This window comes from Porites lutea, chromosome 1 (assembly GCF_958299795.1).
Source record: "Porites lutea chromosome 1, jaPorLute2.1, whole genome shotgun sequence".
Lineage (NCBI taxonomy): Eukaryota > Metazoa > Cnidaria > Anthozoa > Scleractinia > Poritidae > Porites > Porites lutea.
The window spans coordinates 57,051,986-57,122,933 of record NC_133201.1 but is presented as its reverse complement, the minus strand read 5'-3'; the positions used below and the strand labels follow the sequence as shown (position 1 = coordinate 57,122,933).

At 37.7% G+C, this 70,948-nt stretch overlaps 5 protein-coding genes and 1 pseudogene across 5 annotated transcripts in view; 1 reads left to right on the top strand and 5 right to left on the bottom strand.

Annotated features, from left to right (window-relative positions):
- Positions 1–1,885: 1,885 nt before the first annotated feature.
- Positions 1,886–8,823, bottom strand: LOC140940309 (uncharacterized). The gene is made up of 6 exons (XM_073389241.1): positions 8,671–8,823; positions 7,204–7,281; positions 6,157–6,216; positions 4,950–5,136; positions 3,679–3,905; positions 1,886–2,061 (listed from the first exon to the last, which is right to left on the bottom strand). Exons 2-6 carry the CDS (start codon positions 7,277–7,279, stop codon positions 1,985–1,987), a joined length of 627 nt encoding a protein of 208 aa, XP_073245342.1. The 5' UTR covers positions 7,280–7,281; positions 8,671–8,823; the 3' UTR covers positions 1,886–1,984.
- Positions 8,824–18,913: 10,090 nt separating this feature from the next.
- LOC140940299 (uncharacterized) lies at positions 18,914–26,121 on the bottom strand. The gene is made up of 5 exons (XM_073389229.1): positions 25,946–26,121; positions 22,229–22,340; positions 20,799–20,961; positions 20,103–20,329; positions 18,914–19,151 (listed from the first exon to the last, which is right to left on the bottom strand). Exons 2-5 carry the CDS (start codon positions 22,326–22,328, stop codon positions 19,099–19,101), a joined length of 543 nt encoding a protein of 180 aa, XP_073245330.1. The 5' UTR covers positions 22,329–22,340; positions 25,946–26,121; the 3' UTR covers positions 18,914–19,098.
- Positions 26,122–26,375: 254 nt separating this feature from the next.
- On the top strand, positions 26,376–32,831 carry LOC140923008 (guided entry of tail-anchored proteins factor 1-like). The gene is made up of 6 exons (XM_073373066.1): positions 26,376–26,471; positions 27,177–27,272; positions 28,935–29,004; positions 31,064–31,131; positions 31,261–31,375; positions 32,508–32,831. Exons 1-6 carry the CDS (start codon positions 26,385–26,387, stop codon positions 32,570–32,572), a joined length of 501 nt encoding a protein of 166 aa, XP_073229167.1. The 5' UTR covers positions 26,376–26,384; the 3' UTR covers positions 32,573–32,831.
- Positions 32,832–34,428: 1,597 nt separating this feature from the next.
- On the bottom strand, positions 34,429–35,356 carry LOC140932609 (rhodopsin, GQ-coupled-like; annotated as a pseudogene).
- Positions 35,357–41,652: 6,296 nt separating this feature from the next.
- On the bottom strand, positions 41,653–53,634 carry LOC140923001 (uncharacterized). Its single transcript, XM_073373054.1, has 4 exons — positions 51,657–53,634; positions 47,161–47,663; positions 44,742–44,879; positions 41,653–43,442 (listed from the first exon to the last, which is right to left on the bottom strand). Exons 1-4 carry the CDS (start codon positions 53,485–53,487, stop codon positions 41,883–41,885), a joined length of 4,032 nt encoding a protein of 1,343 aa, XP_073229155.1. The 5' UTR covers positions 53,488–53,634; the 3' UTR covers positions 41,653–41,882.
- A 5,113-nt stretch (positions 53,635–58,747) lies between these two features.
- LOC140922991 (uncharacterized) overlaps positions 58,748–70,948 on the bottom strand; it is a 12,392-nt gene continuing 191 nt past the window's right edge. The window contains exons 1-13 of the mRNA XM_073373044.1: positions 70,373–70,948; positions 69,400–69,489; positions 68,764–68,839; positions 67,931–67,994; positions 67,470–67,554; positions 66,433–66,509; positions 64,888–64,924; positions 63,772–63,835; positions 63,141–63,251; positions 62,734–62,757; positions 61,900–62,014; positions 60,316–60,408; positions 58,748–59,024 (exon numbers count right to left, since the gene is read on the bottom strand). The exon at positions 70,373–70,948 is cut by the window's right edge and continues 191 nt beyond it. Of these exons, the coding sequence (XP_073229145.1) occupies positions 58,894–59,024; positions 60,316–60,408; positions 61,900–62,014; positions 62,734–62,757; positions 63,141–63,251; positions 63,772–63,835; positions 64,888–64,924; positions 66,433–66,509; positions 67,470–67,554; positions 67,931–67,994; positions 68,764–68,839; positions 69,400–69,489; positions 70,373–70,755 (1,350 nt within the window). The 5' untranslated portion in view covers positions 70,756–70,948 and the 3' untranslated portion in view covers positions 58,748–58,893. The remainder of the gene's footprint in view (positions 59,025–60,315; positions 60,409–61,899; positions 62,015–62,733; positions 62,758–63,140; positions 63,252–63,771; positions 63,836–64,887; positions 64,925–66,432; positions 66,510–67,469; positions 67,555–67,930; positions 67,995–68,763; positions 68,840–69,399; positions 69,490–70,372) is intronic.

Below are 70,948 nucleotides of genomic sequence, written 5' to 3'. Positions count from 1 at the left end.
GAAACGTCATTGACATGAAAACGAGCGGTATGCCATATTTCGTTGCAAATTACATAACAGAATTATAAAATGCAAACAGCTGAATCAGACAACCGAAGAGCTGTCAATGGCTGCCACTGCTAGCCTTAGCCACAAGTTGCTCGGCAACATTTTGGCACCTTTGGGTACTTGGAGCAACTTTTTGGCAACTTTTGCTATCTGGAGCAACTTTTAATTTGGGGGGCAACTTGATTAAATTTCAACCAACATAAGGCAATTAAACAGTCCTGTGCTACTGCTCAAGCCTTGTTATATATCCTTACAAGAAAATTTCAGTTAATTAATGAAACAACGTGCGAATTGAAATTTGTGCCGAAGAAAGGACTTTGAAGGCTCTGAAAAATTTAGACTCACTAAGCTGGCGATTATAACATTCTAAACCTGGCAGTGATTCCGACTAGAAAACCGCGTTTGAGGTCACTTTAATTTTGGCTTACAGCACTGATCTAATAAGAGTTGGAACTGACTTACAGAAAGCTTGCAGAAAATCTCAGTCAGCCTGAAAACACTGCAAAAAAGAGAAAAAGACTGATCTTGATCTCGGAAAGGATTTTCGACTCACAGCGTTCTTTTTCATGCGATGTCGATTTTAACTGATTTGGTATTCGCTCAAACAGTGCGGGTAAATACAGTATACAGTATTTCTATAATATCGGGAGAAATACTAATTGGAAAGACGTTGTTATCTATAAGAACACTTAAATTGTTCACTTTCCTCGGTTAATTTTCTCTGTGTGAAATTCAACGGAGCGATTTAAGTAAACCTATGAAACAAGCTGTGGATTAATACACTGTTTTACGCCTAGTTTCATTGTTTTCTTAATTGTAACTATTTGGTGACAATTGTCAAGTACTATTTCACGGCAACCACGTGTTAATTGTACTACACTAAAAATGGCTGTCATTCCTGTCATTTTTATTTTACTTAACGAGCCACTTTTGAGCAACTTTTTGTAAACTTCGGGCAACTTTTTAAGAATTTTGGGGCAACTTTTTCGAGGGCTTGGAGCAACTTGTGGCTAGGGCTAGCCACTGCCCGGGTGATATGGCTGTGCGCATGCGTGAGGTACTGGCCAGGCCATGGGTTGGTGTATATCTGTCCCTTGCTTTAAGTTTGTCTTAAACAGCTGAATATCGAATTTTCTGGTCATTTCAGCGTCCCTTTAGTTTTACATAGAAAGGAATTACGTCTTGCGTGATATAAAATAACAGCTCACGATGATCACTTTAACAATCTTTGGAAAAGAATTTCGCTAGCTTGAGAAGGACTTTGAAGGCTCTGAAAAAGTTAGACTCACTAAGCTGGCGATTATAACATTTTAAACCTGGCAGTGATTCCGACTAGAAAACCGCGTTTGAGGCCACTTTGATTTTGGCTTACAGCACTGATCTAATCTCTATTTGCCGCAACATAGAACGCCCAGTCAACAACATTGTTTTATCTACTAATGATTCTACTAATATGAACCGAAGGTTATGGAGTGTGGATGACTACTCCAACGGTGTGGTGTTCTTTGTGTAAGCTGAGTTTCACGTGATAGATAGTCAGAACACGCGTGATCAGATTGCGGGCATTCCATTCTTTCTTAGTGGAAGTCCAAAGGAAGCTGGCTAAATACATGCCGTTCATGGTGGTAGCAACTTAGGGATTAGGCTATCGGGTTCCTCTTGTCGCTTGCAAAAATATACAACTTGCATTGGACTATTGTCCTCTTTCATGCATGATTATAAGTTTCCCGTGTTTTCTCGAATGACCTTGTTCCTTGTTTTTTAGAAGAAATATTCGCCATTTTTCATGAAGTGAACATTTTTATTGTGAGAATAAAAACACAGTTACACTTACACTTTTAAAAAGAAAATCTAGCAAAAAATCTTTGTTCAAACATTATGACAGCTCCTAGAACGTCAAGAGCAAACAAATGGGAACAAATAAAATGATGTTATTCTAATGTTCCTTGGTTTCAACGCCATACGTTTCGTCGTAGCTTTGTCCATAACCAATCTCGCCATTAGCACTTCCAGCTGTTAAATGAACATAAACGATAAAATCAAGCCATTAATAATCTATAGAAGAATATTGCTTTATGGGTAATCGAACTGCGGAGTAGCCTAAGTAAAGAAGTGTCGCATTTAATTTAATATTCCTTACTGGTACTTAATTTCGCAATTTTGGCCAGACAGTATTTCGTAGGGTTATATTTTCTCGATTTTAATGGGCAAATAGGAAAAACGAAATTAAATTTCATTTTAGTTTTCGAATAGTCTGAACTTTTGAAAATTTCTAGATAAACTGGAACAAGCAAAACGCATATTTAAAGGTTCTCTACATTTATAATTTCTAATCCCTATGTGAAATCTTTTCAAATTAACGTTATTTCACAACAGAAAATACAAAATGCAACTTACAAGTAAAACAGATGCTGTATACGTTGTTGTTATTACAAGTTGAATTTTTTTTTTTTTTTTTTTTTGCCGTGGTGTGAATTTTTTATATGGGTATTACATTTCGCGTGTTCAAATGTCGCGAGGATTTTCTCGGGTCTTAAATTTGGCGATTTTTTTACAATCGAGAAAAACGCGAAATTAATACAATTAGGTATTCAGACTTTAAATCAACACAATCCACTGTACACTTAGGATGAAGCTGATCCTTGTTAATTTCGATAAAATGTTTTTAAGCCTGTTATTTTTCCGAGCAACTTTAACGGTTACACTAAGAAAAACGTCACCGATAAAGAAATGAAAAAAATTCAGTTCTGATAAAATTATTTGGTTATTTTTGCTTTACGCAGGCCGGTTGCCAGCATAGAGGCGCCCAAGGCTACCCAAGGCATACAGTTGTCTTTAAAACTCTAAGTTTAAGAACAAGACAAAGGTTTTCTAACTCCAAAGAGCTTTTTTTAGTATTAGATCAAAAGAAGTAAAGTAATGAGTTTCTATGTGAACATATTGCCGGTAGACTAAGCTTGCATCCCAACGTACATATATGTTATATTTTTAGCAAAGTTTTATGTTGTTTTATTTTAATTTATTTTAATTTTTTTCATTTTCATTATTAATTTATTTTAAATATTGTAAAGAACATTTTGATATTTATCCGTATTATCGTTGCCAGAAAAATTTTTAACTTTTAATCTTAGTTTGTATTTTTGCTATTGTAAAGCGCCATGAGCTTTTAGGACATTTTGCGCTATACTCATTATTATTATTATTACTATTATTATTATTATTATTATTATTATTATTATTATTATTACTATTATTATTATTATCATTATTATTATTATTCGTCCCAGACGGGAACGTCAGGAAACAACATCAAGACGAGGTTGGAAACAACATGCCACAAAATGTCTTTAGAACGCATGTCTCGTAGAGCTATTGCTTTGTTTCATTAAGCCTTATGTTCCGTACTGCATGTTTTCGCTAGCATCGTCTTTTTAGTCATCGAAGTTCTACAATGCCTCAAAGATGATATTACTGAGATATATTTTCATACTCTTCACTCGATGTCGCTGGCACTTTTATTTAGATTAAATATATCATGCGCGCGGTATTCTTAAGCCCAAAGAAATACGTATGAATGCGGAGGTCAACCACGCTGGCTGTGGAACATGCTGTCAAGTATTGTATAGGTACCTTCTTGTATTTCGTACACGTAGTTAACATTGTTATTCTTGCCAACACACTCTCCCCAGGCGTTGTCGTCACATTTCTTGTAATGTTGGTTACAGCAGTTGCTGGAGCTACCATGGGTGTTGTAACTGGAAGCCGCGTGCCGCCCGCTAAAGCAGCGGCCGTAGTCTTGGAGACCAAAGTGAGTAAAACTCTTTTCTTGACTTTTTTTAGCACATCGACACGCCAGACTGCAAAACATTGAAATCAAAATTAAAAACCTCAGAATATACCGGCCATTCTGAAAAAATCGAAATTTTTTGAAAAGCCGGATTGAGTGTTGTTGTTATAACTGTATTGAAGAAATGATCACACATAGCAATTCTTCAAAGAGGAATTAAGTGCGTTCTTATAATTTTTATTAAATAGAAAGTGTGATAACTCTAAGAATAATATAATTATACCTTGGATATATGGTCAATAAGTTTTTTCAACTCTACTTATGCTATTAAAATAATGCATGAACCAATGAGATTTTTGCTGTGTGTTTGCGTGTGTGTTTAGTTGGAAAGGTGTTGGTGACTATCAGTTGTCGGAAGGCTTTGCATTGATAGATTGTGCTAGCATACTTTTTGGCGTAACTTGTCATTTAAAAAGAATAATTTTCATGTATTTCCTGAAAAAAGCACTGCTCAAGCATAATTTGCCCTTTTGACTAGTTTTGCAGCACAAAATTGTCACTTATTGATCATGCAACCATTTTTTTTAGCCCTAGATAAGTGTTACGGGCAAATTTAAGTGACGTTAACAATTGTCACACGATTGTCTGCATATTGTCACATTCATGGGACCTGAGTCCCACAGGAAGTGACCCAGGACTCTTTTCACAGAACTCAACGAATGCGCCTAACTGGCATGTTCGGTCAGACCCACGATAACGTGTATACAGTTTTCAGCAAATGAATTATGCACTCTTTAAGTTTCTAGATGAAAATACCGTAAACATGTTTGCCGTCCTGACTTGTTTCTTTTGCATAGTAATCGAGGTATATTTACCAAATTTAATGTAAAAAGAAGAAGCATATAATTTCTGCATATATTGCTAAATAAGCATAATTTACATAAACTAACATAATTATTGGTATAATTTTAGAAATTTACAAACCCTGCAAGTAGCACATTATGCTTTTTTTGCAAGCACCATCCATCAAAGCCTAGTTGTCTTTGAACGCCTTTTATAACCTTGACCATTGGTTGTGATCAATACCCTTTCAGCTAACTTCTATTTTCCTTACCTTTTAAGGTAATTACTGTAATCAGCCCAATCAACATTCTGTCCACTATAGTTAGGCTGATTTGCAAATCTATCTTGAAACAGTTCCTGTGGAAGCGCCACATTATTCTTCTTCTCTTTGTAACATCCAACCTTGACATAGTTGACGTCACAAATACCAGAAAAAGCGCGAGGATTCATGAGGTTTTCTATAGAGAGAGGCGACAAAAAGAATAATTAACTTTTAATTCACGTTCGTAATTTTTTCTCCATTCAAGTAGGCAATTGTCAAGTGAGCGGCCTTATGACTGTGGCTGTCAAGGTTTGTTTAGTACCTGCTGTATAATGATTTTTCGTCGTGTTATTTGCACACGAGGAGAACGTAAAACAAAATAAGTCAAAGCACTGGAGGCAAGTTTCAGTGTTGCAAAATGAGACTGTCTCTGGCTCTGTTGGAAATAAATCCGAATCGAAATTCAAGCGGTATTTTTAGGATGGTATAGAGAATCTCGGTAATTAAAGAAGCAGCTCTTCGCTTCCTCTGTAAAATCGCACAAATCTTCAGCAAAGCTCTTTTATTGTTACAGTAACAAATTATGAGAAATAAGTGAGCAGTTCGATGTTTTCGAGGTCTAATGATTAAGTTACGTTTTGACCATGTAGTAGTTTAAATCCTACTCACGCTATAACATGTATGCGAAATTTTGCCGAATATAAACAGGATTGGCATCCCCGATTGCTTCAAGCATACTTACGGATTTTTGTGTGAACACTTATCACAGTAAGTAAGCAACATTCATCATAGTACCCTCAACTGTACTTGTGCTCCCGCAATACTTTTTTTATTGAATAAGTTATGTTTTGATTAGGAAGCTTATTCTATTATTTTGTACATAGTCATTTTATTATATCGCATATTTTTATATATGTATATAACTATATAATTTCTTTCCTTGTTTCTAACAATTTCCAGAGTAAATTTCTAGGCTTTTTATAACTTTATCCCTTCCCCACGGCTCGCCATTTTACACACACTCAAGTAGTTATGCTATGATTAGGAAAGCTACTTCTAGTATTTTGTACACATTTTATAATATCGCATATTGTTTTACATAATATTATATAGTTTCTTTCCTAGTTTCTGGCAACATCTAAAGTAAATTTCTAGGCGTTTTATCACTTTATCCCCTCCCCAAACATCTCCATTTTACACAAACTCAATTAGTTACCGTCTTCCGTAAGATCTTTTAAGGACATTTCCATCGCACTTGACTGATCCTCATTTTTTCCTAATGATTAGAAAGAGACATCAGCTAGCTAGGTTAACTGCCAAACACTTAAAAAAACGAAAGAAGACTATTGCTTCACAGCACAGACATTATCAGATTAAAATTAAAATAACAACAAAAAATAACGAGAAACTGTGATTATCTTCTTTCATTTAATTCTTCACCCTGCAATTCCGACCTGTTTGATTTTCATTTATTCAATTTTCATCGTCATCATCCCTCCATCGGCTCATAACGAACCAACTCAGAGCCCGCGTAGCTAGCGGGGGGACCCCCCTGGACCTGTTGAGCTAGACACATCAAGTCTTTCGATATGGATTTGTTTTCTTTAGACTCAGTTATTTTGATTATAGTGACTTGCAATAGTTTGCCATTTTCATATTCGGGGTCGACTTTCGGAGACATATCTCATGACAAGTGCTGAAAATAGCATTTCGGAGCCTCCAAATTTGAAAATTGTCTAGGGGAGGATACCCCCAGGACCCCTCTACAAGGCTCGTGCATTGGACATAATGCCCCCGCCCCGTTACAAAAAACCTAGTTACGGTCCTTCGAGTCCGTCAATCAATGCTCCCAGTTGGCTTGTTAGCTCAGACTGTAGAGCGCTGGAACCGTGTTATAGAAGCTAAGGGGTCGAATCCCGGCAAGCCTGAATTCTTCAAGCTTTCTTTTCGCCTCTGCAAAAGTTGCGTCTATAACTGCGATGATCTCGTTCTTGTCTGTAATAACATGAAATAAAACAACTTGCAACTTACGACAATTGTTTCTTTTATTCCGTTAATGATCCAATCTCATTTACAGGATGTAAGAAACCAGGAAATAAGTTAAATTATCATTAACTATCGAAATATAAAAAGAGATGGGAACAACTAGTGGTTCTTGTAACAAACTTCACCCATAAGACCACATGAACAAAGCAAAATGGTCAAGGTACAGATAATAGTTATTAAAGCAATACTTTATATGCATTGAGGATCAGTGGCACACCTTGTTTTGATAGAGTTCGTCTATTTGAGTTGGCTATGATGGCGAACAGCAGTAAACGGGTGACTGCGACCTTCATGGCTATGACAAATTAAAAAAATCAAAGTTTGGAGAGATAAATCATTTAAATCTTAACTGTCTTTTGATATTTAATTGACCTTTACCTGTGACCTTCCGTACGTAAGGTAGGGTTTATGTCCAAATTGCTTTGAGCAACATCCTTCGTAGTGTTAAACGATGATATACCTTCCAATTTACGGAGACCTTTTTTTGCTCTGAACCGCGCAGGTTTAGCTCAGTCGGTAGAGCGCTTGATGAAGAGCGGAAGGGTCGCGGGTTCGATTCCCGGGGCCGGACCAATACTCAAAGTCTTAGAATAACTGAGCAATTAAGGTGCTCCCTTTGCACTGCAACAGGCTAGACCTTTGCGTGGCTCGGATGACAACGTAAAATGGCGGTCCCGTCTCCAGTTGGAGACGTAAAAATAGTGTCCCCAATTAGGACTTTCGTGCTACATACCTTGACACTCAAATAAAAGGCTTTTTTTTTAAAATAAAAATTGTACCGTTGCCCTCAGATTGAGCGTAGGAAAACTTATTCAAGTAATCACCACAACTGTCCGTTGTTTTCTTTTCATGTAACAGTTTTAAAGCCATGATTATACGCCTAGTTGTGGAATTTTTCTACTCTTTTTTTGTTTAATTACCGTCATTATTAAAAATTCCGGGGGGGGGGTGTTAAAAATAAACACCTCATGTAGATGGCTTTACTTTGATGCGTGGGTTCATCAGGGTAAGAGGTTTCTGCAGTGTTTACAGTATTTTAATGAACGGCTTCTTTTTGCAGGCGCCGAAAAGGTCTCTTTTATTGACATGCATTATTAACGGCGTGTTGCTGAAATGTCAAGCCACTTCAGCCTATGTTTGTTTTTGGGTGGAATTTAAATTTTAAATGGCTTCAAAAATACCTACCAAAACTGCAAGGAAGAAAGAGTTTGATGTGGCGTTGTCTATAAAATGGAAAGATTTAAGTAATAACACGACCTTATAAATTGCTTCTTCTCAGTACTCACAGTGTTCTGTACTTTCAGCAAATCATCAAAAAAAGAACAACTATAACTATATTTTGAAGCTTAAGAGTGAGCTAAAGTCAGACTAGGACAATTGTTCAAACGAAGTGTTCTCTTGAAAAAGAAACAGAGACAGTGGAGAAATGCTGGTTTAAAGTGCGAGTCATTGAAGGATCGGTTCTTTACCAGATAGTTCTCCAGTTCTTAAATAAGAGTGTCCATAACAACCGAAGGTGTGAAGAGGTACTTACTAGCCTCCGTGTATATTTGGGCAGTATAGGTTTCTTACTATATTAAAAATGATTGTTATCGGCTAAAAAAGAGAACTAAATCAGCCGAGGGTGTAAATCTTGAGCTCCAACAGGATAAATGAAAAACACTGGTAAATGAAGAACACTCACCTTAAATTAGACAAGAGGACAACAGGCCGAGGTGATTTAAGAATTTAAGGAACTCCGTTGCTAATAGAAAAGTGTGAAATGACCTTTTGAAGCTTGTTTTCAAATACAACCATAAAACAGCCTTAACTTCTATCTTCCAAAGTTTTTTTTTCGTGTCTTGGCTTTCTGGAACTTTTCAATCAAGGAATACAATTGTTATCGAGTAAATTGAAGACTTATGGCTGATTATGATAGTGTGATTAATTATTAACAAAACTCTGACGTAATTGACGTCACAAATACCAGAAAAGGCACGGAAGTTCATTGGGTTTAAAAAGAATTACTTTAAATTTACATTCATTTTTTTCAGTCAAGTAAATAACTATCAAGTTAGCGGCATAATGTGGCTGTCAAGGTTTGTTTAGTACCTGCTGTATAATGATTTTCCCTCTCGTTATTTGCAAACGAAGAGCACAATTTATTAACATGTATTAAGTGAACTTTGCCATTTGTAAACAAGCTGAAAAAGACATTGTGAACGTTTCGGGATGCAACTGAACCTTTATCCATTCAGCTGAGGACTTAAACGATTAAATAAATACCAACCAACACTTGCTTATCATCTGCAACCAATCTGCATATTAACGAGTATATGTTATCGTATAAAATATTGTATCTTTAGCCGGTTTGTGTAATCTGCAGTGTCGCTGTATTCGTGTGTTTGGAGGTTCGTTCACCAAAAAATATTCTCAAGCATTCAGTTTCATTTCAACAGCCCACGCTCGATATATTAAAATTCAAACATGACTCCGAGGCTTTGGGGGCAAAATTACAAATTTTTCACGACTCAGTTGTCTCTCAATTCCCAGAAGTGACTTAAGCACAACAAAAACTAAACCAAATATAGAAAAATGACCAGAAAGCCTCGGAGTCATGTTAGCATTTTATTGCATAAAAAATATATCTAGCCGAATTTTTGACAACGTCACTGCCAAATGGGCCTTTTGCGTCCAACAGTTTTTTTTTTTTAGCCAAAGTGGCTATTATAAAAACTAAGAGTGCAACCATTGCTTTTTTCTCTTCTCCTCCTTTTCTTCTCCTGGCTCATTCTTTTTCTCCTTTCCTTTTCCTTCGTTAATATGATTTTGGAGCTTCTCGGGTTTAAAAAACCTGCCTTTTGACGCCTTTTCAATGAAATGACAGCAAATTTCGTTAGGTTGGTTTTCAAAAAATCGGCTAGGTATATTTTATTGTATAAGCATAAAATACGATTGTAGCTTGAAACAAAAGAATTTTGGCAGGAAAAATAAATCCCTGAACCGCAGTGCGCAAGCTCACCAGGTGATCGTCTCCAGAGCCAGTGGCTCCCCTTCTTCGCATGTGGTCTTTGGTTACTTGGTTATGAGCAATTAAGAATGATAGCCACGTCGCGTCAGTCCGCGCATTCGGTACATGTTGTGGTCAAGTCATCTGGAGTCAAAGATCACATGAAGCGTCTCTTAGAATTTCGTCCCTTTTCTCTTATCTCTTCCATTAAAATTTAGGAATTGACACAGATTTTCTTTCCTGGGGAGTTTACTACTTAACAGAATTTATATTCACTTTCGACAACTTACTAAATCCGGAACCAGGGCATTCAGCAAAGAATGATTGGTAATGAAAAGAGCCTTGGGAGAGAGGTGCCACTATTACATGCTGAAAATTTTGGCGACAATTGACAAAATGACGGCTTATTAGAAAATTAAAAGCCGAAATGGCCCACACTCCCATCCAATTTGTGATACACTTAAATTTAGCCTCTACATGCGACGAAATCGAAGGGAAAGGGGCGTCTGTACACAGATTAAAGCATTGCCATTTCAATCAAGTCATGAAAACGTTAAAGTCTTGCAATGACAAAGAAACTTGCCAAAAAGTGTGCTCGCCAGCCGGATTACCACGCAAAAAAATTCTTGATATGCATCGATTCTCCCGAAAAACCAACGATTTAGTGAAAAACGGAAGGCCGAAATCGACGTCCACAAGTACCCATACAGAAGCTCAAATTTATTTTCCGGCCTCCTTGAAAAAAAAGACGATATTTAATGGGAATTATATTATAACTCACATAAGACGCCTATCGGCTGTAAATAGTCAGTTTGTCTGGTTTATTTGCATGATAAGTAGGTCAATTACTTCAATACTAACTACAATAAAGCAGCTGATCAAAGCTGTTGTGTAAAGATTTAATACAATGGTACACTGTAAAGTAAGAGGATTTTTCTAGTCCCAAGGTGAAAATTTAGCCAAGACCTTCGTGCAGCCATCTCAGAAAAAAAAAAAAACAGCCCTATCAACTGAATATCTATTCAAGTCCTGTCTTGAACTTTTTTCAGCCCGTGGTCCAAATCCTGAGCCTTACAGTTAAGAGTAGATTCCCTTTTCAGTCAGTCAAGTCGAGGTTTGTTATATAGTATTAGAGGTATACATAGGGATGAACGGGCCGAGAAGGGAACTGGTGAGTAAATGCTCGTCCGGGGAATAATCTCGAAAGACTGGTAGTCTGGTAGAGCAGCCTCCATTGTATCTCATCGTCCTTAATTTAAAAACTAAAAATCCCCACGTAGACAATTCTTTTGGATTTACAGAGTAACATCATCCCATTCAGTGCACTCAAGGAAAGACGTTGAGGGAATATTACCCTACGACATGTCATCTCGTTTGTCCCGACTTGAAGGATTTTACGACCCTCAACGAGAATGACCTTGAGTTTTCAAGGCCAGAAAATTGTAAAATTTCTGTAACACAGTTACTGCTACCTTAAGAAAAGAAAGCTCCAAAAACTATTTGAAAAGACATGTCAAAGTCTGGATAAGAGCCATAAATTATGCAGAAATAAGGACAAAACATTTCTAAAGAGGATAATAAAAATGACCAGGAATTGAAAAAGTTTCCATTTATATACGTCCCCAGAGCCACTCGGATTGACCAAAACAAAGGACGGGCTCTGTGGACGAGAATGAGTGGCCTTTGGAGTATTCACTGTAGTAAAGTACCTCTTAATTTTATTTTGCTAATGTTTGTGTAGTGCACTTTCAAAGAAATGCCGTGATATTGTTTTACTGGCAGATTCCAAATAAAAGAAACACTTGACTGCTAAAAAGGGAACCCGTTTCTCCTACACTACCAGGATGAAAAAAAGTAAACAATATAGATTCTCAGTATGTTACAAAAGCTTTAGAAACGATGCTAAATACAACATATCTAGCTATCTTAAGATTGGTAACATTTTCAGTAGTCCTCGGGGCTGAGTTCACCGTTTCCACTTGCTGGGTCTGATTCTACAAAAGAACAATAAAATTTGAGAAATTTCCAACTGTAAGTGCCGAGTCTTTGAATATGTCTCTTTTTTAGCGCTTTCCGCTCCTGGAAGCATTTGCGTCCTCCTTTTTAGCCAAGTTGAAAGGTCAAACATGGTGGTCCAACTTTACCGAACTTCGGTTGTAAAAACACCCTAACCAAATATTGGGCTGACTTGAGAGGCTTATATTTAAGAACGCAACTATATATAAATCGGCACTTATGGTTTAACATACTTGGTTCGGAAAATACATACACTATACCAAACCGATATTGAGCCAACCCCAAAACAAAGCAATCAAGCTGCTATATGACTATTTAATTCAGTCATTAGTAAATAATGATTTTTAAACGCAGAGGCCATGAGTTCGAATCCCGTTGAATTTCCGAAGCTATGAATTTTTGCGGGTTTATTAATTTGCAATTGTTTAAATTGCAATTACCACTGGGACGATCATATCTTCATTTAAATTGTATTTCCGCAGTTCACATCATCTTCATTCTATGTTCATTCCTTTCACGGGTAAGATCAACTCAACAAACTCTCCCAATGTATGGGTCTTCATAGCTCAGTTGGTGGAGCACTACAGCGCTAACGCAGAGGCATGAGTTTGAATCTCGTTGAAGTCACAGTCAGGCATCAGAATCTGATGCTCAAGGGCCTTTACCGCTTCCCTGAATTTATTCTCATCGTGTCAACACCAAAACACTTTTCGCTGACTATTATCAGCTGAGAGAAAGCACTCAGAATAAAAGAGCGGCTCTTAAATGTACAGTCAGGTCATCAGGAATCACTTTCAGCGTGGATGAAGAACAGCATGATAAGCTCTTTTTGCCAGCCGCTATTTGGAAAAAAAACCAGCCCACTGGCATTTCTACTTTAGGTGGCGCTGGACGCGTTTGATTCCTACTGTTGGTTTCAGCCAAGTGGTTGAGAAGTCATGATCAATATCAGGGATTTATACAGTGAGATACAAATTTCAACAAGCCAATTAAGAGAAAATGCGGCTCAACTCATTTTCCTATAGTTTTGACCCTACCTTCCTCGGTAAGAGCTTTCAAAGTCTCTTTAAGATGGCCTGTTCTTTTGCTTCCTTTAGAAGTAATTTCTAATTTAAAATACAAAAAAAATGATAAATGATTGATTTTCATTTATGGGTTCACATAGTGTTGATTAGGAGTAGAAACGGAAATAGCTGCGTTCACATGGTAGAAGGATCTTTCATCTCCTAACTATATCCATTATATATTGTACAAACGCAAATAGTATTTACTTTTAATCTTTCCGAAAAGACATGATGCTGACATTAATTAGTAAGATAAGGATTGTCATGAAGATGAAAATTATAATGATGATGATGATGATGACGATGATGATGATGATTATTATTATTACAAGAGATAAATAGGCTCCTGCCATTATTCCTATGATAGCCATAAAAACGACGACAATGGTGATCGGGATTATGATGCTGATCGTATGATGATGAAGGTGGGAATGATCATGATTATAGAAGGGGAGACAACAGAAGACAAGTTCCCCTGATCAGTGTACCTGATTTCCTTAGATCTTCCAGTGCCTCCTCAAGATCTCTCACTTCAGCTTTTTGTGAGCAAAAAAGAAGATGGAAAAATCAATTTTAAAGAAAACTGTCTGGCAAAATAAATCGCTTCAAAAATCAATGAAATACAGTCCAACCCCGCTCAACGGACATCTCATTTTTACGGACAGTTTGCTTTGTCCCTGAGGAAAAAAAGCCCTCACATTTTCTCTAAATTCAACCCGCTTAATACAGACACTCTCCATGGTCCCCTCAGTGTCCGTATTAACGGGGTTTTACTGTACTGAAGTTGAAGGGTTGAGTATTAAGGTGCTTCGCGTTCAGCAATAACCCTTCACTTTATTCATTAAGCCACTTCAGCCACTTGCTTTATTCCCCTTGATCGGAACACACGCCACAGTGAAGAGGCATGTTCATTTAGAATCAATTGACCGATAAATTTCATTCTTAATATATTTCTTACCTTTTTTCCATCTAGACTTAGCTTCAATTGCCAAGATGCAAATCAGGAAAATAAGACCAACTAATGGCGCGCGCATAGTGATCCTGTAAGCAAAAACAAGAAATCCATGTTTTGCATTTGTTAGTAGGTTTTCCTAATATCAGATCACAAACACGTTAAAACCAGATCAAAAGCCCTTTCAAATAATAAAATGCCCTAGTTTACTAAACCGTAGCCCTATTAACAAGAGAAAATGATGATCTTATTGCGCTGGAAGTGAGTTCTGTTACAGTTGTAGTAACAGAACTCACTTCCAGGGCAATAAGATCACCATTTTCTCTTGTTTTAACTTTAACCTCTCGGTCCATTCCAAGAAAGAGATACCTTTATTTGTTAAGTTTAACTTTTCTGTTAGCTTAAAACCATGCATTTTGCTCATTCGTGCAGGTCCGTAGCTAGGTTTTTTGTAACGGGGAGTGGGGGGGGGGGGCGGGGGCATTATCGCGAGTGGCGAAGGCACGAGCCTTGTAAGGCGGGTCTGAGGGGTATCCTCTCCCAGAAAAATTTTCAAATTTGGAGGCTCCGAAACTCTGTTTTCAGCACTTGTCATGAGCCATATTTCAATGTCAGAATTGGTTTTAAAACTTTATCGTTAGGCTTCAAAATAAGTCAAATCGTTTAGCTTTGTCGGCGTAACTAACAGGGAATTGTATACATTTTACATTAAAACCAAAATATTCATTAAGTCATTTTTGGTAAAGATTTGTTAAAAGTGCATTTTTAAGCAATGTATGGGCCGCTCGGTCAGCGCAAAAAAAAAAAGTACAACAAGTTAAAAAGAACATAGGCAAAATATTTTGCAAGCCCCTTAATTATAAGTTAACTGTGACCGCGGTTTTTTACTAGCGGCTCAGACCTCTCTGAAGGACTGATTTCTTTGTTGAATTCTTAATGGCAATGAAAATGTCAATAGTTTAAACCCCGCGGCAAGAAAAGGAAATAAACTTTGGAATCGAGAAAGAAAAAAAATGTAGCATTATGTGAAACCTTTTTATGACATGTCTATACCAACTGATGAAGGTGTGAGACTGTTTTTGACTCAAGGACTTTAGAAACAGAGCAGCCAGTGGCCATAAGTGACATTTTATTAACATGATCGCTTTGCTCAATTTTCAATTCATAATTACATGGTATAAAGAACTATAAAGAGAGCTGTCCGAGGCCTTAAACAATAGTTTTTACTCACAACATTTCGTTTCTATCTTTTTTACCGGGCAGGATGTTTCTTGAGGCGGGCTTGCCTTTTGTTGCCTTAGGTTACTCAATTAATTTTATAAAAACATCGAAGCTCAGGTTCGACTTCTTAAAATTTATTTAGGAGGACCTTGTATTTATTTAAGTGAAACTGGGCTAGAAGAAAAAAAATAACTTATAGTGGCGAAATATATATTTTATTCTCGAGGGAGATTAAGAATAGCGCAGAATTTTAGGTTGTAGTTAGTTCCCCTCTCACTAGCTTTCACGAAATCAAGAAAGAATAAATCTCAGCATTTGAATGGGGCGGTGTAACTTAGAGCTCAAAGAATGTAAAGTGGAATTGCATTTGAGGCAAAGGTTAGGATCTGCAGCCTTCCTACGTCGAAGTTTCTTAGCCCAAAAAAAGTGTTCTGAGAATTTCTTTAATCGGGCGCATAATATCAGAATATCTAGCACAGGCTTACTGGTTTCTGAACTTCCGATAGCTCATCACCGAGCGATGGCGAGGTCCCAGTGGTAGGATTGATTTTGAAACTTAAAGGATCTTTCATAACTCGTCTTGCACTTTCACGTAGCTTTGTAAATGATAAAATCAATGAGTTAACTTACCAGATTTTGAATCCCGAGACTATCCACGAGGGAAGAGATAACTGAGGTCGAGCTCTATGTGGTCTCCCCAATCTTCGCGTTAGGCTGGAATGGTGTTAAGAACCCTGCAAGATATTGCTTCGTTATGCAGGAATTTTCCACCCCCGTACTCATTTGCCATTCAACTTGGGTTTTAATGAAGTGTACTTAATACTTCGCAAACTCAAACAAATTTGTTTACTTGGGGCGCTTTAACTAAAACAAGGGTTTCAATCGTTCCGTAAGAAAGATTCATAGCAGGACTAACTCATTTCCTCCATGCCAAAAGAATAAAAACTTGTTAGCTACATTTTTGTCCCTTCTACAAAATTGACTGAAGCGTGTTTAAGATTCCGTGTTTCCTAGTGGAACTGATATGCGAACCAGAGCCATTTTCATGTTAATCAGCTTGGGCTGAGTATGAACAAACAGAGAAACGAACCAATAGATTTTCGTGCTTCTAAACCATTGAAATTTTAGATAGAAGAACCCTAGCTATCATATGATTATTGAATTTTTAAGTAGTTTTTTAGTCCGATTAATTAAAAGTCCCTAATAATGCATTTTCCCCCATTTTTAACAAGTAAATTCAGCTACATGTACAACCATCATAAAGTAGGCATTATGTGTCTGAGTTAACCACCTTAGCTGGTTGCTCATTTCTGTTGTTTGGTAAAAGGTACCACATACAGTCGAACCACGCGTGTGGCCACCCAAAATGCCACGACCCAGCGGTCACTTTTAAAAGAACGCGTACGGTAGTAGCTCCGAGTCGGAACCGCAGCAAGTATCCATCGGGAATAGCTTTGTGTTTTCATATATCTTTTTTGAAACATTTTATTTGACTGTCAATGTATTTAGCACCAAAGTAATATTTGAGGACACTAATTTTACGTCCCCAACTTGAACCGGGACCGCCATTTTATGTGGTCAGTATCTCAGCCACGCGAAGGTCTAACCGCTTGCAGGGCAAAGAAAGTACTTTCATTTCTCAGCTATTTTAAGACCTAGAAATAGAACCTGCGACCTCCCGCCCTACAGGCAAGCGCTCTACCGATTGTGCTAAAATAAACGTCATATAATATTTTCTGAGTTGCGATTTCAACCAGCGCCATGTTTTCACTAAAATAAGCTTCTCTTTTTTGTGATTCGGCGTCGCGTAGTACGCACTGTGAATACAGAGTTCAGATCAGGTATCAAGCGTTCGCCCATACAGGCTGGTTTTCATGCCTAGAGACGAAGTCAGAGTCGGAGTCGTAATCAGAAGCGTAGAACTTTACGATCTAGTGAAAACAGCGACTCCGTCGTTTGCGATCAAGTGAAAACTGGGTCGTCGGAGTCGTAAGCAGAAGCGGAAGAACTAAACCAATCACACAAAGCGTGGGAACGTGCATCGGGATTGGTTTATTCTTCTGCCTCTGCTTCCGACTCCGACAATCTGGTTTTCACTAGATCGTAAACGACGGAGTCATCAGCGGAGTCAGAAGAAAATGAAAACGTTCTGATTCTTCCGACTCCGATTCCGTCGCGCTTATGACTCCCGCTTACGACTCCGCTTTTTGATTTTCACAAGGTCATATATAAGCGTTCTTACGACTCCACTTACGATTCCGTCTCCAACTCCGTCGCTAATGAAAACCAGCCTTAAGAGGCTGAAAACAATAGATCATTAAACAACCGCCATACACAAAAAAGGGTAACCTTCTTTTGGGAAAGGTGGTCTTTTAGGCGAGGTTCCTATTGGCTAAAACTTTATATAAAACTGTATATAAATATAAAATAAAACTGCTATAAAACTGCGACAGCTGGTGTTTTGGGAAGGTGATTGCATGTTTACAATAGGTGGAAACATTTGGAGAGGGCTCAACTCAGTTTTTCGTAGAAGCGTTTTTTTGGCGGCAAGGCAGTTATACGTTTTTACAACTGCCACGATTAAAAGTTGCCTAACAGAAATAATGATGAAATAATCAGATAGGTAACTTAGCCAGTTCACAAATTTATTTGGCCTTTCTGCTAAGCCAAATCAAATCAGTTCAAATGGTCTTAGAGCTATTTTTTTTTCAGACTTGAAAGTGTCGTGCTGAAGTTTTTAAGTTTATTCCACTTCTTTTAAAACCTTCCTCAGCCATTTTTCCGTGCGGCATGGTAATCGTTAAAGACGTTGCCATTTTCAGAAGTATTTCATTTATAATATAAAGCCACAGCCAAGGCTAAAAGCGAAGCGTCCCTCTAACTACTTCAAACCAAAAAATTCTATACTTAACTGATTTTAAAACAAAGAGAGAAAATCATAAATCAAGTTCCATCCCAGTAATAGTCTTGAAAAAGAATTCTTACCATACCTGTGCGTCACTGACGACTGCGTAAGGTTGATATTTAATTTTTAACTAAGACTGGTTAGGGTGAGGGTTAGGGTTAGGGTAAGAAATACTCTAAAAACCTTCATAGAGGTATATTTGATTTGAAATTTATTCTCGTTAGGGTTATTTATTGACATTTTTCACACTTTAAGGGTGACTCGGTTAAAATTTTTACCTTCTTGAGAATTTTTTTGGGTAAAAATGGCCAAAAAATCACTCTTGTTTGGTTGAATCCGTTCAAATTTTTATCTTCTTTTTAGTGGTTAGGGATATTTTATATGGAACCGTTTTAGGTGTTTTTTCGTCTCATCCAACAATGATCTTTGAGATACCTTGATGGGTCCAGTCGAAAGTTTGAGAAAATGGAGTTGCCGTAAGTTTTATCTTTATACCCGAATTTTTCAGGAGAGCTTTTTTAAACAATAATCGCAAGATCCTGGAAATAACATAAGAAAAAATACAGCCTCCGAAAACCGTAATTAAGTAAGTTTATTAGAAGATAAGCTACGAATTTCTCCGGCAGACAAATGAAACGGTTATCCAGAAATCTTTAGCCTTCTCGGGCTTTAGAAAATCCAAGGCAATAGCTCATTTTACAGAAAAAGGTCGCTTGGTGCCCCTGACCTTTACAAGATATCAAAACAAAACAACAACAACAACAATTTAAGCGACTTGCAGGTTTTCCCGAAATCTCGGGAATTTAATGAATATGTAGTTTAAAAACGGTCCAACAGCTGTAAATTTAATACAATGATTTCAGTCCGTCGCTACAGAATCTAATGCGTTGTTGATTAATTTTATTAAAAACCCCGATCGATGAATGGTAACGATGATTGCTCTTGAAGTTCTCATTTAAACTCCATTAGTACTCCTGCGGTTCTATAGGCGGTCCCGTAGCGCTTCCATCTGGAAAATCTTCAAATTAAAAGCAAACGAAACCAATTAATATCTAGTCAATTTTTGAAAACCAGTCTAGTGAAATTTTTAGCCATTTGAGTGAAAATTGGGCATAAGGCAGGTTTTTTTGCACTCAAAAACCTCTTTAAAGGGAAAGGAAAGGAGAAAAAAAAAAAAGAACGAGAAAGAATGGTTGCACTCATAGTTTCTATATTGGCTATTTTGGCCGAAAATAACTGCTTGACGGAAGAGGTCTATTTGGCGGTAACGTTTTCAAAAATCTGGATAGATATATATAATAACATTAATATCGTTTAGATATCAAATAAGCCATACAGAAATGGCAATAGCCTGAACTTTAAACATTTTAGCATAGTTCTACTCCTAATTAAGCACAACTCCCTCACGAAATAACTGTCGCATACTTAACGTGGCTCCACCCAGTAATTTTGTAAGCATACCTTCCATCTTTGAATACCCTGGGTACCAGCGGTTTTTTTCTCGCATGCGACGAGGAGCTTCGTCGGCCGTAGGCCGACACGTCTCGACACGTCTCACACTTCACCGAAACCGGAAACCGCGCATGAAAAGCCTCTGGCACCCAGGGTAATCTTTGGATCTCTTATGCGTAAAATTCGCAAAAAGAGCTCAGTACTGTGTTTTACCCTGATGCATATACTTTCATGTTTTTTGAAATCGCCCAAAACCACCTACCTTCCAGTCATACGAATGAATTTTCGGCAACATCCAAGAAGTAGCAAATTTGACTAGCGTAATGTCAAGACTTCAGTCAAAGGATAAATCACAGCCTACAGGTTGAAATTACGAGCTATCTCGAAATTCCTCCAGAAGATTTTTTGCGAAACTTTGCACAACACTCTAAGGCATGAACCTAAAGTATACGAAGCGTGGAGATAAAGGAGGGTGTGCCTGCAGAAATACTGGCTTGAGCCACTATAAGGAACATACCCTTTACAATCTCATATACATAGTTGGAATGGTTGGCCCCTGCACACGCCTCGTTGCTTGCCTGATCATCACAGGGATTATAGTCTGTGTTGACGCAGTTATTGGTAGCTCCGTACATATGAAAGCGAGACTCAGCATCTGCACTACTCCAACATTCACCATAGAACTGAATTCCAAAGTAAACATAACCTTTTTTGGATGCGGCCATTGCACACCGACAAACAAGCCTGGAGGAATATATAATAAAGGATATAAAAAATAAGAATGGGAGTAACAATCGAGAATTAAACGAAGGCATTCATACTTCATACTTGAGCTGACGGCGAAAAATGATCCATCGCTGCTCTTCATTAAAAATTGTTACTGGATTATGTCATTTTAAGAGAAAGATGGGGTCAAAGTAAAAGTAAACGTGTTTAAAAAAAACAAACAAACAAACAAACAAACAAACTTTTAGTTTTTAACCCAAAACAATGAAGAATTAACACCAACTAGTTTTTTGTTTTCAATTTATGCGCGTTTGAGCGAAATGCGATCGCTAAGGAGCGTGCACAAAAAGTTAATACTAAAATCTCTCTCATCTCACAGAGTATTAGTAACTCGTCATCACGGGAAGATATCAGGCGGCAGGACGTACACTCCCCTACTTCTTATCATATCAGGAAGCCTCTGATCACGCAGAGTGTGTTAACTTACTCCGGGAGATATGTAGCCCAGTTTTTCCAGGATATCTTTTGTCCACTGAATGTTTTTCCTTTGTATCGATCTTGAAATATCAATTCTTTCAAAGTCCTCAGTGAAGGTTTACTTTTATCCTTATAGCAACCATGCTTGATGTATTTCAGGGAGCAAGAACTATCTGTAAAATAATCGAATGTTCATTGAAATCGTTATAGCCTGCGAGCAAAAAAAGGAAAAGTGACAATTACCTATCAAGTTTAGACAGCCAATGGCGCGTAGAATTAATTTTATTATTTATTAATTAAAATCGCTTTCTCAATAGCTTTCCACTGCATCAAAGCAATGTTTTTGACCACTGATATGTTTTTTATCCACTGGACATCGAGCTTCAAAGTGTCCGCTCGGATAAAAACTCAATACTTTGATTCTCGTTTAGTTTACATTTGAAAAGTCATCCACATTCAGAATTAAAAAGACATTTGCCTTTTTTAAGGAAAAGTGTTAGGTGTACAGTTTGCTCGTCTCCAAATGTAACATATCGGAAAGATTGTCGGGATATCTTTGGGATATGAATTGATATTACGAACAATATCATAGCAATAAAAGGGGGTGGTAGGTCTACACGACTTTTACCTCATGCCAAAATGCTGCTTATTCCAATAAAGTTGTTTTTATCTGCCGGGTAGATTATACTCTGGAAGGTTCTACATTTACACTGAGCAAATGTGATTTTAGCCGCATGTTTCACACTGAGAGGTCATGACATGACATGACATGTTTCCATACCGCTTTCACCCTGTCCTTAAACTCACCCCCACCCTTACCCTTACTTACCCTCACCCCCACCCTTACCCTCACCCTCGTTTTAGCAACGCCGATGTCTATTTTTAACCGTAATGGCCGAAGCGCATCAAGTGGTGTCCGAGATCGCCAAGAAGGAAAACAAACTTGCGTGGTCTTGCCAAATGAGACTGATGCTTATTTCATTTTTCGTGAATAGTGAAAGGACCGATTTACTTTCCGTGAAATGTGATCTAGACCCCACTTTACCACCTTATTTATGAAAAGCACGATCACTATGTTACCAATGAATCTTTGGGAAACGGAATACACGACGTCTTTATCGTCCAATCGTTCAGAATTGTTCTGTATTATTGGGTCTGTCATTTTAATGAACAATTTCAATGAATAATTTTAATAGTGAACATTATTGAAGGAATGTGTTGTCTTAATACATGTCGCTTGTGATCGAGGATTCGAGAGGATGCATCATGTGATAGGTGGGGTGAAAATACCCGAGATGAATTAACTAAGTTGACTGACGATTGTTTCTTCTTCTTGCCGCCAAAGTGGCCACCATTGCAGTAAGTGTCGTTTTAGAACGTTCTCAAACTTCTCTTACTAAATTGAACTTAGCATTAATAAAATAATTAGAGATGACTTACCGAATTGTCTTTGACTCCTGATTGCTTTGATGTGTTCACCATTTGTGATGGAGACAGAGGCGAAGAGAACTGCTACAACGAGAAGTACTTGACTATTCATTACCGTCTAGGCCTGTAAAATAAGAACTGTGTCAGTGCTGAAAGGCAATTTCTGAAAATTTACCTCTCTGCATACAGAACTCGTGTCAAATAATGAAACAACTACCACATGCACAGTCATTTAAAATGTTTAGCCTGACTCACGCAGAGATGCTTGTTGCGCAATTCTCCCCATGAACGTACCTTCCTGGGGCTGTTTCTCCAAAGTTCCAGTAACTTTCGTCCCGGAAAGCTGTTTTATGTTTGTTGTGTTTGAATTCAAGATCAACGTTTCAATAATTTCAAAATAATACAATGAAACTATCAGTCAACGAAACAAAATTGACGGGTTTGTGGGCTAGGAACTGTGCTACTATTCAACTGGTTTGGATTTTAAAATTTGTCTTTTGGCCTGAAAATTAAAGTTCGGACCTTTCGAGAAACCGGATGCGCCTGGGGAGAAACGCGTGACCAAATCCTAAGAACGTGAACGTCTGTGATAGATCTGTTTGTGAGAATGGGCATTAGACAGCGAAGAAATATAGTCAACACGACTTTAACCAGTCACTGGTCGTATAAATTAAAAGCTGGAAAGTTAGTTCAGATAGAGACTGTGTTACCGATTATTTGCATAATTAATGCATCGGTTTTAGCAACCTTGGTGTAAAATACTAACAGATTGTAATTGATAAGGAATTTGAGGAAGAAATTCTCACGCGGTCCCAGTCGTCTTTCTTGTGACCGGAGATTTTCATCTGTCTTGTGTCTGGACAGAAGTCGAGTATGTGACATATCAAGTTCTGGTTATTTTCACCATGACCCTGACAAGAGATATGAGCTTGCGTGTGAAAAATGAAAAGATTGGGCTCAAAACGTCAGCTTTGAATTTATTGGAGGCCAATAAACCATTGTTTTGCAACCATTGAACAGAAGATCATTTTCGGGAGGCCCCCCTTAGGGAAAAGACTTAGCGCATCCTATTAGCCAAGAGCGGTAAATAACTTCAGTCAGTTCTGGAATTTGTTAGCCTGCGAAACCAGGCGTTTCTTATCGCTCATCGTCGCTGGGGGACGTTTCGCGAAACGTTGATCCCCAGCGGCGTTGAGCGAGGCGAAACGTCTGTCCTACAATAGGGCTTGGAAATCAGAGACGTTTGGTGTAGAATAGCCTGGCACACTTACTTATAGTGTTCCCTTGATATATTCTGGCGAATGTTATCTTGTGCATCAATCACCGGATAAATTCTTGTGATTCGCAGAAAAACAGACGTGATTGACATGCTTGCTACAAGGGGAATTCGTCATCGAAATCATCGCAGATTTATTTTTGCTTGAGCATACGAGTCACGTATGCTCAATAGCTGTTCAATAGCTAGTCAGTAGGCGAAAACTGGCACGTATGCCCAATGCTCTGAGTCACGTGGGGGTAATTTATTTATTTCCCTGCGTCCCTGATCCTTGATGCGGCTTTTCCAGGAAACCATTATCAGTTACCAGAAGCTGATCGGTGATTTCAAGATAAAGAATTGGAGCATTTGTTCATAGCTAGTCTGGAACGGAGTGGGACATTTTTGGTTATGATACTCCCACACCTTTACCCCTGAATTCTCATTCACACATTATTACCGATCATCGATGGTAAGATGTTTCCAGAGTGGATAAGCTTCGTAAACAGACGGAACAACATTCTCGTGTGAATGCGCCCCGGGGCAGAGGGGGGACTCCGCATAATTGCCTATACGAGCGGGCTCGAAAGGGGCACCTTTTTCAGGATTCAAGTATGAGAAAGGTGATTAAAAAGGTAGGGAAATCTGTCCTTTCGGTATCTAAAAAGGGCTTTCAATTTTCTTTTAAGTACAGTTGAATCCGGCTTTACGGCCTCCCGCTTAATACGGTCACCTTGTTATTAGAATACGGACAGTTTTATTTGTCCCGGGAGAAAGCCCGTACACTTTCTTTAAATTCAACCCGCTTAATACGGGCACCGGTTAATGCGGACAACGGACACTTTTTTTTTGCCCTACCAACACTTCATTGTCAACTGTGTTCTGTAATGCCTTTCCTTTCTGAAGGTAAAAAAAGCCTTTAGGTGACATCGTGACGATGTTCCAGTGCTACATAGCACCGGAGAGGATCATTTGTAGACGTCAATTTCAGACTATTTTGGCATCAAACGAGTTATGCAGAGAAGGGTTTAACTTTTGTTTTCATGGTAGTATAGTGAGTGAATTTAGAGTGTTTCCGTAGATTTTTCCTCGGAATGACAGCTTTGAGAAGATTAGAGATGTCAGGCTGTTTGACGATGCTAATGTCGTCTTTTATTGTTTCGTTATTTTGTTCTAATAAAAGGTGTTTTTTGACTTTGATTAAATGACCCACTTAGTACGGACACTTTCTATGGTCCTTTCAGTGTCCGTATTAACACGGTTTGACTGTACTTAACAGACTCGTATCTTATGCATGGCTGTAGAAATGACTGCAAGGCTCTCTGATCTAGCGTTCTTTGCTATATAAAAAGAAAGGCCAATTACGCAACAAGAGATGTAGTGTTTCTCGGGTATATGTCGCCGTGATATTTTATTCCATTTTGCATTGTCAATGGAGGATATAAGAAAGGGGTTCCTTTTGTTTCGAAAATGGTATATACAAGGGTGAGGAGTTGGATTTCGGGTGGGGAGCCCATCCATATAAGACTTTGTTGAGAGCCTCCCCCGGGTCCCATAACGGGCAGGGTTACAAAATCAAGTGGGTTTGCCTGCCCGTGTACTCAGACATGCCGTGTACACGTGACCAATAGGCCATTTTACAGTTGTGTATGGAAGCGAGGCCGACGGTGACCTTGTTTTGATACAAACCTTCCTGCTTTATTATGTAAATCAAGTTATTCTTATGCTAACTAGTATTTTTCAAGAACAATTTCCATAACAAAGCAAAGAAGGTTTGTATCAAAACAAGGTCACCCTCAGCCTCGCTTCCATCCATAACTGTAAAATGGCCTATTGAATTTATAGCAACTTCAAAGCGTCAAATTTTAAAAGTGAATAAATCATGAACAAAAATGACATCGCAAATTTGCAAGTAAAAAACCTGTGTGTCTGAAGCCTAGGGTAATAGCCTCCTGTAAGTGTTTAAAACTTTTTGCTTTCAGGAGCGTTTGATGCGGAGTTACAAAAGAATGTAAACTATAAAAAGGATCATTTCAATTGCTTTTTAAAACAAACAGAATGCACAATTTTTTAAATAACTTTTAAAATTACTGTCTGAATCAATTTATCATAAATTCTCACTCGCGACTGATTTTTTCATCCTTCCATCCAATTGTGAGAACTCAGTGATGATGATAACTTTTCTAAGAATTGCTTAAACAGTACAGTGTCGAAAATAAATAAGTTCTGTCATTCCTTGACGCAAATACACACCATAGCACCAAGAAACTTTCTTCCGAGATGGTTGTATTAAAGTAAAAGTGGAGACTGTCATTCACAATAAAATGCCACCAATGCCTTCACGAAAGTAATCCCCGTGCATAAAAGCATTCACATTCTTTTTGGACGCTTACTTGATCTAGAAAAGTTTAGTATTTCTGTCCAGTTCCAATCGTCAACATATTGCTGAATAAACAATTAGGTAAAATACCGACCTTTTTTCCAATGCCAGCCTTCCGCTTGCTGTCCAAAAAAGCTGAAGTTTGACTACTTTCGCCTCATAGATAAGCAAAATACAGTAAAAGTAACCTGGGAAAGTTTAAAGGGGCTATTCTGCATGAAATTAATTTCAGGTAATCTTTTAAGCTTGTTCCATGGTGATACAAATATTCCGTCGATGCGTCAAAATAATCTAGCAACTTATTGACGTAAATGGCATATCCATTTTATTATAGTGAATTAATGCATGATTTGTTTAAGCAATTCCTTTATTCTTCTCCAAAAGCTTTTCAAAAAGGTCAACCTCTGTCTTAAAAAAGAGAGAAAGAAAGAAAAAAAAAACTTCTTTGCTTTCACTACCATCACCGGGCAATTGATCAAGAACCTGGGACCTATAGAGAGCGCGGGGAAACTTGGACTCGAACTAAAAACAAAATGGCGGCCTCGATGGTGGTTTTTGTGTTTGCGTATTTTTTGGTGATGAAGATTCTGTACAAGTTATCCAGATTAGTAGCTGATTGGGTAAGATCTTTGCTCTTATGCTTAGGTTTTGTACGGAGAAGCTTTTACTTTGAAGTTTTCGTTCATTTTCTGTCAAACTTAAAGGAAGATTGCGAGTTCTTCTATCAGCTGGTCTTCAAGCCTGATAGGCCTTTAAAAAATTGAATCACTGTAGTTGGTCATGTGGGTTTAAATCTTGGCGTCGACGTCATAAATTATTTTTTACCCCGATACGTTTTTCTCCGGGTACTCTGATTTTTTCCTCTCCCTTACAACCAACATTTCCAAATTCCTATTCCGTTCGAAATCAGGTAAGAATCAGGTAGACGAAGAACCACTAAGTAGATGTGCTACCTTTGTATTTAATATTTATTTTTCTATTTATTGAAATTTATTTGTTTGTTTATTAATTTATTTGGCAGCAACGCCAATTTTCAGGTGAGTGGTGCAGGATCTACAGAGCTAGATCTACACTTTCCACATTAATTTGTTGTTTAAAACAATGTCATTTTGTCTTTTAAACTAAATTGGTTATGCCATTTTAACCCTACGAATTCCTCGAACCAACTAATACGCTAAGTTTATAGTCACCCATTCTTATGAATTGAGTTTGAGTTTGTTTTTGTAAATTTTCACTTGAGTCAAGAATCATCCTCATGGTTTTCTTTTTCTTTTCTTTTGTTTCTTTTGTTTTTTTTTTGTTGTTTTTTTTTTTTTCGTGCAAAGCTGGCAGCCATTTCTACAGGTGTAGCCAAGAGAGAAAATGAACTGAAAGAAACAATCATTCAACTGAAAAGTGATCAGCTTAAAATCAGTGTTCAGGTAACTAAAATATTGACTATGATGTTAACCTATTAATTTTCCCTCTACAGTAAATAGAGTAATAATATTGCTTGTCCAAAAATTAACACAACTTGATGCTACATAGGTAATGGTTGAACCATCTAGGCAAAAAGTGGCAAAACCTAAATGTTTACAACATTTTATTAATTTAAAAACTGTGTGCTTTCATTTTAGGAAAAAATTGTATTATGTAAGGGATTTACACAAAACACGTAGCTTTGGGACTTCAATTTCACTTTTGTTTTTTCTCTTTCCTTTCCCTTCCTTTACCCTCACTCTTCTCTTCCACATTTTTTCTACTTTTGCTGGACTTTTATTGGAAAAATGCTGCACTTTAGGAATTTTTTCTTTTTTGGTACCGGTACCAACAGATTTAAAAGTTGTAAGTTCCGAACACAAAATTTGTTCTAATTTATAACTGCAGTGAAATTTACCTGTGTTTATTTCTTTATTTCTTTTTGTCTTTTTTTGCTTGTTTGTTTGTTTTGTAAGGTTGTTGAAAATTTCTTTCTTTCTAAACATACCAGCTGATTTGTCTAATTTCAAGACAATGCTTTGATCAGGCCAGTGATTAATTATGCAAGTGTCCTCTGGACTAATTGTGATAAGGAAAGCCTTGGGCGGGTCCTAAAGCTCCAAAAACGAGCAGCTAGAGTAATCCTGAATGCCCCCCCTCAAGCACCATCAGTTCCCTTGTTTAATCGGCTGAAATGGTTGCCTTTTTATAAAGACGCTTTGATATCTAAATGTATCATTGCTTACAAGCGATTACAAGGTGACGTCCCTGTTTATCTCAACGATCTACTTACATTAAACAGTAACATCCATAGTAGACAAACCAGGTACTGTAATTTTAACCTAACCTCCCCGAGGTATAATCGCAAAACAGAAGGAGGCAGAACTTTTACCGTAACAACTTGCAAAGCATGGAACAGCTTATCTTTGCCTGTAAGGCAAAGGGACTCAGTTGACTCTTTAAAAAAAAGCATTGTGGAATGAATTTTTTAAACAACAGCAGAATCTTGATCATTTTTCTATTTAAGTTACTTGATGAATTGTGAGATGATTATAATGCTATATTTTATCTTTTAAATAATTTAGTAGATTCTATGGCATCTGTATTCTTTGGTTTTTACCTTGTATTTTTTATAGCTTAGTATACTCATTTGTTATTTTTATTATTTATTTATTTATTATTTAGAGGGCCACAAGTTTATTAGCCCCAGCTATTTCATGCTAACCCTCATAAAATAAAGTCTTTACTTACTTACTTACTTACTTACTTACAGGAATTTGGAGCCATATAATTCCGGGAGCCTTCCTGAGTTATGTTTATGTATTGCCTACAACAATGCTACAATAGTTACAAATATATTGTTCAGAAGGTTCTTTTTGTTACCTCTTTTAAGAGCATTTAAAAAGCATTTATATAGTTGGAGCCTAATTGGCCTATGTACTAGTGAGATCAGCACTGCTTTAATTAAGAAGCTGCATGATCTTGGTGAAAAGTGTGTAATATGTAGAGGATGTGGATGATGATGATGATGATGACAATGATGAGTCATGACTATTTTTATTATTATTATTATTATTATTTATGGTTATTATTGTTGTTTTTTCCTTTATCCCCTTTATTTTTAGGATGAGTTTGCAAAGTATATGCGAATAGACAGAAAAGTAAACCAGTTAAACAGAGAACATTCACAATTAGGTACAGTGATATCTTAAAGTTCAAACATTCATGGAGCTTGAGCAACCACAAAAACAGCAAAATAATGAATGTTTCATATGCTCTGCAGTATGTTTCCAATATTTTGATTGTGAGATTTCTTATGGATTGTGCCACTGGATGTGAATTGGATAGTATCAGAAGAAGCCCTGATTGTAGACTGGCCAGCTGTGGGCTGACTGGTGGACTGTTGTCTAAAACTGGTGAACATGGCACATTAATAGGTCATTTCCAAGTTCCGAACACTATCACTTTCAAAATGAGGCTTAGAGCAAAACAGTGTTCCAGATTAGAGACGGGTCTCGCATCAATGACCCAACAAAGATGGCTTCCTGACCCAACGAAAGACATATACAAGTGTTATTAAAGTTAAATATGACGAAAAAAAATTAGCACATGGTCTTGGTGACCCCTCAGATGGTCTACATGACCTCCACTTGAAACAATTAACTGGAACATTGCAAAACCTTTCTTGTGAAAATAAGTTTTATTTACATGTGAGAATCAAAAATCATTTTCCAATCAACAGCTTCGCACCTCGCCTCATTTTAAAATAGGAGCTTGGGGCAACTGAAAAATGGACTATTAAACCTTTACTAGTAGCCTGTGCCAAGCTCTCAGATAGTGGGGACATTGTCAAAACAAGGTCAAGGGAAAATACTGTTGGCTGGATATAAGTGGTACACCTGATGAAAAAACATGTTCTATTATTGAGTGAAAACTTTGCCGCCAAACTGTTGAAGTTTGGGGTGGTGTTAGACTAGTGTTCATGTGCAAAGAAGGCAGCTCTTTGCAGCTTGCAAAGAAAGGTGTGTCCGATAGCCTGGGGCTAGTGGATTTTGCTATCAGGCTAGTCATCTTTGTTGTTAACTTGCCTGACGGGCAGGTGCCATTTTTGGGGGAAATTCAATTTCATAAGGATTATAATCAATCCTGTTAATCAAAAAGGGTTTTGGGGCTAGTGGGCTAGTACATGCTAGCTACAGCTTGCCTGAATGGCAGACTGTAAAGGTCGCTTTGTTTGTACCCTGTGTTTGTTGTCTTCAATCAACGCAAGATGTTTGAAGAAGAATTTCTGGAGTTGGAAAACTCCAAAGAATAATTCTTAAAAGCAAGTCTGCTGTTTCTGAGCAAGAAATAATTATTAGTGAAAATTAAGAAAAATAAAAGATGAGCAGAATGCGCTGATGAAAAAGATGTAAACAATGTAACCTTTGGAGCGACAGTTTGCTTTAACGGCTGTCAAACTTCAAATGTTTGGCCAGCAAAACAGGTCTTGTCTGGCACCCTATCAGTGGCGGATCCAGGGGAAGGGCCCTGGCCCCCTCCCCCCACCTTATTTTCAGACCAAACTGAGGACTGAAAGGCCGAAAAAAACATTTTTGGAGACTGCCCTCTTATCTGAGGGTCTGGATAACTGGCTCCCGCCCCCCATCTCAAAGTCTGGATTCGCCGCAACCAACAGTAGCATGCATGTGATCTGAACCGGTGCATTTTTTGTACGATCTCTGCACGTTAATATCATGGAACCTGGTGTGATAGGCTTCTCTACTGCTTGGCATGTCTTTTTGTACAATGGCTAATTCTTTTTGTTCCTGTGGATACATTCCCTTCAATAGTCACCTCTCTATGGTGGTATTGTATCTTTGTGCCCTTTAGCTAGGTCGCCATTATCAGGGAGAGGTTAAAATGTTTGAGAAATGACAGTTTCAGTCTTGTTCCTAGACCTATGGACAGTAGGAGCTATGGTAATGTTTGAAAGTTACCACTGGATTCTCAATTCTCGTGAGAATTGATTGAATTGAGTCAAAAATTCAGACTCAATTCTCAGTTGTTGCATCTCAATTCTCGATACTCGATTCCTGCAAGACTCATCAATAATGAACTAGAACAGCAATCCATGACTTTTTATCTGATTTAAAATCCGAAATAAAAGGAAGCTTTGTGTAAACAAACATCTTTGTGTAAAGTGCAACTGTTTGTTCAAAATGCACTGGCTGACAGACATCCACTTAATTTTAATTTTATTTTACATTCATAGCAAAAGAAAGAACTGTAAAGTTATCCTGGAGACAGAGAATATTAAAAGCAATTTGCATTGGACTTCTGGTAAATAATTATTATTAAATAACTTTTCTGAAGAAAAAAAATCTGTGAAATACTTAAATCAGAACACGTAATTATATTTTTCTTGCCAATTTTGTAAAATTATCTATCTTTTCCATCTGATATTTTTAGGGTATGTGTCATCTAGCATTTCTGTTTATGTACAGAAAGGATCCAGTCACTGTCTTACCTGTTGAGTGGTTCTATCCACTGAATTCCATTTTAGCATTTCCTACAGGAGTGTCTGGTAATAATTTAATTATAATGTTTAATAATTAATCCTAGACAAATTAAAATTAAAGAAAAAATTTCCTTTTGGAGAACACAGGATCAAGATAATCAAAAGTTTTAAAGTTGTTTTTGTGGCTTGTGGTTGCAGTGATTGAAAAAAATAAAATGCACTTTGTCAGAGTCTCTATGTATTTGGCACAACATTACTAATTGAAGTCACTTTTTCACGTCTCATGATGGAAACAGAAGTGCCACTTGATGTAGCCATCTGAGCCCCACAAAGGTCTAGCCAGTAGCAGTACCTATAATAATCAAGTATTTTGAGAGCCTAAGTATTTGTGCGGCCCCGGTCATCTGGCCCCTGACGTTCCACTCTGCAGTCAAACGCTGTACTGCTGACTGATTGTAGTGCCGTCCCCCCCCCCCCCCACCCCCCACTCCTTCACAGAATGCAGTTTAACCTTCTGTAAGCTGATACCTATGGGGCCAGAAGTGTGTGCCTGAGGAGGTTAAAATACCTAGCCTGCAAAACAGGCATTGTTTGTTTTTTTTTTTGCGTTTTGAGGCGAGCGAAGGCAAGCGCTAAGCGAGCGAGGAGTGTCGGACTCCCCCTCCCCTGTCACGCTTGTCTGGTGCTCCTTGCTCGCTTTGCACTTATGTCTTTGCTTGACTGAAAGATGTGAAAAAATACCGGTAACACCTGTTATGAAGGCTAAAAATACAGGGTTTGCACGTAAAAAGCCGTGTCTGTATGTGGCTTGGACCATATTAAACTGTCCATGTACATGGGAGATGCCCACTCACTGGAGGAAGACTAATAAATAGTTCCCAGTTATTTTCGTATAGAAGAATAGTCAGAATATCATAGATTCCCTCTAAATCACACTGGGACAACTCTGACAGCAGTCATGTGTAATATTGCTATGCTATCAGCAACCCAAATAGTACTAATAAGGTAGGAAGAGCCTCCCATGCTTTTCATAGGGTATCCCCCATTAGGGTGTGACTGTACATGGTATGGAGAATACCGGGTAATGCTGTGTGGCCTGAGTCGTCGACCGCTTCTATAAAGGTGGTTTGATTGCTGAAACATCCCTTAATTGCAATAGATTCTATATTGCTTACTATTATAATTGTGTAAATTACAGGTGCTATTGGCCTTCCATGTTGGATCATTACATCAAATACCATCATATCCATGACGCTGTTTTGACTCACATGATTAGGTTGACTAACGGTTCCCACTTAAAACTGGCCAGCAGCTATGGAGGACAAACTTCATCCAGTCAAGTACTTGTGGACTTATTTGACTACGACTAAGTGGATGAAAAATTATCATGAGATCATTTCAAACGCAATCGTACTGAACAGAACTCCCAGCCAGGAGTCAATTAGAACTGTGCAGTGATATGGCGTATGTACAAGATTCTTATTACCTTCTTGGACATCTTAAGACTGATCGTCTTAAAAAATCTTTTATTGTTAGCCATAGCCTAAGAATGTAATTAAATTTGTTTAAATATGTATATTTTCCTAACACAAGGTTATCCTAAGTGAAATGTTTTTGTTAGATTTGTACATTCTTATTATTATAGTTTTTAAATCCATTTTAACTATAACTTGTATATTATACACGTAATTCAGTCTTCGGACTGCGAGGTGTTTCTTTTTTAATAAACAATTTATCTATCTATCTATCTATCTATCTATCTATCTATCTATCTATCTATCTATCTTAAAAACCGAGAGTTAAATCTACATGTCAAGGTGTGCAGTGGACGTCAAAGAAATGTACTAAAAAGCGTGATGCACGTGCAGAGCTGTTGTCTTGATCATTAAATCTATTGTTTTTTAAAGATGTCGCCGTCGTCGTAGTTGCTTAAGCTCCCTTTTCTATCAGACGAGATGACGAATTTTAAAATAGTCCGCGCGAAACGTCCCCAGCGGCGAAGAGCGAGGAGAAAGGGCTGTTTTCGCGGGCTAATCTAGGTTCTCTACTGAACCCAAAGAAGTAAATAATGATCACTTCCATTATCGTCTTTATGATAAAAAGGTTTTCCACTTCCTGTTTTCTAGAATAAACAAACTCTACCGCGATTTCTTGCATTGGCAGATTTAGGGCCTGTTTTCATGGAGATGGGGGACCCAAGATAGGCGAGGTAACATGCGGCGGGTCACCACACCTATCATGTAAATATGATCAAATTAATATGAGAGATTATATGAACAGGTAGGTTACCCCGCCTAAGCGGGTTACCTCACCTACCTGGGGTCCCTCACCTCCATGTAAACAGGCCGTTAATCAGTTGTTTGCCCCCTGAGAAACCACGTGATTTTGCTTTTATCCCATCAGTCCTTAAGCCCCCGCAAAGATGGTAGTGGATTAAGAACCTCCTGGCAAAACTTTTCCACTTTAATACCCAAAATACAAGAACCTGTGTAGCCAAGCAAGATCAAGCAGGTTCTTGTTATGTGGGTTGTAGTTAAATTATGATAAACATTTTAATCACGGATTTATGTATAACAAGAACATACTGTTCCCAACTGTATATAAATTCGGTAATCAGTTTTGTTAGGGTTTTTAATAGTTATGCAATTGTGAATGAATACTGTACTTTTAACGACCAAACCCCAGTTACTGTTTACTTGTTTGGTAATCAACAAGCTTCCAACACCTTCATTAAAATTAAAAACCAATTTTGGCTAAAATTACTTGCCAATGAGTGATCACAAGTAACCCAAAATACAAGAACCTATTTTGCCAGACTTCAAAAAAAGTAGTATTTACTCGCGGGTGCTAACTGTATCGTGAATAAGGTTTATTGTAGAAAAAAAAAATGATACTCAGCAACCCGGCCCTGCTGTTTAAAGATGTCTTTGTTGTTATGAATGGGTTGGTTATATATAGTCCTCAAATGAGTTGGAATATTTTATCACTTGGCCTAAAATTTATACGCCAGCTCTCCAGGCTAATCGAGCCCTCATATCGTCTCAAGAAAAAAAGATTGTCCACAAGATTTGGTTGCATTTCATGTACGTCCTTATGGTTTTTGTTGTTGTCGTGACGACCTAAACTAAAACCCCTTTGAAGGCCGCTTTGAACTGCGGATTCATAACCCCGTATATAATTGGATTTACTAAACAACATGTGAACATGAGGTAAATAACTGCTCTAGAAATCTCCCTTGGGATGGAGCAACCAGCGGTCTCTGACTACTACAGAAACTGGACCATATGTCAGCAGAATTACACAAACGACCGTGAAACAGGTTTTCAAGATTCTAATATCAGTTCGAGGCCGTCCTGTTGAGGTGGCTCCATCTTCTATGCCATGGGCATCGAGATTTTGAGTGCTTTCTTTGAGAGTCTTATAAATCGTGCAGTAAGAGTAAAATATCAGGCCTGTGGGTCCGTTTATCACTATGCCCACGATAACTATGGCATACGAAATATGATCGATTTTCCAATCAAAAGTGCAGACAGCGAATAAAGGATGGTAGCTCGTCTTGCCCCAGCCGTACAATGGCGGTGTTCCAAGGAGTATAGCAGTTATCCATACGACTGCACAGTAGAATCGTGTCATTCTTTTGTTCGGGAAAAGTCTGCTATAGAGCGCTGGTTTAACTACCCTAATATGTCGGTTGAAAGCGATAAGACCCATATTCAGAATAGAAGCAATTACTAACGTTGCTGCAATTGCAGCTTGAAACTCACACCACTTCCCGCTAAATATCCAAATACCTGTATACAGGCTTATTGCCCAAAAGGGCGTGTGCAGCGTTGCTATGGAAATGTCAGTTAATGCCAGGTTGTAGATGAATATGCTCGTTAAGCTCTTGAGTCTGGAGTCTTTATGGACAACATAGACGACTAATAAGTTGTCGAGGAAGGAGGTGAGGCAAATAAGAATAGACAAGGCCACTTCTAAACCAATTTCACTGCGAGAACGGCCTAGGGGGTCATGGCAACACGGTTCAGTTTGAGAGTTGTTCGCCATATTTTATCAGGATAGAATGAACTATATATTGTCAGCCTACAAGAAGAGGTAAATAGATAAAACATTGATGATAGCAACAATAATGTAATAATAATGATACCAACAACAACGGTATGATAAGGATAATAATAATAGTGATCATAATAATTAACAACTGTTACCAACTCGATTATATGCAAGTCAGAAGACCAAAAGAAGTTCGGGCAAGACGTGGTAAGGCCCCAGAAAGTATGGCTCATATCATCATTGATGCCCTTGAAGCGGGGGAGCGGGGTGGGTGGTCACGGGAGATGGACACTACAATGTACGAGATTGTGGGGAGCAGAAGTAAAGAGGTGCTGAAATAACTTCTTAATGAAATGAGATTTTTCTCCGTTGTGGACAGAATTGAATCTTTGCCCCAAGTCAATGAATACTGTATCGTTCTTTGCCTGCCACAGGTAAACACCATTGACCCATTTTATTTTCCTCTTTATCTTTAATCAAGGCGTCATCAAACACGTGACCACAGTTAAAAACCCCTTAAAATGTTAAGGATGTTGAATTATTTCTGCTCAGTAATTCAAATTGTCGATGGAGCTAATAAAAATAACACTACTTCTATTAATTAAGGAAGCTAATTTCTCCACGGGGGTTTAAGATCAGAGATGGGCCATGCCTTTACGTGCTTGAGTGATGAAAGAACTATGGGATAATAAACTATTGCATTTAATATCCGTACCTACCCTACCCTCCCCCGATTTTCTTCCTACCCCTATTAAAGATCGATAATATAAAATTGCATTCACTCCTGAAGACGTCCATAAAATATGAGTTCACCCCTGAAAAATATGGGTCTTACCACTAAAGAATAACTGTACCTCGGAAGAATTTCGTGAAAAACAAAGCTCCACGCCCAAAGAATTCCATATTTTGCATACGCAACCGTGACGCAGTGAGAAAGGCTCGAGAAGCTCATTTAATACACAAAGGGAACACGTTATCACCTCTAGGAATGAATAGACGAAGCTCACTGATGTATGATACCACCTAGTCTCCTATACCAATAATAATCCATTGTTTTTACACTGTTTTTATTGCCACATTTTTATATTCTTATTTGCAAAGAACTTTTAGTTTTCTTCTCATTTTTCTTTTAGCCCCTGAAGAAGGTTTGTTTTCAAACCGAAATATCGGGACAATTTGTTTAAATATATATTTCTGCTTTATTCTTTTGCATTGTTTACTTCTTCATCGCCTTGCCGTAAAGTTCAGTTTGCCGTTTCATATTTTGTATAAGTTTAATTGTACTCAGATCCAGGTCTACAAGTGAGGGATCCGCACCGCTCATTGGTTTGTTGCTGTAGACTTGCTGATATTTTACATATTTTTTTACTCTACCCTAAAGAAAACTTTAAACATAATTTTCCCCCGAAGGAACTGGGGCACGGGTATTAAATGCATTAGCCAAATATGAGCCGATATGAGCTATGATGATCTTTCCCTCTCGGCGCAAATTATGAGGGAGCAGGCCGCTCGTTTAGAGAGGCCACTAGGGTACGCGGCGAGGGATATTATGCGACTGGTTGGCAAGCGAAGGCAACATGATTCTTAAGAAGGGGATTAATCTGAACAAATGGAAAATGGTCACGTAGCATGAATGGTGATGAAGGACAACTGAAGCAAATTGCTACTAAGGTAGACAAAGGATCAGGCTACGTTTGCAATGTAAACAAGAACAGAATTCGCCATTTTCACATCTCCTATAATACATCTTGTTCCCCATAATCTTGCATCAGCATTGTCTTTTATTTCTCTTGGGACGGCTTTAAGCCCATGATAAATAACAAACAAAGGTTATACAAAGTTTTTTAGGGGGGGCGGGGGAGCAAACAAGGTGTATTATGTGAGATGTGCAAATGGCGAATAGAGTTTTCGTGGGGATGGATAACACCCTTTCGCAAGAGTAGACGAGTACCAGGGGGGATCCAGTGGGGGGATGGATTGGGTGGCTAGCCACCCCCCTTTAAGACAACAGCCCACATAAAAAAAATTAATACACGGAAAAACGAACGGAAATACGTGGATCCCAAAAATATAGAAATGGGTACAATCCTCATGATGCAAATGCAGAACCATCAACAGAAGTATAGTTGGGAAATTTGTGGAGCTGCACCTTAGACGAATGACGGCGTCTTCACTTTTGGCTGACTTCTATTTCTAGCTTTCTAGCTCAGTGTTACAGTCTCTAAATCACCATGTTTTGGAACAAACGTAAGACGTGGCCGATTGGTATCAGCCACCTTCCCATAAAAAAATCCTGTATCCGCCCCTGAAGTGCGCTATTTCTGAAAGCGTCTCAACTATATTCACTTCGGTAAACACATCTAGCTTGTGTATGACTTGAAGTAAGACCCTTTGCATGCAGCAATAGGAAACCGAAAATCGCGAGACCAAAAACTTCAAGCTTGGAAGTCGTGGTAAAAAAAGAACACATTCTTTTTTTTCAAACTAATCAACCTACCTGTCAGTCATGAAAAATTTCGGGAATTTCGGCCCTATTACTTTTACACAGTCAGCTCCGTTTCTGCTCTGTTTTTCTCTTTACCTGTAAAGCTTAAATGCAACCTAGCGAACTGGTTGTCTGTACAACAGAGACAACATCAATGATAGATCTATATATTTAAATTCGGAGGATGTCTCGGCCTTCGAGTGTTTAATGGAGTTTAAGAGGTTTGTCATAACAAAGCATAATCTTTAAAAGTTAAACATCACTTTACTTTTAAACAAAAAACCGATGGGAGCGGATCCTCCAAGAGAATTACGCTTCGTGAGTTATTGTGTTGAGTTACCTCAAAGTGAGTTGCAAAATTTTTAATTTCATGATTCTTCTGACAAAATCTTGAATTTTCAAGGTTCTGCCGGCAAGATTTTTTCCGGAAGAATCTTGAAATTCAAATTTTTTCCGGAAGAATCCACCCGGCAGAATCTTGAATTTGCGCAAGATATTGAAAATTAGGGATCTGGCGAAGAAGCCAACAAGCCAACAATTTTGCTGGCAAAATCTTGATTTTTTTTGTGCGATCATGATTTCGGGAGTCTTTCCCCATGTCTAATCCCTTTCCAAAGCGAAGTGAGGGAGAGAGAGAAGATCGAACAGGGCACCCAACAGCAATTTTCGGAAAATATCTGTTCGGAAGACGATTTGAGATCTAGAATTTTCGGAACAATTTGTTGTAAAATGTCTTGCTTGCCTGCTTCTCCTAGGATTTTCCAACATCTAAAAAATGGTATCATTGCCCACTTTTAACGGATTTTTACCCTTAAAAGGTCACCTAGAATTTTCGGAAGCCTTTTTTCTGGCTGAAATTTTCGAAAAGGTTAGTTTTGATCCCTATAATTTCCACTAGACTTTAAGCTAGGATATCCGAACAGATGAAAGATTTTTAGGGGATAAAAAGATGCCTCTATCTATCGTTTAGATACTAGAATACGTCTAACAATGCTATGTTTAAGTGGTTTTGAACTTTATTCTCGTTGGGTACGGTACCCTTGATCGAAAACAAATACAACAGCAAAACCGTTAGCGGTTACTACAAATAGTGATCGTACATAGGTCATTTTCATCTCCTTTGAAACTGACACACTAGAATACACGATTTCGTCAGCACGGGACTCCTCCCCAACGTTATCCATCACAAAATACCAAAACAAAGTGAAAACATTCTGAGGCTCTGTACTCTTGAGAACAAGCTGCTCAAGCTATAGTTTCGTGACGATGCATGTTTTTAATTTCAAGATATTCTTCCTGTATCCGGCAAAATTTTAAATTTCTAAATTATGCCGGAAGAATCTTGAAATTCAAAATTTTACCGGCAGAATCGTTAATTAATTGCAAATTCAAGATTTTGCAACTCACTGTAAGGTTAGCTTGACATCGTAACTCAAGCACTTTGATGCCCTAGCCGGCATAACAGGTGTTTCATGAGCCATTGATGCGAAGCGAACGCGGAATTTTGCGCGAAGCGCGAGACGAGGGGAGGAGAAAAAAAATAAAGCGGGCCTATCTGAACTCGATATAAGATTTGTTACCCAATTTTCTTAGCAATGGGGCTCCGCGAGCGCGTGGAACTCCGCTAAAAAGTGTTTTTAATGTTTTTAGGACGAAATTGTTGTTGGGTGCCCCTGTTACTTTAGTATCTGAAATAGATTGATAAACAGCTGCCAAAATGGGAGCACAAGAATGAAATTTATTCCAATTAGTTTTCATTTCATTTTTCATTTTTTGGTTAATAATAAGGAGCTGAACTGAAATAAAACCAAAGAAAAATAAGCTCACGGTCAGTCAGCAGTTTAATTTCTGTATTGCTTCGTGCAGCTTCAAATCTAAATCCCAGCTTTTTCCACTATCAATGTAAAAATGCAGTTTATCAGGATATCCTGAAGTTGCGCCTCGCTTGGCTCATAAAGCGCCTGTTTTACAGGCTATTTAAATTTCCAGTTTTTTTTTTTCTTTTAATCCAAAGTAGATATAAAAAAAAGCACAAACTCATAAATACATGCTAAATCAAATCTGCCACGTAAGTGTCCCTTGCCGAGTTTAAACGGGCAAAGTTAGAAGGAAACGTCATTCATCGATCGAGATAAGCGTATTATATTTTAGCTTGTTTTTAAACTAGGAATTGTTTTGAATGAATATAATGCACCGGTCAATTCCAAAACCATCCATACCCCCGGGCACACCCCGGCCGGGTATTTCACTGGAGTTTTACTCCCTAGAAAGGGGAATATAATTTGACCCACTGACCCAAAATGAGGCCTGCCCGGTCGGGCATTTGACTTTCGTCTCAAAACGCCGGTCAGGGATTTCGTCTTTCTTTCCGCATTCAGCATTTGCACCGCGTTCATTAGTCACTATTCCTATATACATTGTTTTGTTAGAGCTTTTGAAAGCTTTTGAAAAAGCCCGTTTAATGTGAGCTTTCCGGAATGAAAAATTTTATTGAAATAAACAAACCTCCGTACTGGACAACTTTACGAGACTTTAGATATTTTGGATGTGTTTAGTAGGAAATTTACCATCAGGTGCTATTTGAATGAACGGTTTTGATGGATGGGAAAATTTTAATATTTTTAATTTTAAATAGTGGCTCCAGTGATGGGTAAGGGATTTGACGCTTTCTGAAGCGCTAGTCGGTGGGGTATTTGACCATCTAAACTACCAACATACCGGGGAATTTGACCAAAAGTTTTCAAAAAATTCAAATGCCCGGGGGTTTGCCCAGCGGGGCGGGGGTTGTGGAATTGACTGGTACATAATAAAGCATTTATTGGATTCGGCTTTCTTAAGATCTGAAGAATTATGCAGATCTCGAAGGCATTGCTAATTAATCGTGTGAAAATATCAGTCAAATGCTTTTAAAGTTGTTTTTCCATAAATATACTATATAGTGCGCTCAGTTCCACGCCCCCAAGAATAACTAAGTGTTCACAGCATATCGAGGTCAATGCAAGGGTTTCATGTGTTCTTGAATTCTAAAACTTACGCAGCTAATATACCAAATTGAAGGAACCAGAAAAGAACTAGCCTGCGTAGCTGGCGGGATTGTTGTGCCCGGTAAACTTTCTTAGCGACGGAGTGAGCGGCGAAGCCGCGAGCGAGGGATTTTTGCGAGCTGGCGGGATTGTTGTCCGAGGTACTTTCTTGGCGGCGGAGCTGCCACGCTAAACGAGTGGCGACGCCGCGAGGAAATTACTCCTAATATTCACTTTGCTCCGCCGCCAAAAAAAGAGGCACTCGCCCGCTAATCCTAGCTGGAAAAGAACTTTTTAATATTATCCAAAGTGGAAATTTCTACATAAATTACAGCAAAGCATGACCTATAGTAGTCTGATGTCTTGTCTGATCAAATCTACCCGTATATTTCTCGTAGAAAAGCCTGGAAATAAGCTTTGTTTTGATTCAGAACTCAATCTGCATTTGTAAAGTCCTGATAAGCGAGAATTCTCTTCTTATCCTGAGGGGCGGGCGCTAAGCGCAGTGTTAGCCCTGGAGAGTAACTGAGTGGGAGGCTATTGGATCAGTGGTTTCCTGGAAATTTGGGCTATTGGCCAATCGTTGAGCTAAATAGAACATGTTAATTGTTTTTCAAATTCACGGTTGCGAAGAGCTTAAGCGTCGAAAAAGTGTAGGCTGATTACTTCTCCGCTAAGCTAATTAGGATCGAGGTCTAGACTCCCCACCATCTTAAGGAAAAAAGGGGACTGTGAACAGACTATTAACTCAGAAACAGAAAGAGCCTTCGTGATACGAAACATATTTATTGTCAAGCGGCATCATCGATAAATCGCGAGTGTGTCTTTGAGTACTTCTATTGAATATAAGGTCAAAAAAAACATTTTGTTATAAAACATCATGATTTAACACTACTTTCACAGACTGAGAGACCACACGTGACAAACGAGATAGATAATAACACGACCTATTTCATAAAATTTATCTCTGATATAAAGAAATTTGTATAAAACTTTCTCTGGCTGTAGTATGTTAAAGAATAACTTCTTCAATCTCGTCATCAATGTCGCCGAGCGCATTGTTCACAGCGCGAACGTTTTGTTGCAAGTGTACTCTACGCCGAGGTAGTAAAGAATCCCCTTCACTGTTTTTCCGTGTGACGTCTACTTTATTCTCCCACGGATAGGAGGCTTTGTCTTTATTTAACGACTTGTCCCCAAACAGAGGTTCTCCCGTTGGCTTAGGATTATCATTTTCAAACAGGTCATCGCCAAACACCGATGCCCCTTTGCTTGCGAAGCCTCTTGTTCTTCGATTCCGCACTTGACTGTCTCTCTCACCAAATATATCCCCGTTTTGCTGAGTTGAAGCAGTCTTAGTGGGTGCACCGCCTAACGTAGGTTTGTGATCACCAAATATTACACCATTTTGTTCTTTCTGGGGTATAGCTTTCTTCCCCGTCCCGAAGTCAAGACCACTGTTTTTCCGCGTCGTGTCTTTTTTCGTGCCAAAAGAAGGATTATAACCTCCGAATGAGATTTCATCTTTTTCTCTACTGTCTCTTTTCGCGGCAGCCCTTCTGCCGAGAGTTGGTTTATAGGAACCAAAGCTAAGATCGTCCGACAACGAGTCCTTACCGTCTACTTTGGCGCTTTGATCTTTAATGTTCTCAAGTGACACATGGGCGGGAAGTCCATGATGAAGATTCTCTACAGTTTGTTTGAAATCATAGGAATAGCCACTATGTTTGGAACGGGCACTGCTGTGTTTCTTTCTATCCCCTCCGATATCAGAAAAAACATCGTCGTCAGAGGCCACACTTTTCGGCGCAGGCTTTGCTTTCTGCGGCTCTGGTTGGTCACTCTGAAGAAAGATTGGTAGCGTTTTGGGTTTATTATCAACAGGAGGATCCGCAGTATGTCCTACTGTTACACCACTGTCTGGTTTATCATTACCTGAATCTATCGCTCGCATCCGAGCCAACAACAAGTCTTTCTTTCGGCGAACTTCCGCGTCTTCTTCGAACCGCTTTCTCTCTTCTTCTTCTTTCTGTTTTCGCAAGCGTTCTTCTTCTTCCCGTTGTTTGTTTAGCTTTTCTTCTTCCTCCCTTCTCCGTCTTTCTTCCTCTGCTTTTCGCTTCTCTTCCTCCTCTCTCCGCGTTCTCTCTTCTTCCTCTCTCCGCTTCAGCTCTTCTTCCTCCAAGCGCCTTCGTCGCTTCTCTTCGTCAAGTCTACTCCGTTCCTCTGCGTCCCCTCTAAGTCTATCATCATCATCCTTATCACGTTTATTAGCTTCTAACACAATGGGTTGAGCCGCTTCAGAAACAGCCGGCTTATCCTGCCGAACTTCAACTTTGAAAGACCTCTCCGCTTCATCCGTTAACAGTGAGCCAGTATCACTCGGTGCGTTTGTTAAAAACACGTTTGCCCGTTTCTCTAGGGTATCCGCGGATTTTCCAGTGTGAATGATAGGAGCGCTAATAGCAGGAGCCTGGGGCCCAGCGGGGAGGGCTGGCAATGTAGCGCCTCTCTTCTTCTGTTTAGTAATTTGGTAATGGTAAATGTTCTTCTCATCCAACTCTTTTTCCTTTTCCTGTAAAATAAGACATATGGGATAATTAAACTTTAAAGCTCTAATACTGACAAAAGGGTCATACAAATTAAAGACATAAAAAGTTGGCCAGGTCTTTTTCTTAAGTCCCGATTGGTTGTCATGGACAAGAAGATTTTCTTCGCCTTATGTAAAGGAATCCAAGGCAGTCTTGGATTCTGGATTGCAATCGTTAGTGGGATTGCCGATTCCTTGAGATGTATTCCGGATTCTAAAGGTTAGGATTCAACAATTCCACAAGCAAAAAAATTCCCGGATTCTTGAACCTGGATTCCCTTGCACGGGGCGATTTTCCTGCTACCGAATAAGAAAGTCATCTCATACATGTAACGTGAATTAATAAAAATGATGTTTTCTCCCTCTTTTTTGGAAACAAATGCTCCTCGTTATCGCAATGAAAAAAGTTATTGAAAGCAGCAGGGGGCGGGGGAGGGGGCACATTTGTATTAATATTACACCTTAATGAATTATAGAGATGCGACTTAATTCTAGGAAAGTTTCGATGGATTCAATGTAATGCGACTACATATTGCGCTGATTCGCGACTGATCGATGGGCTGTCCATGGCTAAAAAAAGAAAAACTTATGTGTTACTGAAACGTTGTTGCTTCACGCCCAAAAAAAAAAAGAAAAAAAGAAAACTAAAATTACAGAGGGAAGGCAGAAGACAGCGTGAAACATTTCTTTTTTTTAAATTTAATATTGTTTTTTCCGATCCAGAATCATTTAAACGAATTCTTTATTGTGGCGGTGCTTTTAGCATAAAAAACAGGTGAAAAACTAAATTAATGAGAAAAGATTATTTTGTTAGGGCAAAAACAAAAAACAAAGGTGAATTCTTGATCTAAACATTTCTAAAATTGTAATGGAAATATCGCTTAATTTTTTCCGCCACTTTTCTGACAGAAGCCAATTTAGATCAAGGAAAAACCAGACGCAACATTTATGTAAACAGTTGGTAAGAGTCTAAAATTAAAAAAAAATCATATTAAAAAAGGTATATTCCTGAATTCTATTTTCAACAAAAACAAGCTTCCGCTTTAAATGTTTATTCATCAACATTTATGAAAATTCTACATGCTTTTTAACGAGCTGTAGACATGAACTGCCTACACTGCAGTCGTCTATACAAAGTATAAGTTGATGTAAAGTTTTTTTTAGGGTGGTTATTCCATCACTATCAACTGTTTTTCTTCCCTCTATATAATTTTCACCATTCAGGAGGTTACAGCATACACGTTCTTGTTGTACAGTGGAAAACCGCAGTTGTTGTAATGTTACCTGTAATCTCTCACGTAGTGATCTGAAATCCTCCTGCACTCTTTGAAGCTCTTCTTTAGCATGTTTGTAGCGATCCTTTTGCTCTTTCATTTCTCGCTGTCTAGCCTTGTCTTTCAGGGAGATGGCTTTCTCTAGTTCCTAGAGATTGTGAGAACAAAGCAGCTGGGTGAAACAGTTCTATTACCATGTCATGATAAATGAACTCATTTCTGATGTGTTGTTTTTTTAATAATTGTTTTAGTCAAGTTAGCATATGAAAAATTAATAGAGGGGATAACAATTAAACAACAACAAAGGAAAGGACATGTATTCCTCTTTATCTGGTACACTGGTATACTGGTAACATTTTCAAGATACTTTTATCAGAGATGACCCAACAGTTAAAACAGTATTCAATTTGTCTTTCAGGAAAAACTAAAAAGTTACACATTTAATTAATTACAATGTTATCGCAAAATCCGTGTCTGTAGTCATAATTTAATATTTGAAATTCTTGTTAGATAATAAGACTTGTATAGGAAACATAGGACTGTAATGGTGTTTATTCAACAAGACTGTATTTTTAAAAAACAACTGAAGAATATAGAAGGAGCACAAACATATCTACTACACTTAGGTGTAGGTTTACACTGAAGGAGATTTTTCCCGCTTCATGATGAAAATGCAACACTTTGGCACTGGATTCTATTTGGCTCTCACAAACAGATGAGTGAATCCAAAATAAAAATAAAAAACACTTTGGTTGTGCAGATAAAGATTTTGAATAAAGAATCTATGGCAAATACTTTGTAAGAAGTGGAAACACCTGTGAATCAGAATTTTATCAAATTTAATAATTCCAGAATCATTTAAGAATTGGGATAAACCTCCTCCAGTGTAAACAGGTCTATCCTCAGTGTTAATAATAGATTAAGTTGACCGCCCATAGCAATGGATATTTTCTATTCCCTTAGGGGTAAGATAAAAGCCAGGGTGCGAGATTTTACTTAGGATTGTTTTTTTCTAGCAGTTGAGATGCAGAAGAGAACTGATAAGGTTTGTGAATCGAACTGGAAGAGAGACATGTTCACACTAGACTAAACACTACTGTTAACATACATGCATGTTAAGATCAGTTTCATCAAGAGCAGTTTTTCATGTCCAAACTGAGTAAAGTTGTACTGAAACCTGAGTTAAATGTCATCACCCAAGTGAACTGGTGACCACACTCAGTGGTCAGAGCACATGATAGGCACTACAGAAGTACTAGGTTCAAGCCCTGCTCCAACCAGTTGTTGGACTCATTTCTTGGTAGTCCCAAGTTAAACTATGCAACCATGCTGGTATAGTCAACTGGATTTAACCTCCTGCAATATGTGATTTTTAACCTAGTCATGTTTTCTGAGGGTGGTACAGGAGGAATTTTTGGCATTGTTCATGGACCAAAAAAATAAACTACACATAATCACAAATCATGAATATCAAAAATTTCATTTCAGTTTTTTAGTCACGTTAATCAGCATGTAAATTACCAGTTTTACCTTGTTCTTACACTGAACAAAGATATAAAAGTGGCAAAAGAGAGCCTGGCAAAACAGCAAAGTGGTGAAAAGGAAAAAGAAGACTGCAAATAGCAACTTTATAAAGATCATCATCATTCTCATTTGATGATGTTTTCATAGTCTTTATTCATATTCCAGAGGTCTCAAAACTGAAAATCACAAGAAAATAAGTAATGAAATCTGGAACATCGATTATTTATTGGAGTTTTTCTCTAGGCACACTCAACCTTTTGGTCACGGGATGCGAAGAATAGTTTATAGAATTCACATTTCAAAAAATAAAAAAAACCAATCCCATATCTTGAAAATGCCTGTCTACAACCCTCTTCCTCCACCCCTCCCTGTCAAAGCCTACCCAATGTTAGCTATTGATTAAGACAATAATGAGTGCAGGAAAGTCACCATGACAATGAAAACTGGGAACACTACTAGCTGTCCATTAACGCATATGTCTGTTTAACAATAATAATCTACTTATAGACAAAAGAAAGGATGTCATAAATATGTTTCAAAGCCAAGTGAAACTATAAGCCACAGATGAGTAAACATCTTGGCATCATTTTACAGTCAATAAAGTGTATGAAACAATGGAAAATAATATATAATATTATTACTGCTGTCTATTTGTTTTTAGTTTTTTTGCAGAAAAAAATATCACGCATGAGAGACAGAGAAAAACAAATTGCACCCGATCATTTCCATGCTCTTTACCCTCATGAACCATACATGTATCTCAAGACCAATGAGCATGCAGTTATTGTTTATAATAATACAGACTGAGATGACTATAAGGAGAAGTTCCACTATATTTGCATGATGTCCTCATACAAACAAGAGGAAGAGACAAGGTCTTTAATTAATTCATCACCATTACTTACCATTATCTTCTTATCTTTCAAAGCCACTTCATTTTCAACATTCTCTAACTTTTTTGCTAGCGCAGCCCGTTCCCCTAGTTTTTTCTCCTGTGAAAGTTCGCGGAAGCTTTTAACTTTGTCTCTCAGTTTCTGAATCTCATGATCTCTATCTTGGGACTCTTTTTCCTTCCTATGCAAGACTTCCTGATTTTTCTTCAGTCTTTCTTTTAATGTTTGCATTTCCGCACTGTGCCTTTGAAGCAATATCGGTAAGGCTGCTTCCTCCTCGTCAATTTTTCTTATTTCTCTTTCTTGACGATGGCTCACCCTTTTTAAAGACCTATTTTCTAATTTTAACTCCTCCACCTCCTGCTGTAGTTCTTCCATGATATTTGCCAACCTTGAAACTTTGTGTTTGTTTGCAGACAAAACACGGCGCATCATGGAACTCTCACCTCCAGCTGTTTTGGTCGTCATTTTTGAGGTGGCTGATTGGCTTTTCTTGTTCCTAGGTTTTGTAGGCCCTACAATAAGTAGCAGAGACAACAAACATTTCATTAATGATTTGAATGATAACAAAATTACTTATAACTTTTATGTTTACCTACAATAAGCATGTGTGGTAATACATACATGTATATTATATGCATTTGTACACACACATGCACATATACAGTCACACACAAAATAAAGCAATATTCAACAATTATTGTTGGAGGCAAGAGGCATGTAAGTTAAATATGATTTTCCGGTTAAGCCAGCACATACCAGCGATCAGAACATGATGATTGTTTGAGAAAGTCAGGTTTTGAAGAATATTAAGACAGAATCCATCAGCAAATTGAGTAATTTTAATTTTCAGTGGACAAAAATCTTGTACCAGAATAATATAAAGCATATTGCATTCTTTTTTACATTTTTCAGGGGCTAGAGATGTAATTAGTCATCTGTAATAACACCAAAGAAAATTTCTTATGGGAGCCTGAGAAAATGAATGTCAAATTTCACAAAATTACATCTTACACATGAAATTTTCAGAATTTTACCTGTGTTTTCACAACGTTTGCGAAATTTGACGGATTCACTTTCTCGCACTCCCATGAGAAATTTTCTTACGCATTATTACAGACGACTAATTACATCTCTAGCCCTTGAAAAATGTAAAAGAGAATCCAATATTCTTTAAATTATTCTGGTACAAGGTTTTTGTCCACTGAAAATTAAAATTACTCAATTTCCTGGTGGATTCCGTCCTAATACCCTGCTGGTGCTCTGGGTGGTATAGCCAGCAAAGTGGAAAAATAATGATTAACAGAAAATTGAGTTCAATGGAAAAGTGTTTCAGGTAAATTCATACATGTCTAGTCTTGGCTCATTTTGCAAATAGTAAAAATAATCCAGGACCCCAACTTGGAAAATGGTTAACGAGACTCTGGTGTTACGAAGGAGTAAACCAAAACAAAAACAGATTTCTGTCTGAGTTAATAAATAACTGTTCAAAATGACAAATCAATTAATTCAGTGCTGATTAATTATTAACACTAGAAAATAAATTAGAGCGGCCAAATGTATTTTAGAAACTATCCCCCACAAAAGATAAACATGGGATACTCTCTCGGTTATTTCGTGGCGACTTTAGCATTCGAGAAATCGGCTGAGATCTCACCTGTAACACAGTAAGCCGAAAGCGAGCTGCACTCAGCTCAGCCCTCAACGATTAATCTTTAGCTTCTGGAATTCGATCTACTCCTCTATTTGCCATGCATGGTCTACAAACACCGGTCTATTTGTGCATCAAATATCATTTCTGAGTCGAGGGAGAACAGCCCCTTCAGGTTGAGTAATTATGAAACATCTAACACATCAATAGGCTTAGCCGAGAGGATTTATAGCACGACAGTTCATGTCTGATAAATAGTTTTTCGAAACAACGTATCTCTACGTCTACAAAACACCTTTTAAATCAAAAGCACGTTTACCTCTAGTCGTGCTATAAGCACTTCTGTACGAAGCAAAAGAATCTCTCCTTGAAGAGGCCTTTTTTGATCGTGATCGATACTTTGGCGGTGAGCTTGAAGGAGTACGATCTCTTTCCGATCTACGAGAATGCCTCGATGATCTAGAATACCTTCGGCTAGCTTCTTTCGTCGGGCTCGGGTTGTCGAAATCGTCCTCGTAGCTATCGTAATCATCTGAATATTTGCCGGACATTTCACCACTATCTTGGTTCTTTTCTTCGGCAAAGAGGCCTTCCTTTCGGGTTACAGAAATAACTGAAGATTTCTTTACTTTCGAAGTCAGTCGATCCAAAGCAGTAAAATCGGTCTCATCGTTATAGGACGAATTTAAACCGATATTAGATAAGAACGGAGGATTTTCAAATTCTAGAGTCATAACAGGACTCTAGATCGACTTTCAAACAATTATTGATGGTAGTTTTGATTGTAGGACCTTTCAATCCAGCAGCAAAATCACTGTGTTGTAATAATTACTTCTGCTGTAACATGGCGGCAGTGTAGAATGTTATGTTGTGCGTGACGTCACGTTGCCAAAACACCTTGTAGTCACGGAAACGCGAAAATCAAATGTCGCCCCAGTTTCACTCGGCGGCTTTGCACGCGCGAAATCCGGATTACTCTTCAGCTGGGCTTTACAAATTGCTCAAATTTTAGAGAGATTTTCATCTCGGACAAAAAAAAAAGTGTCCAATTTTTCAGTAAAGTAAAACGCTTTGAGGCCGAGGTAAGTCAACCTTGTCCCGCTTTTACAATAAAGGATTAACTTAACTGCAAAAACAGTGGACGAAGATCCTGCTTGTTGTAAACGTTGGATCTCTAGAAAAGAGATCTAATCAGCTAAAATATAAAGAACCAAAAACGACAAGCCCGCTTTTGTGTAGTTAACTTTATCATTACTTGAACAAAAAAAAAACAACAACAACAACAGCAGCAGCACTTTTTTCCTTTAATCAACAGCTCTGGTGGAAGTCTAGTTTAGACACCGTTAGGGGCCAATTACTGCTCCTGACATCGTAACCTGACTTGAAAAAGATTAGCCTGGTAAAACAGCCCTCTCTTCCCATTCCTCGCCGAACACTAAGGAAGTTTCGCCAGTTTTTGCATGCTAGGGAAAGTTGTCTTTTTCAGTCAATGACACAGGCGGCTCCTAAGGACAATCCGATCAAGTACTCGAGCGGCTCGTTGATTCAGACATCTCTCTTTGGAGTCAGTTTGCGACTCGATGAGATGGCTCAAAATTAAGCTACCTGTCATTTCTTTCTTTAGTTTCTTTCTTTCTTTCTTCTTTTATTCCTCTCGTTTCATATAAAGTTCTTAGATTTGTTTATAGTTACTCTGAATAACCAAAATGTACGCCCAAACAAGCCCTCTCAGCTAGTTTCTCCAAAATACCCCTTAACAGGATGGGCTTCTGCCCTTAACTTTCGGGAGCTTCCTGAATCAGAACTTTGTTTAAAAATAGCAGAAGAGTGGCAGCTCCGGATCTAAGAGCAATTTGTCCCATTAACTTAATTTCTTTCCATCAAACATTAAAACTTGATAGCTGAAAGTAAACACACAGAAAAGCTTGCCAGGGGACCAAATAGGTAAGGCATGTGTACAGACCGCCGCTCCGGCTGTTTGCTAATAGATTGAAATGAAAGAAATTGATTCACAGAGGAGTGTTTTCCATTCGGAAGCCAAGCGGCTGTACATCAGAACACTGTATTACCGTTTCTAAGGTGACGATGTGTAGTACTAAGCTTCATTCCATCTCTAATTAGTCGAGAAAGTACCAATGGCTCGATGTTTTTTTATCAAGTAAAACATTGTACTTATTCAAAACTAGAGAAAGCAGTCATAAAATGACCTTTGAAAATTTACTTGACGAACTTAACAGGGGTGACACGTCAGTAACGGGTAACATAATATTCTGGTCAATAAATAAGGACAGAAACAAATAACTTAACCTTTAATCAGCATAACAGGCCTACTTTCCATAGGAAAGCCAGCTAGCTCAGGAGTTCAGAATGTACTAGCGGGCAGAAAGAAGATTTGAGCCCGCGTCGACCAGGCTGAAATTCGTCGCTCTAACTGAGAATCACTCAGCCATGTTGGCTTCTACAAAAACCAATCTAGGTTTCAATTCTATTTGAAGTGATCCAGGAGCCCTTAACCCGGCTAGAGCGAGCAATTCCATTGCGCAGCCCATGCAACGGCGTATTCCATGCAGACCAAACTAATTTTAGATCATGGTTTTTGCCGCGAATTTTTACTACATAAAGTAAGTCTTACAAGAAAACAGTATTTCTAATGTTTTCAAAGGAATTACTATTTCTTTTTGCAATTATTGTACTGTGGATGCGCATACATATGCAACGTACTCCTTTTTTCGCGGGAAAAATGCTCCAAAATGATGCTAAAAATAAAACGCCGTTGCATAGGCTAAGTATGGGAGTTGCTTTTGCTCCTGCTAAGAGGCTCCTACCTAATTCTAATACAAATGGATCTTCTACATACCTCTCAATGAAGGAAGTTGTTTCCTCTTGCCCTTAATTATTGGTGCATAATTAACAAATGTCACTTCCTCAACAAGTGACGTCTGCCTTGAGGAGGAGAAGTAACTGCGTGGAGACTGGGCCGTACTAACAGGCCTGGTTGCTGTGCTTGACGCGCGTTCAGTTTCCGCAGCGCTCCAGCGGCTGCTCGCTCTGTCACTTTGTTCGCTTTCCGGTGGCCTGGGGCTTAATTGCCCTTCTTCTCCTCTACTCTCTGTACGACTTCCGTTAAAAGCAGAGTCACTTGTGTTTGTTTTAGCGACATCTTCTGTTTGTGACTTGGCAAATGAAACCTGTTTTACAGGTCTCTTTTTCCTACGTTTTACTCTCTGTTGTTTATCAACGTCAGAATCATTACTGCTGAGCGAAGTCTGTCTTACAAGTCCTACTTTTCTGGAATTAACGTTAGGTCTGTTAGATTTTCTTTTTGAAGAAGGTTGATTCTTTTGTTCTCTATTTGTTGAATAATTTTTCTCAATTAAATCATGCCTTTTAGCGTCGCGTGCCTTTTTCGATTTCAATCGCTTTTTATCCTTAGGATTAACATGGTTATTCGGAGCCACACTTTGCGTACTATCTCCTTTACTCGTAACATATTCCTGTCCAAATCCTGCCCAGTTTTTTATTGTAACTTCAGAATTTCCACTGCTCTCACTGGGCGTCAGTTTATCTCGCTGGCTGCTGCAAGGTGGGCTCAACTCTCTCCGATCAAATATTGTGCTCTCCACTTCGTCAAATTCACTCGCTACGACAGAGAGAGGGGTGGCAGAGCGCCCGCTAACCTGTCTACTACCGGGTGGAGTATAATTGTCCTCTTCATGATCACTCATTGGTGGTTGGGTTTCTAGTGGTATTTCCTCTTCTACTTTTATTTCCTCTTCTTCGTTTATACTTATTTCTTCGCCTACAACTTTGTCTTCTTCCTCACGCTCCACGTTCTCTTCCTGATTTTGCTCAAACGATTCGTCCTCCCTGTTTGGTGTTTCAAGAGGAGTTATGTCTCTAGTGTCATCATAAATTGTCGGGATGCTGCTCATACTAGCATTTAAACTACTGGTGTAATGAGTCAGCGCGTCCTCACTTTTTTCATCTTCTATTTGCTCTGATTCCTCAGATTCATCATCTTCGTCATCGTCGTCGTCATCATCGTCGTCATCATCCTCATTATCATCCTCAACCAGGGAAGATGATGAACGAGAGGTTCTGGCGGTATCCTTGCTCGAATCTTCATTCTCTTCATCAGTTTTGTTTTCCTTGGCGATAACAGAGTCGATGTCACTGTCAACAGAACTTGATGAATCGGAATCTTCTTCAGAATCCTCGTCATTCTCTATGTTTTCGCTTGCAGAACGATCAGCATGAACGCTGTTACCTTCATCCTCTGATTCAAAGTTCTTATTCTCCACTTCAAGCGATTTATCCGAAGCATTTTCACTTCCGCTTGGTTGATTTATTTTCAAGTTTGTATCCTTCTGAGTTAAATTTTTGGGTGATCTTGTTTTCTCTCGTTTACTCATGTCTTCCAAAACAACAATGTTGGCGGAGTTGCTCTCTTGTTTTTCTTTCTCATCACAAATTGCTTCCTTTTCATTACTTTCCTCTTTGTGGAGTGAGTCCTTCAAAATTGCTTCATCGCTTACAAAGTCTGTACTTTCTCCGTCCCCCGCCGATCGAAAACTAGCTTGTCTTGCTATGGCGTCTTTTAGAGAAGTTTGATGTCGAGTTGTTTGTCTTTGATGTTTCTGGAGATTCTCTTCAGTAAGAGGCGCTGGTGAGTCTCCTTGACTCAGCATTATTCCCTGTTCCTCGCACTGTTTGCGGTTTCAACTGAAATTTGGGCTGACAATAACGTTTATTTGTTATACATATCCGTTTCATGATTACTTCACTTCCATTTTGACGGTTGAACAAACAAGACTGGTCACTGGCTGCGTATTATCCTACAAGATGATAAGCAAACGTAAACGTAAAGTTAATAAAATAGAAAATAATTCATATCCTCGATGACTGTATTCATTACTTGGAGACATTGTTCGTGTTTCTTGAGAAACAGAGTCAGTTAACCCATGCTAATAAAGCCGCGCGCACGATTCGAAAAAAAACTGACGAAAACAGTTTATTTAAAGGTAACTGACAAATAACCAAATACAGGTAGTGACCGGGGGCTTAAGTGACATTTTTGAAATTAAGTATCACAGTGAAAGTCCAATAACCAATAAATACAAAAAGTATATAAATTTGAAATACGTATTAAAATTAACTGCATACAGAACGCCGGCAATACAGGTGGAGTTTTTTAGTTTCCACTTGATCTGACCAAAAACTGTGAGTAATACAGTCAGTCGTGATTTAGTTTGTTGCGCATGATAATATTGAAAATAGTTTGTTCTTAACTGTTAGAAAATTATGCGATCATGATTTGTTCTTTACATGTTGTAGTAGATTTAGCTCAAAAGCCGACTAAGAAAAACGAAAAGGCCAGGTTTTTGTGGTCCTTGTCATATTTCCCTCTTACTGATAATTTCTTTTGACTCTACCAAACCGCAGGAGACAGATAAAACAAGCCATTTTTGAGTGAAAATTCATGGTTTAACAATAAATAGTAATAATAATACAATAATAGGTTCAACAGTAAATCTTGTGGTTAGAATCATACAGAGTGCTTATTTATGTGTTATTTTTCATGTGAAGCGCAAAAATTAGCATTTCTCACAATTTTAACCTGATTTCTAATTCTTGGTAAAATCCAAGATGGCGGCCAAAATGGCGACTATTGTTGGTGACGTCATAGGCCTCCGGCAGTGCCACCACTAATAAAATATATCTCATCTTGTTAAGAAGATCAAAGGCTTTCCACTGAAGGCAACATTAAAAACGGAGGGGTATGAATTTGCATGTACGTCCGAGGGTTAAGACTGGAAAAACATTAGCGGCCCTTAACAAATTTTCAAACCTTTTGACTCATGGATTATGTGACATTCATAGATTACCGTCATGTATGATGTATTGTATTTAATCATCATCATCATCATCATCATCATTATTATTGTTATTATTATCATCATTTAAAACTAGTGGCTGTGGATTCAGACCAATTTGGATGAATTGTGAAGACAAAACGTTTTCAAGATGGCTTTTTTGATAGACTAGTATCGTGTATAGTATAGAACAACTTAGCTCTATACACAAATATTTTATTTTAGAAAAAGTTTTAGAATTTAGTTCACTAAATGTCTATACTACTGTTTATTTTCCATCCTGATAAGCCATTTAAATGACGAAACCTAAGCATCGAAATTCCAAGAAATTAAATAGAACTTCGTGTCAAAATAAATCAAAAGTCTGAGTGGATAGATCCTTCAACAGTTTCAATGTCAGTGTCCGCACAAAAACTGTGAAAATCGATCCGGGCTTTGTAAAAGGGATGCAGAAGGGATTTTTCACACTTCTATTGGTAATTTTTCATTCTCAGGATTTTTCACAAAATGTGTCAGTTTTATAACATGACTTTTTACCACATGGTCAAATGAGGATTCTTTTTTGTTTAAAGATGGCTTAATTTGTCTACAATTATTTCGAAAATATAAACATTCTGATCCAGCTGGAAAATTATCCTAACCACGAAAATAAACAATAACGTAGCCTTCAAAACTGTTAGTTCGCAAAAGAAAATAAGGACGAAAACAATTAAAGCAAAGGAGTTGTTAAACATGTTTTTGGTTACGAAAAGTTATTAGGTTTGTTACGTTAACACGCAGAATGAATAGAAACGGAGGATTTGTCCATGAAGTGCGTTGTAGACTACATCAAGTTACATCCAATTAAGAATCCTTCACAAAATTGATTGTGCCATAGATTTTTGTATTACTGCAATGATTTCCATAGATTTTCCGGGGGAAAATAGGATATCACGGTGTGCGTTTAACTTTGACGATCTCCCGCTGTTGAAAGTTAATTTGGAATCTACACAGAGGATAATGAATTTTACAAACAAACAGCTCCATTATATAATCGTAATTTTTTTTCGTCACTTAAGAAAACATAAACAAGTCATCTAATGAAAAAAGAAACCAATTGGTATTATTATAGATAAGATTAATGTACGGATGTTGACTTGTTCAGTTTTACGAAGGACGACCACATGGCCGGTACTACACTTAACTTTGATCCGTTTTAACAAAACAGGGAGTTTCCATTTGAAAGTTAAGCAGTGTCGAATAAGACTTTGAGCAAACTAAAGGTCAATGCCAAATATAAAATAAGTATGCAGTGTACAGTCAACTCTCTTCAAGACGGACACCTTTGGGACTGGCAAAAAGTTTTAGTGTCCATCTTAGAGAGATGTCCGTCTTATAAAGAGTCAAATAAAGGGAATAAACAAAGGAAGGGACCAACTCTAGGTGTCCGTTTTACAGAGGTGTCCGTCTTATAGAGGTGTCCGTTAAGAGAGAATCGACTGTAAATCTTGATAATTCCAATCTCCCAGAGATTTTGCTAAGTTTTTGTGCTATTGATGTTTATGCAAACTCAGAAATACGGCTCATTCTTTAAGGAGTAGACACCAAGAAAGTGTATTTTCGGCGAGTTCTGGTTATAGCGACATCTCTGAATAACTTATTCGTGTGTGGAACAGAGATTGAATCGCTATTCCATACACGATGCAAAATACCACAAAAATATTGTCTTACAGCCTCTAAAATTTAGGCAGTTTTTATAATACGGTATGCATGATCTTGTTTTCTGGCATTACAATGATATTTCAACCATGTTAGTTACGCATTCTGTAAAGTTTTTTGCAATTCAGATTTACGGAATATATACTTGACATAATTTAAGGCCGGATCATGCAACGGAGTCTTCTGAACTTAAGCCGTTTCTCAATAGTCGCATTTTTATTTGCAGTAAATTTTGCAGTATCGTGCTTTTCACAGCATTTAAGATATCCTTGATGGACTTGATGGTTTGTGCTTGCAATGGTTTGATATTCAGAATCAACCGTCGTTACCACAATACTATTTTTATATGGCTTATAATCAGTTCAAGCTCATGAGTTTAAAATTGAGCTATATTTACTCAAATTGTTCACGGAATCTGTTCTTTTGATCAAATTGCAATATTCTATTATTTTCTGGCCGGAGAAAAATTAAGATACTTGATTTTTAGAATTAAAACGTAAATATTTGAGCCCTATAAATACCTTCCTTGGAGCAGCTGCAAATCGATCGAAGAACTCGTTGAATTTCCAAATCAGGCTTTTTCCTACCTTAACATTTGTAGAGTTAAAACTTTGTGATGAACTTGAACGAAAATGACTTTAACGGACGATTTATTGTCTTGTGAGCTCGTTGCGCCGAGTTACCCGTAAACACGAAGTTTTTCTCCCAGTTTCCACGGTATCCGGCAAAACACGAGACAGCGTAGAAATGCGCAAAGCGAGGTATTATTTACCCCACGCTTATTGGCTGATTACCGCGTGTCAGTGTTTAAAACCACAAAAAAAGCTATTGTTCAAACCTTTTTACAAATGCTTCGTCATTCCCCATGGATTTATGATGCTGGTCACATATTCAGTCAGATGGGTTTCTCCGCATATTATTTAACCTAAGTATCAGCACAGCTTCATAGCGCATAGCAGAAACAATGTTTCAAATAAACAGGCATCTTATGAAATGCTGAGTAAAACACTAGCCTATTTAGAAAATTCGCAAGACAGTTGGCGTTTGTATAAAATTCCACTTTTTAAACAGAAAAATTAAAGTCAACTTTTGTTTCATTCTTTAAGCAATAATAATGGAACGGTATCAACCAATTATGGAGATACTATTTAAACATGATAAATTATTTACAACAAACGCTGCTGACAACCACATGAATATAAACATAAAAGAAATAATGAAGATTTTTTAATAAGAAATATAATGAAAAACATGCATATGATTAATCACTTTTGAGATAATACCGGAGGATTACAACCACAATGCGGAATCATGAATTTAATAACTTCACGTTTAATGTATAGCTCTACAAATTTGTCTTTCTGTAACAACTAACTGTATTGCTATTCAAATTCTTGACTTCGCGTATCTTTGCCTCAGTTATCATTTCTTAATCTTTGCGACGGAAAGTTAGAATAGTTAAAGGGTTGGGGGGGGGGGGGGTTGGAGCATTTTCAGTTCGCGCGAATTAATTTCCCGGTTAAGTGCACGCCTTTTCATATTTTTTTTTTCGAAACGAAATTCTCTGAAAGAATGTTTTGTTGACATCTCATTTATTTAATTTCTAGATTTCTTCACAAAATATTAAAATTACTGATTATGTACATGTACGTCCATTTTTTACTATCATCATCATCACTGTTATTATTATAGTATTGTCGAATCTCAGGCTTAAAAGGTTTACTTCGCCTGGTAAATTACCCTTCGGGGTAAGCAACAACAAGTTCCTAGAGCGATATATTTAACAATTATTCCACGAGTGCACGTTGGATAAGAGACAGTAGATAGCCAACTAGCGCCGAGTTGGCTATAATCATCTCATATCCAACGATCGCGGGTCGAATAATTGTTTTATTAAAAACGCCCACAAAATATCGAGAATTTTTCCCGACTTTGTAAAAACATCAGATTTTCAGCTTGTTTTTAATTTTGATCAGTCGCGTACAATTACCATAATTGGAGAGCGTGGTATAATGGCTAATATTCCATGATGGCTGAGCCAATCAGAGCTCTAGAATTGCATTATCCAATGATTCAGTTTTTAAAATTTATACTTGGCTGCGAGGCTTGGGAGAATAAAAGAAAAGAAATCATTTTGGGGCTCAGCAATCAATGATACATTTCTTTTGTTTTATTCCCCCGAACCTCGTAGCTAACTATGATTTTCAAAATGTTGAAATTGGTCTATTTGCGACCTGACGCGCCCTAACAAGTTGAGAATACAGAAAACAGCTCACCTATGTAATAGAAAAATATATAAACAAATAAATAAAATACATGAATGAATGATGAAAAAACACCGGTATATTTATACAGGTTTCTACACACGTCGCGTTATGCAGCGTTATAAAGTCTGTCTGGAACGTAGCACACCCATCCTCTGCCGAAGGCAAAATGTCACTATCCATTCACGTAAATAATTCCTGAAGCACCCAGACGCGGGACCCGTTCAGCGTTATTTTATTCCATCCAAAGAATGTTTGCTCAAGGTCTGGGAAGTACAACATCCGGGAATGTACTCTCGGCTTCTCTTACTGCCCCCTCTGGGAAAACAGCTGCCACACACAATTCCGTTGCTTTTACCCATCCCCGGACAGGCATGTTGCCAGCCTTCCCTACAAAAGAGCAGAAAGGATAGGAGCTAGTCAAACTCATTTGCAGCTTAAGTTCGTTAACCTCAATATCAACACGAATATTATCCTACATGTTGTCTTTACACTTCTTATGTTCATTGTGAGCAGATTTCTTTAAATAAATACGTATACTAACATTTCATTTCTGTTTCTCTTTGTTTCTATTATCGTAAGTCTTAACTGTAAATCAACAGTGATCCGTAAAGCATACCTGGTGCATGTTTGTCAGGCTATACACAATGCTCGAAACTGATTGCATGCAGAACTTTGAGCGAGCCAACAATCGTGGACCAGATATATTATCAGATAGCGAGGCTGAGGTCCATTGACACAATCATAAATAGCGGCGATTTTAGGTAAACACGTTTTCAAAAATCCTTCTTTGGGGCGTAACAATTCTTAAGCCTTAAGGCAACACGAAATTGTTTAATGTCTGCAAGGCCTTTCGGTACAAACTAGGCTTGAGAGAGAGAAATCTGCTGTGGATATCTGTACGAAAACAAACTAGACTTTACAAACTTAGATATGATCACATCTACGAGTATTGTGGGAAGGAACAAACGGGTAATTAATTGTCAGGCTGGCTGGTTGTTCAAAAGGTGGATAACGCTATCTACTGGATAAATCTCTATCCACTGGATAGCGCACATGGTTCCCCTAATACTTAACTTCTGGATGGTGATTTATCCGGTGGATAACGCTATCTACTGGATAAATCTCTATCCACTCGATAGCGCAATTGGTTTCCCTAATACTTAACTTCTGGATAGTGATTTATCCGGTGGATAGCGCTATCCAACGTTTGAATAACCCGGGCCAGGTCTTTTCAGTGGTCTGAAACTACCTAAACCCACAACTTTCTTGTGATTGATTATTGGCAAAACGCTATACTTTTATAAGCTGTTATCGAATAACCCACGAATTCAGCCAGAAATTGCATAACCTATGTACAGCTGTGCTGGACGTGAAAAAACGGAATTTGAAAACGAGTGTTGTGACAGTGATGAGTCTGTTGGCTGTGACGAGTGTTGTGACTGTGAAGAGTGTTGTGATTGTGACGAGTGCTTTGACTGTGACGAGTGTTGCGACTGTGACGAGTGGTGTAACTGTGACGAGTTTTTGACCAAATGTCACTTAATACAACCCCCACCACCTACCCCCCCCCCCCCCCCACCATCTCTCCGCCCGCCCAACAAGCGTTGATTTGATCAGAAGCAGGCAATTTTTGAGTGCATTCAATCGGTTAGCAGGACTTAACGAAAATACTGCTTACAGAAGACTTGTTTAAGCCCCACGGTGTGTGATGCAGGTATATCATCTTCCATCACTTCAGCACTTCCTTGGAGTACTACAAAGAGAGTACCACCTACAAAAAACATACAAACAATCATTCAACTTAGGAAACATCGTGAATATCTATCTTGGAAGAGAAAAAATGTTTCTTAAAATTCACAAGCCATGTACGATTCATAGACAGTAGGGTACGTGTCTTCGTATTCGATTGTTTTTGTTGGTTGGTTGGTTGGTTGGTTTTGTTTGGTTTAGTTTTCTTCTTTTCTTTCAGCAAGTAAAACAACCTTAAACAGGGTAACTTAAAAAAAAAGGATATTAAAAAATACTCCTTCCATCTGTGTAAGGCTCCTAACAGAGGACACGTTTAAACCCAGCACTATATGGTGGAGTATGTGGCCTACGGTATTAATAGTAAAGAGCTTAAGCAACGACAACAGCAACGTCAACAAGAACGGGAAAAAAAACGCAGTACAGTTGTAGGTTTAATAAACAAAACAACAACTTCGCACGTGCATCATGCTATTTTGTGCATTTTTTTACCGTCCACTGGGATTTCAGATTCGGGTTAGGTATAGGTGGTTTTCATGCAGTCTCGGGAGACACAAATAACAATGGTGAAATGAACAAATGCTGGTGGACAAACAAAACGAGCTAATGAGCGATCTTTTGTTTACCGTCCACCAGCATGGCGGCGATGACGTAACGTGAAAACCACCTATAGATGCTAGCATCCCTTGATTAAGCCGGATCTCATCCACACGAATCAGGGTATTTTTGAAACTTCATATTTTTTACACGAATAGTCCGCGAATAAAATATTTCGCGCGGATTCCCTGTTTTCGTGTGGGCGGAAAGTCGATAATTTTCGCGTAGAAAAATGTGGTTTCGAAAATATACGGATTAATTTGGACGAGGCCTTAAACACATTTTTCACCAAAAGAAAACTAACAATAATAAGATTAAAAATATTTAAAAGCTATAAAAAAAACACCACAAATAGGCAATTTTCGCCAAATGGCCTGAAAAACCTGGGTAAGTGAATGCTCACACTTAAGCATTTTTGTCCACAGACTCGACATGCTAATTGTATATACAAACTTTTCCCTTTTGGTTGATGTTTTATACTACCCAGGTTTAAGTAGTGACGCGTCATCACTAACCAAATCCTTGGCCACGCTTGTAAAAAGCCAACTGGTTTGCCTCAGGCCAGTTGCATGGGATTCTTAACCACATTATGTTTCATTCAAATTGTTCGTTTTAGGAATTTGCTCGCCCCCACTAGCATTAGTGCTATAAATACTGCCGAGGGTAAACAACGGAAATTATCTTTTTATTATTATTGATTATGTGAATTTTCACAACTCAAAAGACAGAAACAACTTAAATGATATGAGCGGTTTGTTTACAGTTTGTCTCATGATTCACCTAGATATTGATCGCGACGTTTCGACCCCATACTGCAGGTCTTCATCAGGCGATATAAGAGTCGATTCACTGAGTAGGACTATCTGTACCACCGTGGTTATTAGTGATTGATAAATTTTGCAGAACAGTATAATCTTACCATCTTGGTATTGTCTCTTAGACAGCACAGCTTCATCTGCTTGAACTTCCTTGATGACCATGGACAATGCAATAAGATATAAAAAACCAGGAGGACAGTGCTGGAACTCATCTGTCTGGTAAACAAACCCCAACCATTTAAATTTAAACTGATTTACCTGCTCGATTTCGTTTCCTTTCAATTAATATTTTTTAATTCTAATTTATTATATTCGGCAACCACTTCTCCAGAGTGAATGTAGGTAATATTGAGTGAGTATTTCGTCCTTGACAAGATTATTTGTAATGTTTATATTACTTTATATTTGACAAGATCATCAGTAGTTTTCATAAACTTTTTTTCTATACCAACAGTTGTGAATGCTATCATAAGGATCTCTTGGCCGCTTGTGGAGGCGTGTGTGGCCGAGTGGTTAACACCTCGAATCTCGGATCTGGAGGTCCGGGGTCAAGCCTCGCCCTTCGCGCTATTTCCTTAGACAAAGAACTTTACTCCATTTTGGCCCTCTTCACCCAGGAGTATAAATGGGTACCGACGACATACTGCTGGGGGGCAACCCTACGATGGACTAGCATTCCGTCAAGGGGGGGGGGGGATTCGCAATACTCCTTTTTTACTACCTCATGGTTGCTAACATTCAATCATGGACGAGACGAATATTAAAACTTTAAAAAATATCTTAAATCCTCAGATCTAATATTTCGCGATTGTGCAAGAATTAACTTGATGTTCATGAAAACAGTGCAAAAGCATAGTGTTTCTTTTAATCCAAAAAGGCAGGGTACAAGAAAGTTTTTTTTGTCTGAGACTCCAATCACCACTCATTTTATTTACCTGCTTCAAAGTCATCCTCAAAATCTAAGAAAACCAAAACAGAAACAAACACTGTTAATCAATAAGTTTTTTTTTGAAAAGAAGGTATCATAGCAAGACAATATACATCAAGCTAAATGTAATCCCCCAAAAAGATTTCAAAAAATTAAAGTTGTGACACTGTACGAATATTAAAATTCACCTCAAGCTCTATAGATATCCAAAACAAAAAGGTAACGAGGAAATGAAACAAATGATCACAAATGATAAAAAAAAGAAGAAGAAGAAACCTCCTTAGCAGACAATTGTTAATGTGTTTTAAGTATGGACAACATGCAAAGAACAATGCAATAATTATCTCTACACAGGCATCTACATGTGTATGAACATCAATGTAAATGGAAAGAAAAAAAAAGAAAGTTTCAAACCTCGAGATCCAAAGCACCTCCATACTTTGTGTACAACTCAGCATCTCTCTGGTTTACTTGTTGTTTCCACTTTACATTCAGTTCTTGCAGTAGAGATGCTTCTGCTGTGAACTGCAAGCAGGGAACAAAATTAAAATAACAGACAAAGTTAATGAAATTAGAAACCTTCATATTAAAGCGCTTTAGATATCATGGGATGTTATTAGCTTTCTAACCAATGTTCATTAAATTAATTTGAAATTTGCAAAATGCTATGAAACACAAGTCTTCAAGATATCTTGAAACTTGAACAAACATGTTGGCCCACCCAAAACGGCTGTATTAGATGTTGCAACAGCAACAAGTGAGGAATAACAAGGTCCCTGGTCAAAACTGTGCAGGCAAATCACAGTGGACCTCACAATAGACAGATAATTTACAGCGTAGTAGCTTAACACATTCACACCTTTTAAACCACCCATAAACATTAACACTATTTATGTACAGTATGGGATCAAGTGGCATGTTATAAAGTCAATACGATACATCTGCACATACAGTTTGGATTACTGTGTCCACATTTTCTTTGCCTATTGGAATAGTCATAACAAAAAGGTTTCCTAACAATAAATAAATTATCATTTCAACAAACCTGACTGAAAGCATCATGGAAGTTTTCTTCCCGAAGCGTAATGACCTGGCAAGGCCCAGATGACCTAAAGAACAAAAAATACTTCTTTTCACTTTTAGCTTTTTAACTTGACAAGAATCCACTCTGATAAATGACCAGCTTTAGATGCAACCACTTGCTATTCTCAAGGAGGTCACATTCAAAAACTTTGACTGACTGTGTACAATACTGTGTATAGTTCAGTTGCAAATCAATAAAGTTTGTTGTATAAAATAAAAGCCCCCCCACCTTACCACCACCATCACTGGCAAGAAAAATTTCCCCCAGTATAAAATCATGACAACAAAATAATAGTGGTTTGTGTAATTTTTGAGAACAATGAGGACTGTTTTTTCCTGCAGGAAATATATTTTTGTGACTATATTTTCAGCAAGTTCATTCATATATTTATAATAATTATATCCTGTCCGTGTGATTTCTGTGGCTGTTGTTTAAAGATGCATATTTGTTTGTCTTTTTTGTGCTTTAAATATATAGAAGGACTATACATTTTAATTTCAGTAAACTGTTATAAAGAGTTTTGGCATCTGTCTCTAGATTAATTGTCTGCTTTCATAAAAACCCAAGCATTTTCAATTTAGGATTCCTTGTTATTTTGAACTGGAACTCATTGGTTATGGACAGCAGGGACTCATGATTTTTCACAATATGAGTCCCAGGACTCACCATAACTATTTGTAACAAAATCACTGTACATGTAGTTTGTATCCCACAATAATAATAATTATTATTATTATTAAATACATGTATTACTCATCAGGGCTGTGCTATAGCAGAGCCCGGTGGCCCATGGTGCCTAACTTTTGCTTTCAGGTGACCAGCAAATCTTTCTTTTTTCATACAAATCAAATGCTATGGGCACCCTAGATTTTAAAGTTTCAGAGCACTGGGCTCCCCTCAATTTTCCTTAGAGCACAGCCTAGCTAATACAATTTTTTAAGAGTAAAAAATAATTATGTTGTTATTATTTCTTTTCTAGAGCTGGAAAGATTGTGACAGTAGTAATTTTCAGATGACGATGCCCTATTCTTCAGAGGGGAACCATGGGTCTAGATTATGTTTAACCTGAATTATTACCTCACAGTGGATCTTCTCTCAGTCCCAGTGAAAAAACCTGAATGATCAATAAATTGCAGCATTTATTAGTACAATGTCACACAAAATTTGAATAGTGTTGTATACTCACAATCAAAACTACTTTATTTATGGTAACAATTAAATTCCTTCCATATGGAAGTTTTGCTATATAATTTATAGCAAAACTTTCACAAAAGTGACAATATCCTAGATAACAACATTCACTTTAAATTAGTTTAAGAACATCTGGCGGGAAATCACTGTCTTCTGACAAACATTCAACATCCCTATACCACAACAGTCTGAAATTAACCTTAATTAATGGCAGCAAATGTTGTTATCTACGAGATGGTCACTTTTGAGAGGTAGTAAAAAAAATTGTATTAGTAATACATGTACATGTGCTATTCAAACTGGACCATTATTTTTGGGATTCAATTGATGAGAAAAAGTGCTAGTACTGATCTATAACATGACATAACCCCCTTAAGAAAAAAACAAGTGGCTGCAGTTACTGAGAAGAAGAAGCTGGGTTTTGTTTTTGAAACTTTACTCAACTGACTTCTGTTGCAAGAGATGGTGAGGATTCGACATGGATTGAAACTTGAAAATTTGGGCCAGCTTATTCAATTTTTGATGATATTCCTTCTCAGTAAAATCACCAAAAAAAATGTCATGGTTAGTGCAGAATGCTCTGTGATGGAATTTGTTTAATATCTTCTTCATAACTCTACAGGTGCATTTTGTGTATGGGTAAAGGCACTTAATAAAATAATCACAGTACTTTTAACACAGAATTGACCTACAGCACTGTACATTGTAAAGCAGTTGTTATTTAATTAAATTGGTTGCCCATAGCAATGTGTCCCCTAAATTCCCTTAAGGGTTAAGGTTTAAAAGCCAGTGCAAGATTTAAAATTTGGTTTTTCCTAGCAGTTGAGAAGAAGTGAAGATATGTGAATATAAAAACTGAAGACAGAGACACAATTCACCCTAATGTAAGTAGATGCTTTTCGAGACATTAATTTTTCATCTTTTGAGCAATTTATGTCAGCTTGGTTTTTTTCTCAGTGAATCAATTTATCTTTCTATTTAATGCTTGTAACCATGTTGAACAAAAAAAGGAAGCGAGACCGATTTCAACATGTGAGTAAAGTTGAATTGTTAGAATACTAAGATCTGAGAGATGAATTTACAAGAGATGTGAACTGACAATAACAGCAGCAATATACTCATGACCATATAGTTAGTAGAGGAGACTGCTTATGAAAAATGGCAAACATCAAAGATAAAAACAACAGCACTGCAGATTACAGCTGTATGTTAGCAGCTCCCTGACTCTGCACATACAATCCTTAAACTTTTATTTTGCTTGTCACAGAATAAATTAATGCGACACTTTTATTGGTCAGAAAGATCCAAATTAGTGATAGGAAAGCTACTGAACATTATGCACCTTCAAGTCCACAAATGTCAGGGCCACCTAATCAACTGTGGCCGGTGTCACATACGTATAGCCCAATAAAGGGCGGCTAATCAACATACCTTCTTCACCAAAGGAGAAGCCTTTTTCTCCAGCAGCAAATGTAGCAAGCTCTTGGTCCCCAGTGGAAAATGTCACCCTGTTGAGTACAAATAGAGTAACCAGTGAGTTCATATTAACTGTTGTCTCAGTTTCAAATACCATGTTATTGTGGTTCAAATTTTTCTTTGGTTTGAAAACTCCTAAACAAATTGAATGGATCATGGATCATCATAAAGGTTCTAAGGCAAAGGCAAATAAAAATTAGTGCCCTTAATATTTACTGTAAAGATTGCCACACCACCTTATCAGTGCCTAGTCTATTTGGGCACGGTGCATCAAACAGGTTTTTCTTGGTGTTGTGGAAACTATTGTTGGTTAGTTATTGTGTTGTGGTGTGGGTATTGTGCGGTGTCTTTTCATGCTTTTGAATTATGTCATTAATTTTGGTGATTGCACCTGTCCCCAACACCAAGAGACTGCCCATTATAAAATGTGGAACCTCCGATAAGTCACTGCCCAAAATGCAATTTAGTGGTTGCTTATGGGAGATAGTCACTCATGGAAATCAAACCACAAGGGGTCTCTTCCAAGAAAGGTCCCATCACATTTTCTTTTTGGAAGAGAATTTATTGCACTTAATTTCTAAGCTATGATATGTGTGGTTTCAGTTTGTCAATGAAAGTTCTTTGTATACTTTCAGTGGCATAGTACATTCAATGAACAACGAGCAGGTCAGAGGTCAGACCATGAGTCAAGTCATTAATTACAAGATGTTAAAAACAATGAAGAGGGTAGTATTTTATGAGAGGTTTAATTTTATCACAGAGCTTTGACTATATAGGAAAATTTTGATATTTTGAATCTAATAAGGGGTGGTCACAAGGATGTTCCACTGTATTATTAAACAGAGGGTTTCTATTTTTTCATGTTAAAATTCAGTTACAGCAGTCACTCAGTCTTAAAGCAGTTCAAACTATAAACACAAAAAATGTGAATTAAACCAATTACACGTGACACAGGAAGGATTATAATATCAATTTGTATGTAATGTACTTACTGTCCATGAACAAGAATAAATATTTCCTGCCCCTTCCATCCTTCTTTGGTAATAATGCTATTTGCGGGATACAGCATAATAATTTCTGCAATGTAACAATTTCCTTTTTTATTCGTTCCTAACTTTTCTTTAAAAAAGTGCCTGTTCTTTTTCTGTTAAACATTTTTCTTGTTGACTGGCAAATATGCAAACCCTGAATAAACCGTGGTCAAGTACATGTTACATGTAAAAACTGTACTTTAAAAGCAAATAAAATTCAGAAGTTTTTCCATGAGTTGTGACGTTTACAGCAGCATAGAACAAAATACTGTAATGGTGCTCCTCAATCAATTTCAGTAGTCTACACAACCACAACCTTTTTTTTTTCAGTCAGGGGTTGCTGATTTGAATAGTTCAAATTACTATTATTTTTAAATAATAAAATGATATTTTAGTATCTTTTTAACTTAAGTTTAATTTACCAGGTTTAACTGTTTTTATTACAGCATCTAAAGCTTCTTTCTTCCAACCATGCAACACTGGAGACTATAATACAAAAATAAATTACTTTAAGGAATCTACTTGTAATAAAATTAAAAATTTGCTTAAAATTGATATTTGAAGTTTTTTTGAAATAATTTTCAAGAAAACAGAGATCAATACAGTTCCTAAATTACTTTTGGTATAATTTCAATTATTAATAAATATTATTATTCATTCAAAATATTTCCCCGATTCTGATTGGCTAAAAGCACACGTTTAATTCACCATAACCAGTTACTGATGACCAAATTTGGAAGAATTTTGACTTTAACGTGGAAATGACGTCAAAAATGCAGCGTTTTTGCAGGTTAAGGCACCGTTAACCGAGAAGACCTGGGGACGAGGTTGAGTTGTTTTGGTTGTGAACTTGAAAAAATGGCGGACATTTCACTCGTTTCAAGAGTAAGAACTAGGCGAAAAAATAGCTAAAAACATGGCAAGAACAGCAAGAAGACAACTCGAAGGGCGACATCTGCTATTTGGAGAAAATTTGCGGAGCTGGACAAACCTAAACGTACACTATCGAAGATGAACTGAACATCGATAGATCGATGAAGGTAAGCATGTTAGCTATGTTTTTAAACTAGAAATTATTTTGAAAGAATAATAAAACAGTTATTGAATTCGGCTTTCGTATCATATGAAGAATTATGGAGATCTCGAAGGGTGTTATCCGCCTCGGCCTACGGCCTCGACGGATAACACCCTCCTCGATCTCCATAATTCTTCATAAGATACTCAGCTTCATTCATTAACTGTTAAATGATCTTACCCTTTGTAGCACATCAAGGGCAATCTCACGAGACAGCTGGTGACTGTTGAACAGTTTACTGGTGTCAAAGTATCTCCTATTAATAGCACAAACACGCACAGATAATAAATTAAAATAATTATCATTTTCTGTGAATAATCAGCCCCAGCTTTTAGCTCAGGTAATAACATAATTAGATGGAACTGACAAATTTTTATATTAGTTATACACATGTAGAGGCACTTGACCGCAATAACATTTATACTCCATGCTGGTTGGCAGAGCTATGTACAACATCTTGTATTTGTAGCAAATTGCCTAGAGCATTTATACATAGCTGTCAAAGAACAGAGGATTTTGTCAACTGACAAAAAATTGTAGGTCTCCGAACTTTCTGGATGGAATCTTTGAAGTTTGGTTACGCTTGAGAAAATTTTGGTACGTCAAAAAAATTATTTGAACTAGCAATGTCTTCCTGTTGCCAGATTTTTTGCAAAACAAAAAAAAATTTGTATAGTGCGAACAGGACCTAAACTTTATACATGTGTCACATTGCTATATAACGGAACAACAGGAGAAACAGGTTTTCCATAATTATCACAATTAACTTATTTATTTTAGCATCCACTATAAGCACATAAGATAGGTGTCACTAACCTCTGTTGAAACCACTGCAACAGCGTCACTTCACTTGGAAATGTAAACAGTTGACGAGCATCAGAAGTTTTTAGCAACAAAATTACACAACTTGTAAAAGACAAAAAGATAATGGACACATGTCACTTGAAAAGATAGAGGAGCAAAGTGATCCAAAGTAGACTTAAGTGCCTGGAAACCTGAATTATTTTAAATAACTCTAAGATCCTGGTGTAAAATGCTTTATTATAAGGCTGAATCCGCGAGCAGTCAAGATGAAGTGAATCTTGCATTCTGATTGGCTACCTGAGCAGGCAAGATGGGTCAATCTTGCCTGCTGGGGATTTCCCATGTTGGTCCCGCAAGTAAATGTTTACTTTTTGGCCATATAATAAATCATTTATTGTCCAAGTTTATTTGGTCAAGATGGACTGAATATTGACCTCTACTTCATCTTGGTCAATGAAAAAACAAAAAAGAACTTGGCCAATATCCAGCCATCCTGCCCGCATGCTTGGTCAATAACACTTAATATATACCTCACAATAATTTTCGACGACATTATGTACATCAAGAGGCTACTCAGTCACTTGCATTTATAACTATCTTCATCTTATGTCTTTATAAAGACCAAAGAATCATTAAAGAATTGACAGATTTTTTAAAAGTTTAAAAATGACTTCATTAAACTACAGTGTTATAAAAATAACACTTCATTTTTTAAAAGCAATGCTTGATTTATAATATTTCCTTTCACATAAAAATATTACTAATTTCTCAACAACCATATCCATTGCATTTTGCTTACTTTTCCATCATAGCAACACAGCAAATCACCAGTTTGATTATTTTTTATTTATTTCACTAAAACATGAAGTAATTGTACGTACCTTTACAAAGCAAAAATTTTTCATTATTTGAAAAAAGAAAAAGAACTTTCACAAATGGCACCACTGTCAAGATTTAAATCAAACACTTGAATACTTCTCTATACCTGTTCACTGTCTTCACGTCAGCAGTGCACTTGATATTAAAAAGGACTGAAACTTCACCAAAACAATCACCAGCTTGGATCTCTCTCAGAACATATTTTTCATTTTCACTCACAACATTTACATTTCCAGACACAAGCACATAAATTCCAGATGGCTCTTGACCCTTCCTTAAAAGAATTTCTGGAGTATCAGGGGTCTCGACCAGTTCCACCCGACGTATCACCTCATCCCGTACCCTCTTATCAAGAACAAGTGGAAGGCGGTTCAGACAGTTTGCAAGTGTATTGACAGCTTCAGGTGGAAGTGATGGATTGACAGCTGATGCCAAATTTGGACGTACAATCTGACTCTCCCTTCTTTTGGAACTTTGCCTGTTACCCATTGCTTGGCAAATGTCTGTGGTGGATTTAGTTTGAGCAGGTTGTTATGCTATGAGAATAGGGGGTTTACCTAAGGGGAGAAAAATGAAAAAAAAAAGGATTCATGAGAAAATGTACTGGGCAAACTTATAAACCAACAACTGGCCATCCATTTTACCAACATTAACATTTTGTTGGTTTCACAAGAGTGTGTAT

Coding starts and splice junctions, on each gene's coding strand:
- LOC140940309 (XM_073389241.1), bottom strand. CDS start 7,279: ATGAAGGTCGCAGTCACCCGTTTACTGCTGTTCGCCATCATAGCCAAC. Junction 3,906..4,949: donor TACAGTAATTACCTTAAAAG/GTAAGGAAAATA, acceptor AATGTTTTGCAG/TCTGGCGTGTCGATGTGCTA. Junction 2,062..3,678: donor CGTGTACGAAATACAAGAAG/GTACCTATACAA, acceptor TTCATTTAACAG/CTGGAAGTGCTAATGGCGAG.
- LOC140940299 (XM_073389229.1), bottom strand. CDS start 22,328: ATGAATAGTCAAGTACTTCTCGTTGTAGCAGTTCTCTTCGCCTCTGTC. Junction 20,330..20,798: donor TGGGCTACATATCTCCCGGA/GTAAGTTAACAC, acceptor ATATTCCTCCAG/GCTTGTTTGTCGGTGTGCAA. Junction 19,152..20,102: donor TGTATATGAGATTGTAAAGG/GTATGTTCCTTA, acceptor TTTAATTTGAAG/ATTTTCCAGATGGAAGCGCT.
- LOC140923008 (XM_073373066.1), top strand. CDS start 26,385: ATGGCGGCCTCGATGGTGGTTTTTGTGTTTGCGTATTTTTTGGTGATG. Junction 31,132..31,260: donor CAATTTGCATTGGACTTCTG/GTAAATAATTAT, acceptor TGATATTTTTAG/GGTATGTGTCATCTAGCATT. Junction 31,376..32,507: donor ATTTCCTACAGGAGTGTCTG/GTAATAATTTAA, acceptor TGTAAATTACAG/GTGCTATTGGCCTTCCATGT.
- LOC140923001 (XM_073373054.1), bottom strand. CDS start 53,487: ATGCTGAGTCAAGGAGACTCACCAGCGCCTCTTACTGAAGAGAATCTC. Junction 47,664..51,656: donor ACAACTTCCTTCATTGAGAG/GTATGTAGAAGA, acceptor TACTTATTGTAG/GGCCTACAAAACCTAGGAAC. Junction 43,443..44,741: donor CACTACGTGAGAGATTACAG/GTAACATTACAA, acceptor CTTATTTTACAG/GAAAAGGAAAAAGAGTTGGA.